Source organism: Cornus florida, unplaced genomic scaffold (assembly GCF_030987335.1).
Source record: "Cornus florida cultivar Cherokee Brave unplaced genomic scaffold, ASM3098733v1 CherokeeBrave_3.0.0_Hap2_Chr10, whole genome shotgun sequence".
NCBI classification, from domain to species: domain Eukaryota; kingdom Viridiplantae; phylum Streptophyta; class Magnoliopsida; order Cornales; family Cornaceae; genus Cornus; species Cornus florida.
The window spans coordinates 36,281,966-36,354,054 of NW_026775580.1; the positions used below are offsets into that span (position 1 = coordinate 36,281,966).

Sequence of the window (72,089 nt, forward strand, 5' to 3'; positions counted from 1 at the left end):
TTAATTTTCAATCACAAAAATTTTAAATATATATATAAAAAATTAAAAAGAAAAATGAGGAAAATTGGATTGTTTCTATTTTATCTTGTTGGGTAGAATATGGTCACATTTAATTTTTTTTTTTTACTTAACCTTTTTCCAACCCATCGAAAATCTACTCAAATCCGTTAATTTTCAGGCATGCTTCAGCTATATGAACCTTTCCCGCGTCATATCTCAAAAGGTTTTGATTCCAAAAAAAAAAAAAAATCTATAGAGAAAAAGTTACCCCATGAAGATGCATGAATTTTCTTTCTCTAAATTGACAGAATTTCATTACACTTCAAACATTTCAATCCCCCATTTCTCCTTTCTATTTCTAACCCATTTACATTATTCTAGAACATTCTTAACTAACTTCCGCCGCTGGGCCTATCCTCCAGGTTAAACGGTTATGGGCTTGAATCCTCTTTGAAGGCCTTTTACAGCAATCCACTACACCCGGTCTGCTTTGTGGACGTCAAGTTTGGGTCCAGGTCAATTATCAGGCCCAAACTTCATTATGCGAGTTGGATCTAGTCCGAGCCGTCATTGGCATCCTCAACTGCCCCCATAATCACTCCCTCATTAATTAGGGTGTGATTATTTAAAGACTCAATGATGACTTGACGGCTTATGATGATTTGACGGCTCAAGATGATTGTGTGGGGCACCGAGCGGTTGGCCTCGGAATTAATGTCCCTTTTGAAATTCGAATCCCTTTAGCTTCCTGACGTCTCGGCAAATGGGACCACTTTCCCTTTAAATACCCTTCTTCCACGATCAAAGCTTTTCTTGTCGTATCTCTCACATCCTGCTGTCAATCAATTCAGTCCACTTTCTCAAGGCGAATTGCATCTTTTCCGGTCAAATCTCATCTTCTCCGGCGAATCTTGTAGAGGGTTATTCCATCTCAACATCTTTGCAGCATCCTCTGCCACTCTCTGTCTTTTCAAGGTCAGTCTCACTCCTTCTTCTTCTTTAAGTCTTTTCAAACCCTTCTTAAAACTGTAACTATTCTCACCATGCATATAGATTTAGACATCCTTCGGCTAAAACTCCAACTCCTTTCTAATATTCAAATTAGGGAGTGCACCAAGAGTGTAAATGTCAGAACTGGTGCCGGCCTTCTTCCCAGTGAAGTCTTGTTTTCCCATCACCATCTCAACATTATTAGATTCTTCTTTTGTTATGTGTTCTATAAGTTAAAACTCTCTCCTCTCCAAGTTAACCCCAATTTCTTTAGGGTTTTATCCGTTCTGCTACTGCTGAACCGTGACAAAGGCTTAGATCTTGACTAAGTCGATCTTCTCCTATGTTACAAGGTCAGCAAAATGAAGTCAGAGGATGTTTACTACCATTTTTCCCCCATAGAGAAGAGATCCATATGTACAGACAAACTTAAGTCCAAGAAGGGATAGAAGAAGAGCATTGTTGGCGTTCGGGGAGCTTGGTTCGCTCCAGTTGCCAAGGACTTCCCTGTCCCAACTGCCTTCGACGAGTGCTCAGTATCTTCTTATAAAAAATTCAAGACCCATAAAACAGATTGCCCTTGCGAGACCTGTATACCTCACTTCTGTTCATTTCTGTGTAACTCTTTGGGTATCCCACAAGATAATGAGCTCAGTTACAACATTTGCAGGGATCGGTTCAATTATCTGAGGGATTACGTTCTAAATGACGTCCCTTCCTGTTCAGAGCTCCTAATATCCGAGAACCTAAGTGACATATCACTACTCGGCGCCACCATGAGTCAGCTCTGGATTCCTTCCTTCAGCAGGAGGAAGGATCCGCCCAGGGTTGTCGTTGTTCCTGCGGCTGCCTCTTCCTCCCCAGCCTCAGCTTCCTCGTCTGCCACTATATCCAACTCTACTCCGAACGTGACTCCTGTCCGTTCGACCACCTCTAATCTGACCGCCAACCCAAACACCGAGCAACAAGCTTGCAACTCATCTGCCCCCTCCGCCTCCATTCAGAACAAAGAATGAGGGAAGAGGCCTCAGAGTGAGGGCAGTCTCGACGACGTCCCTCTTTTAAGGAGGATGGGGACCAATGAACCAAACGCGCCTGTTCCTCCTCTAGGCAGAAATCTTGTTCCCAGAGCTCCCGCTCCCCGAGCGCCTATTCCATCTGGGACTGGCATTGCCTCCCCATCTTCATCCGGGACGGCCCCATTGATCCCTCTGCTTACCCGAGAAGATGGGTCAGTCGTTCTACCGAGCAACACCATGTTCAAGGATGGCCCCACCGCTATGGCTTATTAAAGCCATATGTGCTCCCCCAAGGACGTGGAAGTGGCCAAATCCTTGAGTCAGAAGGAGGTGTTCAGCCGCTTCCCCATATCTGCCATGGAGGTAACTTTTTACTTTTCTTACTTTGTGTTACTCCTCTGGATAATCGTTCTGCCTTGCCCAATTAACGTTTCTAAATTGCTTTGCAGACCTTATTTAGCATGATGGCTATGCAGAAGCAAGTGGAGGCTGGCAATGCAAAGGCACACAAGTTTACCAACAACCTTGACGTATCTATTAAAGAGAACAACATCTTGGGCACCAAAAATGCTGAGCTTATGGTGCAATTGAACGAGGTTGAGAAAGAAAGAGACAACCTGAAAAAGGAGGCAGACTCCCTTCAGGATGAAAAGAATGCCCTTCAACTAGAGAAAAACGTCTGGCACACTGAGCGTGAAGCGCTCAATGCCGAGCGGGATAACCTTCAGCGCCTACTTCATAATAAACAATCAGAGCGCCTGGCCTTTGAGAAGAGAGCTCTGGACGAGCGCAATGCCTTGCTTAATGTCATTAGCACGGTTAACGGAGGGATGATGGCTCTGCATGCCCGCTTCTCCAGCATTGGATCCCTCAGGTATGCTGAGGGATACTGTGAGGGTTTCAATGACCGTCTTCCTACTGAAGGGCAGATAATTTCTGGCTCTAGCCCCGATGACGTTGACAAGGAGCTTCAGATTGACCCTCCGGAAGTTTATGTAGACCCAGAATCCACTCCAGCCGAGCACATCTTTGACGAGTGCCAAGAGATTTCCTCTTCTGGGGTTATTCCTACCCCTCATTCTCTACTTTTAGATGCTCCTCCATTATCCATCGTGGTTCCATCTGCAACCGCTGCCGAAGGTGGAACCCTGCAGAATGAAACAGTGATCCAACTAGACTCCCCCCCTCACAGTGATGCTGCAGCCACTGATGGAGAAAGGAACGCCAGCAACCCTGAGGGGACTGCTAAAGCTGAGCGGGTTGATGAGGCTGAGCAGGTTAATGAGGAGATGAGCAGAGCTTGATTGTACTTATATTTTTTATATCATTGTCCTTGTAATCCTCAAAACTTTTTATGAAAATGATGATTTCTATTACTCATGATTTCAAAATTTGCATCGTTTGTCAATAACTGTTTGTATGAATGAATTGCCACTTATTTTGCATCCTTTGTCTATTACTATTTGGCAAGTATTTGGCGTTCGGCTCATAGTGCCAGCTTGCCACTTAAAGTGTCTAAGTGCCTGGCGCTTGGCTAGAATGCCACTTGCCACTTGGCTTCTTACTTTTTGGCAAGTATTTGGCGTTCGGCTCGTAGTGTCAACTGTTACTTACTTTACATGAGTGCCTGGCGCTCGGCTAGAATGCCACTTACCATTTGGTTTCTTGCTTTCTTACAAGTATTTGGCGTTCGGCTCGTAGTGTCAGCTACCACTTACTTTGCATAAGTGTCTGGCGCTCGGCTAGAATGCCACTTGCCACTTGGCTTCTTGCTTTTTGGCAAGTATTTGGCATTCGGCTCGTAGTGCCAGCTGCCACTTACTTTGTATAAGTGCCTGGCGCTCGGCTAAAATGCCACTTACCACTTGGCTTCTTGCTTTTTGCAAGTATTTAGCGTTCGGCTCGTAGTGCCAGCTGCCGCTTACTTTGCATAAGTGCCTGGTGCTCGGCTAGAATGCCACTTGGCTTCTTGCTTTTTTGCAAGTATTTAGCGTTCAGCTCGTAGTGCCAGCTGCCACTTACTTCGCATAAGTGCCTAGCGCTCGGCTAGAATGCCACTTGTCACTTGGCTTCTTACTTTTTTGCAAGTATTTGGCGTTCGACTCGTAGTGCCAGCTGCCTCTTACTTTGCATAAGTGCCTGGCGCTCTGCTAAAATGCCATTTGCCACTTGGTTTCTTACTTTTTGGCAAGTATTTGGCATTCGGTTCGTAGTGCCAGCTGCCATTTATTTTGCATGAATGCCTTTGTTCATGAAGGCAATACTTCTACCAATTTCTCGAGGTTTTGTCAATTTGCAATTATACACTCGAAAGTAAATATTGCTCAAACAAAAATTTAGTTTTTGTTGATAATACCTTTTCAAAGATGTGGCATTCCAAGGCTTGTTTACCAACCTTCCAGCCATAGTTTCCAACACATATGCCCCATTTCCTATAACTTCCGTAATTATATACGGTCCTTCCCAAGGTGACATCATTTTCTTGACAATTCTAACTTTTCTTTTCAGAACTAGATCACGAAGTGCAAAATCCCTATGCCTCACCTTCTTGTTATGGCTATTCATAAGTGTTTGCTAATATGACGCAAGCCTTACTGCCGCGGCATTCCTCTTTTCCTTAAGCAAATTGAGGTTGAACCTCAGCATATGATCATTCTGCTCCTGATTCCATGCTAGGCTTCGAACAGTGGGAACTTACTGCTCCACCTGTATTACCGCCTCAGTACCATATGCCATGGCGAACGGGCTTTCCTCGGTCCGTCGCCTCAGTGTCATTCTGTATGCCTACAAAACGTTCGGGAGTTCATCCAACCATTTCCCTTTCTCATCTTCAAGCTTCTTCTTTATGCAAGCGAAGATCATTCTGTTTGTGATCTCGGCCTGACCATTCGCCTGTGCATGGCTGACCGCTGCTAACTTCTGATTGATTCCATATTCTTCTAGCAACTCTCTCACCTGCTTGCTATTGAGGTTAGTCTTATTATCCATGACGATCGACCTTGGTACACTAAACCGACAAATGATATTACTCCAAATGAAATGTCTCACGTGAGTCTAAGTGACACTAGGATACGGTTCTCCCTCTACCCATTTGGTAAAGTAATCTGTTGCAAGTAGAACGTACTTATTTTGTGACCTGGAGGTAGGTAACGGGCCAACCACATCCATCCCCCATTACGCGAAAGGCCATGGTTTGGCCATTACGTGCAAGTCTTCTGGTGGTTGGTGAATCAGGGGTTCGTACCTTTGGCACTTATCGCATCTTCTCGAAAATTCATCTGCATCCCGTGACATGTTCAGCCAAAAGTACCCTTGTGTCATTGCCTTGTGTACTAGGGACCTCCCCCCTGAATGATTGCCACAAACACCTTCATGAATGGTCCGCAATATTTGCTGAGCTTCTGCAGGGGTTACACACTTTAGATAAGGTCCTAAATAAGACCTCCTGTACAACTGATCATATACCATGGCATATTTCGCAGCATTCGATCTGATCCTCCTTGCCTCATCCCTCCGCTCAGGCAAAACACCATCTCGAATATACGCCATAATTGGATCCATCCAGCTTGGCTCATATGGTATGACGTTCACCTGCCATGGGACTGAGCTTGACGATTCCTCTGAGATTAATGGCTGGCACAGCACACCAACTGGAATCACCCTTGCCAATGTCTCACCCGAGCTCGATGCACTGTAGGCCAAGCGGTCGGCATCTTCATTGTGCTCCTACAGCACTTGAATGAACTTGATCTGATCAAAATTACTGGCCTTGTACATAACGGCTGAACGTATGCTTCCATAGTCTCATCTTTTGTGCCATACTCCCCAGTCACTTGTCGAATGATCAGCTGCGAGTCATTGAAGGCGACTAAGTTTTTAACTTTTAGTTCCTTGTCCAACCTTAAACTAGCCAATAACGCTTCATACTCTGCTTCATTGTTGGTTGCCCTAAACTCAAGCTTGATTGCTTGGCTCAGCGCAGTGCCCTCTGGTGTTTACAGTTTGACCCCGATTCCTGCCCCTATTTGATTTGAGGAGCCATCAACGAAGAGCTTCCGTGAGGATTCTTCCAAACATTCATCTGGCACTTCCACATCACACTCCAGTAAGAAATCAGCCACCGCTTACCCTTTGATGGCTGTTCGGGGTTCATACGTGATATCAAAAGAGCTTAACTCTATCGCCCACTTTGTCATTCGTTTGAACAGATCGGGCTTATGCAGGATCATCCTTATGGGAAAAGTGGTCAGAACGACTATGGGATGGGATTCGAAGTAGTGCCGGAGCTTCCTTTTTGCATTCACCAAGGATAAGATCACTCGTTCGGCCTTTGAATATCTTCTCTCTGATTTGGCCAATGTTTTACTTACATAAAAAACTGGGAACTGCTTACCCTCAGCACACCGGATCAGAACACCGCTGGTTGCAACGCTAAAAACTCCGAGGTATAAGAAAAGCTTTTCACTAGGTTCTGGGGCATTCAAGACTGATGGGTTCTGTAACACCCCCAACATTTTCCACGCATAAGTTGATCAGGCTTATACACGAAAAACGAGGATATCAAAAACAATTGGCAATATACAAGCATGGAATACAAAATGATGATAATAAAAGAATTTAGACAGGAAATGAACCCTAAATAATACAACATCCATTCATCCTTTATTTAATACCGTACTTCATTACAACTTGGAAATCCTATGTCAAGGATCCCTAAATATAACCCTGAGAGTTCAACGTCAAAAGTAAATAAAAACTGAAACTGAAGTATTACATAAAACTTCTACCCTGCACTGGATCGTAAGAGTAGATGAGTTCGGATGATGGTCCCACACTGCTAACCTCAGCCTTGAAACGGATACTGACCGTATCCTGAAATAACAACAATGGTGGGTCAACCCCACGAGCAAGTCCTCTCTACTATGACCCAAATCAGAGAATCAAATAAATTAATCATTATGAATCGGATGAGTACTATATCTGTATACATCCTACGGGAACTATCCGATGTATAACATGACCTCAACCAGAATAGACGGTGATCACTTAGACTCACACTAGGTGGTCAAGTGTCGCCTTTCCCTACCCGGGAAATCAGCTATTATACATGGTGCACGGTACTGACAACACAGACTATAACGAACTACACAGTGATAACACCTCGCAAAGTACTCATGAATATACTGAGCATATCAATTAGGCAACACATGCCAACAATATTAATAAATATACCGAGAATGTCAATTAGGCAACACATGCCAATAATATTAAACCACATACCCCGACAGCCACACATCTGTCTATCGCAACGAATGCATAAGGTATAAATGAGTCTAAACTTATTAGCCAGCTCATATGGTTCTATATGGCAACACATCCATATAATATAAATGCGACATAATTAAACAGTCCATTTATTTCCTGAAATGCACACAACATAATGATCATGGTTTATATATCAATTAACGGTATAAACATCCCATAAGATATCATGGATAATTTATCTGACTACAACCATGGCCTTACTTAATTTATCAGTAATGGTTGATACCATTTAATAAGATAATAACACTATTTATATTTAACAATGTCGTTAAATAAATCACATTAGTATCTGTACTGTGAACGAGCCAATAAATGCTTAGAAAAGATTAATCGGCCATAAGAATAAGTAACGGGTATTAAAATAATAATTTCGTGGCCCGTTAAACCCGTAAATACCAACTCAGTACCTAAAAATCCAAGTTTAAGATTCTGGAATTTACAAAACAGGCCCTAGGGGTATTCTGGTAATTTCCAGCAGCTGTAGGGACCCCACACGCGCCCTCACGCGCCTCCCAGAGCCTCCCCACGCGCAGCCCAACCTTCCCCACTCTCCCACGCGCCTCCACGCGCGTCTGGCATCAGCCACGCGCCCGCACGCGCTCCCACGCGCGTCTGGAGCGTTCCACGCGCGCGCACACGCTGCCACGCGCGCACTAAGGGTACCTTGCTGACGCGGCGTGTGCTGGTTGGTCGGTTGCATCATCCTACTATGGGTGCGCTACACTGAATCAGCTCACCCTCTCATCACTCAATCCTGTGCTTATGGATCCGGGTGTACCGCGGTAACATGGACCGCGATGCACCGGATCAATCAGGCTCTACTAATGGCCAGGATGCGCGCGCGCACTAACCTACCATGCGCCGCATCACACCAGATCACTCCGGTCACCTTCTTCACTGCCGGTGGCCGGAATCCTTGCCGGAGGCTCGCCGGAAATTGCAGAAAAGCCCCGGAAAATTCCTAAAAATTCTAAAAAAAATCCCAAAGGCCATAATAATTATTTTTAGCTATATTTTGATTACATAGGCCATAAAATAATTGTTGACCACCTTTGATAATTAAAATTCCTTTCTTTAATAAATAAAAAATTTTAATTTAATAATTTCCTAGCATGATCTCTAAGCTCTATAATTATTTAAATAATCTAAACAATTAATTTATGGATTCAAAGGGGAAAAGTAGATAATAACTTGCCTTTTTGGATTTAAAATAAATCCGCCGGTTGCGCGTAGTCGGGTAAAATCGCCTACACCGGTCCAAGCTTCTTTCTCTTTCTCTTTTCCTTTCACTCTTATAAAATAGCTCACTAGAATGTTTAAGCTTTCTAACTTAAGTAAGTTGCCTTTAGAGTAAGTTGGCTACTAATATATATATACAAACTTATATAATATATATAATACAAATATCTAATTTATATTAACTTCTCACCCATTTCTCATATCCCTACCTATAACATTTAAGCCAAGCAAACCAAGTCAAGCAAGATGTCCTAAGGTAAATCCTATCTTAAGATTTAATTTTTCATCATTACATTGATTTAATACTAATATTATTATTACTAATGTTATTATTAATAAAACTTTTATTATTATTATTATTATATTATTATTATTAAACTAATATAATTATTATTATTGTTATTACAAAATAATACATTATAACATCATAATACTTTATAACACAAATATAATACTTTAATTAACTAATATTGCTTAATTAAACATAATCAACAAATAAAATTAATTATAATAATACATGCACAATTAGATGAATAAATTTACTATTTTAACATACATAATTAATTTACATGCACCATTAAATGAACTTAATATAATAATGTAGTATGCACAAATAAATAAAATTAATTAACCTAACACAAAATTAATTTAAATACATTCTTTAAAATTACGGGGTATTACATTCTCCCCCCCTAATAAAGGAATTTCGTCCCCGAAATTCACTACATACCTGTATTAAAAAGTTCTGGATACTTGGCACGGATAATATCTTCCCGTTCTCAAGTAGACTCTGTAGCACTATGATGACTCCACTGTACACGTACTAATGGAATAGTCTTCGTGCGCAGTATCTGATTCCTACGATCGAGAATACAGTAAGGTTGTTCCAAATAGGTTGCATCAGGTTGCAACTCAATCTCACCCACATCAATGTGTTGATATCGATCTTCTTCCCGTAGAAATTTTCGCAGCATAGATACATGAAAAACATTATGTACTCTATGAAGATTATCTGGTAGAGCCAGACGATAAGCTACTGCCCCAATCCGATCTGTAATCATAAAAGGACCCACAAACCGAGGCGATAACTTACCCTTTAACCCAAACCGCATTACTCCCTTCATAGGAGAAACCTTAAGCAAAACCTGATCACCAACCTTAAACTCCAAAGCACGAGTTCGACGGTCAGCATAACTTTTCTGTCTGCTTTGAGCTGTACGCATCCGATCCCTAATGATAGCGATCTTTTCTGACGTGTCCTTAATAAATTCAGGACCCAGAAAGCTGTTCTTACCAACTCCAAGCCAACAGACAGGAGACCTACATGGTCTGCCATACAAAGCCTCAAATGGTGCCATACCAATAGTTTTCTGATAACTATTGTTATAAGCAAACTCTGAAAGCGGCAAATATTCCTCCCAATTGCCCTTAAAATCAAGAACACATGCCCGCAACATGTCTTCTAAAATCTGATTAACTCGCTCAGTCTGTCCATCTGTTTGAGGATGATAAGCAGTGCTAAGATATAGTTCTGTACCCAAAGCCTGCTGAAAGCTCCTCCAAAATCCTGATACAAACTTCGGATCTCTATCTGATACGATGGACAATGGTACACCATGAAGTTTCACCATTTCTGCAATATACAGCTTAGCATACTGTTCTGACGTAAAGTTTGACCGAACAGGCAGAAAGTGAGCGGACTTGGTCAATCTATCAACAATGACCCAAATAGAGTTGTGATTATGCTGTGAAGTAGGTAATCCCTCTATAAAATCCATGGAAATACTCTCCCATTTCCACTCTGGTATGGGAAGTGGCTGTAACGATCCTGGCGGTCTCTGATGATCAATCTTAATCATCTGACAGGTGCTACATTTAGAGACAAAGATAGCTATATCTCTTTTCATGCCGGCCCACCAAAACTGGCGTTTCATGTCCTGATACATCTTGTCTCCCCCTGGATGTACAGAGAATTGAGAAGTGTGTGTCTCTCTCATCACAACATTTCTCAAATTGTCAGCTGAAGGTACAATTAAACGTCCCTTGTACCTCAATCCTCTATCAGTCCCTATAGAATAAAAAGGAACATCTCCGGAGGCTAACTCCGAAACCCGATCAATACACTGTTGATCTGAGAGTTGCGCTTGAATGACCTGATGAATGATAGAAGGAGTTACTACCACACATGCCATAAAAGCATCTGCTAACTCATCAACAGTCTTCAAAGCATCCCACTCTGTTGCAAACAAAGCTGAAAGGCTGACATAGGGTCGGCGGCTGAGTGCGTCTGCTACAACATTCGCTTTCCCTGGATGATACTGTATAGAGAAGTGATAGTCTTTCACGAACTCCAACCATCTGCGCTGTCTCATATTCAGTTCCCTCTGTGTGAACAAATACTGTAGACTTTTATGATCGCTAAACAATCGAAAAGTCTCCCCCAAAAGATAATGTCTCCAAATACGCAAGGCAAAAACCACTGCTGCGAGCTCTAGATCGTGAGTAGGGTAATTAAGCTCATGAGGCTTAAGCTTCCTAGACCCATAAGAAACTGGTCGCTCTTCTTGCATCAACACACAACCCAAACCCTTCAGAGAAGCGTCGGTAAATACTAAATACTCGATTCCACTCTGAGGTGTGGCTAAGACAGGTGCAGAAGTTAACTTGCTCTACAATTCAGCAAAAGCAGTCTGACAAGAATCATCCCATACAAATGGTACATTCTTCTTAGTCAGATGAGTAAGTGGACCCGCAATTTTGGAAAATCCCTGGATGAACCTGCGATAATACCCCGCCAATCCCAGAAAACTGCGAATCTCTGTCGGTGAGGTAGGCTGTCCCCACTCCATAACGGCCGCAACCTTGGCTGGATCTACTGCTAACCCTTCTTCTGACACTACATGACCTAGAAATTTGACCTCTTTCTGCCAAAATTCACACTTCTCAAACTTCGCAAACAAATGATGTTCTCGAAGTGTCTGCAATACTGTGCGTAAATGTCTGGCATGGTCCTTCTCCGACTTAGAGTAAACCAGAATATCATCAATGAAAACAATGACAAACTGATCTAAGTATTCTCTGAATACTCTATTCATCAAGTCCATAAAGACAGCTGGAGCGTTCGTTAAACCGAAAGGCATAACACGAAACTCATAAGATCCGTACCTTGTGAGGAATGTTGTCTTTGGAACATCTTGTTCTCTGACTCGTAGCTGATGATAACCAGACCTCAAATCGATCTTTGAGAAGTAAGTAGCTCCCTTCAACTGATCAAACAGGTCATCAATTCTGGGCAACGGGTACTTGTTGCGAACAGTGACCTTGTTCAGTTCTCTGTAATCAATACAAAGACGAAGAGATCCATCCTTCTTCTTGACAAACAGTACTGGTGCTCCCCATGGTGAAGTACTCCTGCGAATAAATCCCTGGCTGAGCAACTGTTGAATTTGATCTTTCAACTCTCGCATCTCCACTGGTGCCATTCTGTACGGCACCTTAGCAATAGGCGTAGTGCCTGGAGCTAAATCAATAACGAAGTCTATCTCTCGACTCGGTGGCAAGCCTGGAATTTCCTGGAATACATCCTGGAATTCCTGTACTACCGGGATGCTGTCAAGAGATACCGCAGTCGCTTCCTGTGAGTCCTCCTCAAGAACGAATAAATAAGTGCTAGGCCCTCTATCAGGTTGTGGTACAACAAGAAGATACATCTCCTGTCCTGGTATAGAAAATACAATAGACTTTTCGTAACAGTTAACCTGAGCATGGTACTGAGATAACCAGTCCATCCCAAGTATAACATCATACGAATGCATATCTAATACTAACAAATTTGCAAGAAATCGAAGCCGGCCCATATCTATAAGGATATCACCGCTATACTCTCGTAAAATTGCGCCAACTCCCAATGGTGTATAAATATTAAGAGGTTGGTCACATAACTGAGTCGTCATACCAGATAAGATAACAAAAGATCTAGACACAAAAGAATGTGATGCACCAGTGTCAAACAGTATACGAGCAGTTCTACCATGTATAGAAAACATACCCTCAATAGCCTGAGGAGCCTGCGCATTATGTGGCATGAAGTTATAAACTCTGCCATGATGCAACTGCTGTGGAGGTTGTCCCGGAGGAAATGGTGGTGCTGGAAGTGCCGGAAAATTCTGAACTTGCCCACGTGGCATCGGTGGGGCCGGTAGAGGTAACGGCTGATTAGGTCTCGGCTGCCCATACTGTCCCTGCTTAGCTTTGGGACACATCTTGGCCGGATGCCCAATCTCTCTACAGTGATAACAACGTCCCGTAAAAGGACCTGCCTGCCTTCTCTGTTGATTTCCCGGCCATTTTTCCTGTCCGGTCTGAGGTATCCCACCTTGTCTACCCTGATTAGGGACTCCATCCCTCTGCACATCTGGGTTTCCTTTGTTTTTCTTCCAAGGTTGATGTCCTTGAAATCTGCCCCGATCATTGGACTTGGCACCACTGCTGCTTCCTTTCTCCACTGTCTGGTAGTCTCGGTTAGTCCGTTTATCTCCCTTGGACTTCCGGTAATCACTCCTCATCTGGCAGTGCTGTAAGGCGGCATTAACCACCTGGATATAAGTAGTATATGCAGGACTACCTATGATCACCACTTTAATCGGCCATATCAACCCTTTCACAAAGCGGTCTCGCTTCTTTTCTTCCGTATTGACCTCCTCTGGTGCAAATAATGACAAATTTATGAACTTCTGTTCATACTCAGCCACAGTCATATCTTCCTGTTGCAGATCCAGAAATTCGGTCTTCATCGCTGATCTTACTGACATAGGAAAATACTTGCCGTCAAAGCGAGTCTGAAATTCAGCATAAGTCAATCTGGTCCTCTCTTCGACAGTAGTAATAGACTCCCACCACTGCAATGCATTGCCTATCAGCATAAACGTAGCCAGCATCTGTTTCTGCACTTCGGTACAGATTACCATCCGAAGATGACGCTCGTTCTCCTGTTTCCACTGATATGCTAACAAGACATCTGTGGACCCTGCAAATGTTGGTGGATTTCCCCGGATGAACGAGTGACGAACTTTGTCCCATGACATTGGCTGTGCCACTGGTTCAGGAACAGGTACTATCGGAGGAGGTTGCTGGTTTCGTAGAGCAGATGCTACTCCTGCTGCTACAGCTCGTGCAATGATATCAGCAACTTGAGGAGAAAATTCCTGATTCTCATTTTGAGTTGGGGAAATACTGCGATGACGGTTCGCATTCCTTGTCCCACGCCGAGACATCCTTCTTTTAAATTCAGAAAAATCTAACGTCAGTACATTATAATGGACCGACTAAAAGAATACAAAGAACCCTAATACTTAGGCTCTAATTATCAGAATACACAACGCGGAAGTATAGTAATCACAGATCCCTAAGACACTCGAACCTGGAATGCTCTGATACCAACTGTAACACCCCCAACATTTTCCACGCATAAGTTGATCAGGCTTATACACGAAAAACGAGGATATCAAAAACAATTGGCAATATACAAGCATGGAATACAAAATGATGATAATAAAAGAATTTAGACAGGAAATGAACCCTAAATAATACAACATCCATTCATCCTTTATTTAATACCGTACTTCATTACAACTTGGAAATCCTATGTCAAGGATCCCTAAATATAACCCTGAGAGTTCAACGTCAAAAGTAAATAAAAACTGAAACTGAAGTATTACATAAAACTTCTACCCTGCACTGGATCGTAAGAGTAGATGAGTTCGGATGATGGTCCCACACTGCTAACCTCAGCCTTGAAACGGATACTGACCGTATCCTGAAATAACAACAATGGTGGGTCAACCCCACGAGCAAGTCCTCTCGACTATGACCCAAATCAGAGAATCAAATAAATTAATCATTATGAATCGGATGAGTACTATATCTGTATACATCCTACGGGAACTATCCGATGTATAACATGACCTCAACCAGAATAGACGGTGATCACTTGGACTCACACTAGGTGGTCAAGTGTCGCCTTTCCCTACCCGGGAAATCAGCTATTATACATGGTGCACGGTACTGACAACACAGACTATAACGAACTACACAGTGATAACACCTCGCAAAGTACTCATGAATATACTGAGCATATCAATTAGGCAACACATGCCAACAATATTAATAAATATACCGAGAATGTCAATTAGGCAACACATGCCAATAATATTAAACCACATACCCCGACAGCCACACATCTGTCTATCGCAACGAATGCATAAGGTATAAATGAGTCTAAACTTATTAGCCAGCTCATATGGTTCTATATGGCAACACATCCATATAATATAAATGCGACATAATTAAACAGTCCATTTATTTCCTAAAATGCACACAGCATAATGATCATGGTTTATATATCAATTAACGGTATAAACATCCCATAAGATATCATGGATAATTTATCTGACTACAACCATGGCCTTACTTAATTTATCAGTAATGGTTGATACCATTTAATAAGATAATAACACTATTTATATTTAACAATGTCGTTAAATAAATCACATTAGTATCTGTACTGTGAACGAGCCAATAAATGCTTAGAAAAGATTAATCGGCCATAAGAATAAGTAACGGGTATTAAAATAATAATTACGTGGCCCGTTAAACCCGTAAATACCAACTCAGTACCTAAAAATCCAAGTTTAAGATTCTGGAATTTACAAAACAGGCCCTAGGGGTATTCTGGTAATTTCCAGCAGCTGTAGGGACCCCACACGCGCCCTCACGCGCCTCCCAGAGCCTCCCCACGCGCAGCCCAACCTTCCCCACTCTCCCACGCGCCTCCACGCGCGTCTGGCATCAGCCACGCGCCCGCACGCGCTCCCACGCGCGTCTGGAGCGTTCCACGCGCGCGCACGCGCTGCCACGCGCGCACTAAGGGTACCTTGCTGACGCGGCGTGTGCTGGTTGGTCGGTTGCATCATCCTACTATGGGTGCGCTACACTGAATCAGCTCACCCTCTCATCACTCAATCCTGTGCTTATGGATCCGGGTGTACCGCGGTAACATGGACCGCGATGCACCGGATCAATCAGGCTCTACTAATGGCCAGGATGCGCGCGCGCACTAACCTACCATGCGCCGCATCACACCGGATCACTCCGGTCACCTTCTTCACTGCCGGTGGCCGGAATCCTTGCCGGAGGCTCGCCGGAAATTGCAGAAAAGCCCCGGAAAATTCCTAAAAATTCTAAAAAAAATCCCAAAGGCCATAATAATTATTTTTAGCTATATTTTGATTACATAGGCCATAAAATAATTGTTGACCACCTTTGATAATTAAAATTCCTTTCTTTAATAAATAAAAAATTTTAATTTAATAATTTCCTAGCATGATCTCTAAGCTCTATAATTATTTAAATAATCTAAACAATTAATTTATGGATTCAAAGGGGAAAAGTAGATAATAACTTGCCTTTTTGGATTTAAAATAAATCCGCCGGTTGCGCGTAGTCGGGTAAAATCGCCTACACCGGTCCAAGCTTCTTTCTCTTTCTCTTTTCCTTTCACTCTTATAAAATAGCTCACTAGAATGTTTAAGCTTTCTAACTTAAGTAAGTTGCCTTTAGAGTAAGTTGGCTACTAATATATATATACAAACTTATATAATATATATAATACAAATATCTAATTTATATTAACTTCTCACCCATTTCTCATATCCCTACCTATAACATTTAAGCCAAGCAAGCCAAGTCAAGCAAGATGTCCTAAGGTAAATCCTATCCTAAGATTTAATTTTTCATCATTACATTGATTTAATACTAATATTATTATTACTAATGTTATTATTAATAAAACTTTTATTATTATTATTATTTTATTATTATTATTAAACTAATATAATTATTATTATTGTTATTACAAAATAATACATTATAACATCATAATACTTTATAACACAAATATAATACTTTAATTAACTAATATTGCTTAATTAAATATACTCAACAAATAAAATTAATTATAATAATACATGCACAATTAGATGAATAAATTTACTATTTTAACATACACAATTAATTTACATGCACCATTAAATGAACTTAATATAATAATGTAGTATGCACAAATAAATAAAATTAATTAACCTAACACAAAATTAATTTAAATACATTCTTTAAAATTACGGGGTATTACAGGTTCCACATATATTCTTTCAGATTGGTCAGTGTCTGCCTCTTTTCATCCCCCCAGGACTGCTTTCTGTGACCTCTGATTGTATCAAAGAATGGTTTACACCAATCAGATAACTTGGAAATAAATCAACTCAATGTTGCTATGCGTCCGGTAAGAGCCTGGACTTACTTAATAGTACATGGTTCTGCATTTTTAAGCAGAGCTTCCACTTGGGTTGGGCTGACCTCAATCCATCTGTTGTTGACCACGTGGCCAAGGAACTGCCCTGATCCCATGCCGAACAAGTACTTTGTTGGATTTAATCTCATTCCATACCTTCTTAATACATTGAACACTTCTTGCAAATGCTTCAAATGATGACCCTTCTGCTTGCTCTTTATCACCATATCGTCGATGTAAGCCTCCACTGTTTTGCTCATCTGATCCTTATAAATTTTGCTAACTAATCTTTGGTACATAGCTCCAGCATTTTTCAATCCAAACGACATGACCTTATAACAATAGATCCCTCGTTCGGTGATAAAAGAGGTATTTTCTTCATCATTCGGATCCATAGGAATTTGATTATAGCCTGAATAAGCATAAAAAAAAAGTTAACCGCTCATACCCTGTTGTAGCGTCCACCATTTGATCAATCTTCAGAAGTGGAAAGCTATCATTCGGGCAGGCCTTATTCAGATTAGTGAAGTCAATACAAACTCTCCATTTTTCGTTCTTCTTCTGCACTACAACCACATTTGACAACCAGCTTGGGTATTGTACTTCTCGAATGAACCCAGCTTCCAATAATCGGTTCACCTCCTCAGCAATGATCTAGTTGCGTTCCGGGGCGAACCTCCTCTGCTTCTGCCTCACAGGTTCGGATGAACATTAAGGGAATGACAAGAGACAGAAGGGTCGATCCCTGGCATGTCCGAATGGTTCCAAGCGAACACATCTGCATTTTGAGAAAGAAAATCAATTAACTGGCGTTTTTCCTCATTAGCGAGTCGCGATCCTACTTTTGTGGTTCGGTCTGGTCTCAAATGATCATTTTGAACTTCAACCAGAGGCTTTTTGGTCAGCACTGTGGGCTCCTCCTCCCTGCTAATGCCGAGGGGAGGTTCCTGTAATTGCTAATGTGGATCAGCAGATCGGATGGGAGCATTTCCCTTCCTTGCGGCTTTCAGAGTCACTGAGTAGCATTCCTTTGCTGCAACCTGATCCCCATGGATATCAATCACCTTGCTCCCGTCTGGGATTAGGCACCTCATCACTTGGTGTAGGGTTGAGGGGACTCCCTGTACCGTATGGATCCATCCTCTTCCCATCAACAAATTGTAGGAGGGATGGATTTCCACCACCACAAAACTTTCGACTAAGTCCCTCTCAGCTGCTCGGACCACTAATTCAACTGTGCCGATCGGTTCGACTCGTTTGCCATCAAACCCCAACAACGGATTTCTAGTAGACTTGAGCTCCTCTGGCTTAATTTCAAGCCGATCAAAAGTGACTATAGGCATGATATTCACACTGCTACCCGGATCGATGAGCACTTTTCGTACTAAGCATTCTGCCACTGTCAAACTGACAACCAAGGGATCCTCATGTGGAATCTGAACTGGCATCAGTTCTGTCTTATCGAACCTTATCTGCACGACAGAGCTCTGTTGGTGCAGGGTGTTGACACTGCCTACTCGCCTCTTCATTTGCACTTAGCGGAGGCGTGTACGGAGCAATTCCTCGGATTCTGCGGTCTGCTCGGGTCGGCCATGGATTGCGTTGATAATCCGTACTGGCTGACCGTTATGGTGGTTCGGTTTTTGGTTTCTCTTGACCTGCTCAGCTAGACAATTTTGCTCTTGCGCCAGCCCCTGAACATACCCTGTAAACTCGCCTCTGGCGATCAGCATTTCCACTTGCCTCCTCAGATTCCTGCATTCGTTAGTTTGATGACCAAAATCACTATGAAAAGCACAATGTTTAGATTGATCCCTCTGCTCGAGAGGTTGTCTGATTGGTAAGGGAGGACGAAACATATCTTTGTTTTCTTGGTAGAGCTTCACCAATGTAACATTGAGTGGGGTAATCAGTTCATCCTCTCTGGGCCTTTTCTCTGCCTTCCAGGAGGTCTGACGCTGCGGCGGGGGTTGTTTCTGCTGAATCTTGGCTTTGGACTTCTCCTCTGTAAAGATGATAGATGTCTTCCTAGCATTAGCTGCTTCTTCCTCTTCCAGGCGTACGAAACCATCTGCTCTCTCATTCAGCTCGTCCATTGTCTTCGGCGTGTTCACCACCAGGCTGGTATGGAATGATGTCCCTCGGGTCATAGCTAACTTGAATGCCTGAACTGCTGTGGAAGGATGGCACTCTATCACCATGCTCTTGGGTAAGTTAAACCTGGTAAGAAAAGCTTGGAGACGCTCATCATCATGCTGCTTCATGGTGAACAAGCTAGAGATATCTTTTGTCGGGGCGCTTATTCCTATAGTATTGGCTTATAAACCGATCACACAAGCTACGGAAGCTGTCCACTGAGCCCCTCGGCAGGTTCTTAAACCAGTTGAGCGCCGATCCAGCTAAGCTTGTAGGAAAACATTTGCACATCAAGGGATCATTCTCTGTGTTCAGTGCCATCTTCAACTGAATGTGATATACATGATCAATCGGATCGGTCGTTCCGTCGAACAGAATGAAGACAAGCATGGAGAACTTCCTCGGGCTTGGAGCATTCAAGATCTCGTCAGTAAACGGCGAATCAACCGTTCGTGCTGCCGAACGGAGGGCCTCATTCTCTCTTTCAAACCTTGTGACAATTCTTTGATTTGTAGATCTTTTTTCTGAACTGCTATAATCATATGTGGCCATTGAAGGCCGATAAGGTGGATCGAACGACCTTTCCTCAATGACCTCTTTCTGCCACGGCGAGTTAATCTTGTGATAATCAAATTCCATATCCTGTTCGCGGTTGTGCCTTTCCTGATGTGGATTGAAAGCTGTATTTTCGTCTCGCTTGATATGCGCACTATGAGGATCGAGATGTACAGATCCTTCTCGATCCTCAACTCGACGAGCGTTTGGCGGTAAATTCTCCAGCCTCACCTTCTCGCGGTGGAGATTGACTTGGTTATCTCTTTCTTGCTCACCTTGATGTACGTCATCAAGTCGCACGCCTCTTTCACCCATAGGAGGCGGTCGCGGCGCAACCGGAACCTCGACGTTCCACTCCAGCTTTCAACTCTGCATTTTCTTTTCTCAGTGCCTCGATCATGTTCATCAGTTCATCAAGCTTCATTCGCTGGTTATTCTCCACCAGATTCGAGCTCTCTTCTCCGACCATCATTCCGGATCGTAGCAAAGTCATCAACTGCAAATTTCTGATCAGATTTGAGTTTTGCCTATGCCGACGTTCCAGATCTGGATTCTAGCGCAATTAAATTCTGATCGTGATTAACCAGATCTGAATTGCTCCGGCGACGATCTTACCAAATTCAGCAATTTCAGCGACTCTCGACCACACAACTCTCCAAAACAAGCGCAAATCAGAACTGCGTAGATCGAACGCCAATTTCTCCGGTCACAATTTCACCGATCTTAATTTCGCCTTCAATGATCAGGCTTCGTATTCAAGCGCTATACTACTAGATCAAATCAATCTGAGTGAATCATCAATGAATTCTCATCGTTCCCACAGACGGCGCCATTGAAGATGCATGAATTTTCTCTTTCTAAATTGACATAATTTCATTACACTTCAAACATTTTGATCCCCCATTTCTCCTTTCTCTTTTCTATTTCTAGCCCATTTTCATTATTCTAGAGCATTCTTAACTAACTTCCGCCGCTGGGCCTATCCTCCAAGTTCAACGGTTATGGGCCTGAATCCTCTTTGAAGGCCTTTTACAACAATCCACTACACCCGGTCTGCTTTGTGGACGTTAAGTTTGGGCCCAGGTTAATTACCAGGCCCAAACTTCATTATGCGAGTTGGATCTGGTCCGAGCCGTCTTTGGCATCCTCACCCCACTAAGCATTACTTGAACTTTCACATTTTAATTATAACAAGTTTTAAACCTTGAAAAAAAAAAAAAAACCAAAATTTACTTGTTCAAACAATATTGATTTCCTTCTTTTCAGTTTGAGCACTGATTTTCGTTATATTTATCTGGAGTCATGGTCCCTTGCTACAATCAAATAAAGGGTTAGCCTTCTTATTTTAAGGCCCCACCATCACCTTAATAATTTGTGTGAGTTGCCCAATGTGAAATGAGGGTGTAAGTTTGTATTAAAAATAATTTAGATGAGTGAATACTTTTTATTTGCTCATTTATCTAATTTTTATTTATTTTAATTTTATCAAAATAAAGTGCAATTAAAGTAAATAAAGTTTTAGAGATTACACCAAATTTTTGTACGTAAAAACCCTAGTTGGAAGCAATCCGACTAACTAGGATGAAAATCACATACACTTTCGCATCCTTGAGCGAAACATCTACTATATTTGAAGTAATGTACAATCGACCTTGACTCAAGCTCACACCATATCGTTCTACCAAAAATCAATGGCTGACAATCTCTGACTTTGCAATTCCCCCATCCAACAACTCTCGACCTCAGACTTACTCTTGATCTCTATAGAAGAATCATTGGAAGATTAACCAACACTACGAATGTCTTGATCCATTCAAAGTATGATCTCTCCATCCTTTTTTTAAAATCAGAATTTGATAAAGATAAATAGAAATCTTGATTTTTTGAAAGTAATAGATTGAATCTTCAATAAGCTTGAAATCCTATCAAATTAAGAAAAACATCTTAAATCACTCGTGTGTATAGTATGTAAGTTCTCAAGAGAAAAATAAAATATTAGAAAAATTCTCACAAATTTGGCTGTCAAAATATGCTGAAAATTGTATACAAAAGCCATAAAAACATAAGTGAGAAAACATGTTTAAATAGATTTTTGAAGGCCTAATTGTACTCGGAAAATAAGTAAATTTTGTTCATGGTATGAATTGCAAAAATCTAGCCAAAAAGATAAAACCAAAACTGACTAGGATTCAATTTTCGTTTTTGGTCTGCAATAGCACAACCGGTCGCATGAAGCACGACTGGTTCTGCTTGACCAGCGAGTTTTGTTTAAAAGATGTTTTTGAAAATTTAATTGCGCAACTAGTTGCGTTGAGCGCAATCTGCACAAGCAGTAAGTAACGAATGAAAAATGAATTTGAGAATTATAGAGCGTGACGGGTTACACACACACACACCCACCTCCCTAATATATTTTTCTTATAGAATCGGAGTACACACACACACACACACACACACACACCTCCCTAATATATTTTTCTTATAGAATCAGAGTGCATCAATGTATAGACATGATCTATCTTCAATTTCGCATCCAATCTTCGACTCTTAAAAATCAAATTGAAAATCATAACTCGATCGAACTTATTTTGACATTAAAAAATTTCAATTATAAATTAATATCTCACAATTTGTAACCGTTACTCTTTCATTCGAAATAAATATCACGAAAAATTGGTACTCTTTCATTCGATATCACGAAAAAATTGGTGATGTTTAGGGATTCCATGCGTACTCTAACCTCACATAATTGCATACCACTAAAACCAATTGACCATACGAAAGAAGAAGAGGAAGAGAAGTATTGGATTGTGCAACCACAAATACCAGTGTATTTCTTGCTAGCAATAAGTAGACGTGACAACACCCAACTTGAATGCTTGATTGTACTATTCATAAATTATTAGTGACAACGACCTCTTTGAACTGATCTCAACAATCATCTGCAGGGCTAGATATGCTTTTTAATAATTCGTACTTAACGGTCAACTGGTCTTTTGTAAAATAGATATACAAGATAATTCAATTCTTATTATATATCTCACAACCCTAAGACCATTTCAACACCTAATTTGGTCGTTGTAAACTTGTAAATCCTTATTGTAACACATGCAACACAATCAAACACTAACATAAATTACTACTCTTAGGACCAGTTTGGTAATGCTGTTTTCATGTCTTTTAAAAACGAAAGCACTGATTCTTCCGTGCAAGTCATGAAAAACAGAGTCACTACAATATAACTTAAAATAAAAATACGTTCCTGCAGCGCCATATTGGTGCTTTCAAAAAATATAAACAAGTTAGCGGTTTTTTTAAAATAAAAAATAAAAATAAAAATCAATTCGGAAAGCAAAATCTGTTTACGAAACACGATTTTAACTGCCAATTTTCATTTTCATATTTTGAAAATGTCAGCATTACTAAACAGGACCCTATTGAATACTCTTTTTGTCTTTAAATAAGTGTCTTTCTTTTTCTTTTTTGTATGTCATTTTATTTATAAAAAAAAAAAAAAATCAATAAAAATTTGTAATTTTTCCATATAATATATCCTCAACCTTTGGGAGCTTTGTTTGATTGGTGATATATCTTTAATTGCTGAAAGGGAATATTGGAATTTCAAAAGAAGACAGTACTACTAAATGCATGTTTATATATATATATATATATATATATATATATATATTTATTTATTTAAAAAAAGGTCATTTACTTTGAGATTGACAAGGTTCTCTGTTATCACTTTTGCCATTTAATTTAGAATGGAGGATGTTCTCTTCTGTCAATTCTGATCTTATTTTTTTATTTAATAAAAATTCATAACCATTTATGGTCTTATAAAATAAAATAAAATAAAATAATCGAGAAAAAAAAACGTATCTATTTTTGCATCTAATCTAGAAAAGTGGTTCAGTTCCAGGCCTTGAAAGCTAGGTGAAAGTCAGCCACATCTGTAAGTAGAGCTAAAATGTGCGCATGCCACCATCACAGCTTGGTGTCACAACTTCTGTCACAGCACCAATCCCAACCGTAGATCAAAGAAATAAAACAGCTGTCACATCCTAATCCTACATCACCCTCACCATAAATATGATTTAACCCAAATAAACTTATCTCCACAATTTGGTCAGAAAGTCGTTCTTAACCACCTTTCAAAACACTAGCCACTTTTTGGTGTCCCTCTGGTCGTCTCTACCAACCTGGTCACCAAGAATCACAGATTGTCCATGACGGCCTAATCCCTACGGCCCAGTCACACATATCTCTCTGTGTGTGTGTGTATATATATATATATTATTTACACATACCAAATCTATGCATAGTGATAGTGTGAAAGAACAAGGAGGAGAAGCCATGGGAAGTGTTGAAACTCCGCTTCTGATACACAGCGCCAGTGAGGAAGAGGAGAAGAATGTTGGCTTCTTTAGACGGTTCGGCGGGGAGTCGAGGAAGCTGTGGAAGCTTGCTGGCCCTGCAATTTTCACCGCCATATGTCAGTACTCGCTCGGTGCACTCACTCAGACCTTTGCCGGCCTCGTCGGCGAGGTGGAGCTGGCCGCCGTCTCCGTCGAGAACTCCGTCATCGCCGGCCTTGCTTTTGGGGTCATGGTAAATTAGCTTAATTAGCATATTTATGTCCATTGTAATTTTCATGCATATATATATATATATATTGATAGGAATGTTCACCTGCTTGTATTTTTAACTGTCCAATCAAATCTAACGTGACCAAAAGAGCAGTGATCAATTCAGTACATGTTGATGTGAGCCATAAATGTACACGTATATATGTATAATTAATTTTTTGTAAAAGGTTAAAAAATTGGTGAATTTTTTTTTAGTTAGTGATCACACACTTGTCTTTTATAAAATTTGTATTTCTGACCTAAAGTAATAGGCTGATATCATTAGGCTACTGACCCGTTAGTGATTACAAGGTGATTAGTATGCCTAACAAATTAAATTTACTACTTTTAGGATATTTTTTTTAAGCACCTGCTATCTCTTGATATTAATTGAACGTACTAATTACGTGTTATACTGACTAATCCGACTGAGTCACACGGAACCAAACACAGGACCTTTCCTAGGCTGTGTGCCTACACGAAAATGGCACAGCTTAATCGCCAAAATTTTCGACTGGTAAATAAGCATTTCTCTGAACAGTATATGGATATGTGTGGTGCATTAATGATGATTTATTGAAGGGAGAGAAAAGTAATACTCCATAGATCTAATATTTGAGATCATTAGTACAAAAGTTATTTTTTATTTTTATTTTTTTTAATCAAAATTATAACCTGCTTTCTAAGTATGAATTTTTTACTAATCATTGCTCGTGTGTGTCTATATATATATATATATATATATATATATATATAAGTTGCTAGATAATGGAAAGCTATTTATTACTAATTTTTTCGAGTGTCCATGCCTTATGCTAGGTTGTCTTTTGGTTTTTTATGGTAACACAAAATTTAAAATTGTCAAAATGTTGTTAGTCACTATTTTCAAAGCAAATTATATTATTCCCTCCGATCCAAAATATGAATTACAATTCTGAAAATGTCTACCTATTTTGAAATGGAAGGAGTGTTTTAGGAGGGAGGCGTACGATAAAAAAATATAAAAATATAAAAAAAATAAAAAAATAAATAATGATGTGTGTTTGTTTAATGTTAATTTAATTAACGTGGTGATGATGTGCAGTTGGGAATGGGGAGTGCATTGGAGACGCTGTGTGGGCAAGCATTCGGTGCGGGGGAGATCAGAATGTTGGGTGTGTACATGCAGAGATCATGGGTCATCTTGTTGACCACTGCTTGTATTTTGGTTCCCGTCTATGTCTTCTCTCCTCCCATCCTCGAGGTCATTGGAGAGACCACTCAAATCTCCGAAGCTGCCGGTCAGTACCAAATTTCTCCTTCCTTATTAGATTAGGGCCATTAAATATACTGAAATAATGTTTAGGTCCACAAATATGACGGATTTGTTAGGTTGACGGCTTTAAAATTCGTTGCAGGCAAGTGGGATCACATCAACCCAACAAATCCATCAATTTTGTGAGCCTAAATATTATGCTTCTTAAATAATACAAGGTAGAACGTGACACTCCAAATATTTTGAAAGTAAGGGTGGAACCTCCGTAGACCTACCCTAATAATTTGAGTTCTACTCGAAAATTTATGAGCGTGACTAAATAATTGAGAAGATTATATTAGGAATGAAGTTTAAACTAAATGGAAACAAGCCTCTTGTGGGGTCCACCAACCTTGACCGTGATTGAAAAGGTTTTCCTTTCTTTTATATTATGGGTGCACCGTTGGAGGTGTTGGGGTGCCCTTGGGTACCCGTTAGGTGGCACTGGGATTAGAACTACTGAATTTAATTTATGTGAGTGTAATGATGAGTCTCAATGATATCATATAATAGGATGCATCATTCTTCTCACATAAATTGAAGTCAGTTGAGTAACTACTGAATTCGGGTTTGGAAGCCAAGTATTATATATGAATGTGGGCCATGATCTAGTCATTGAAATAAGGATGAATTCATATTGTTAGGTGCAGCGACTCATTTGAACTTCAACTCAATTTGTTATTGAGTTCTGTTTAAGTCATCGAGTCAACCTGCGTATTAATTTGTCCAATCCACACAAAATGTTGCTTGCACTATGCAAGAATTACGATGTTTGAGTCAGATTTTGGCAGCCTAAAAGGCCATCCAATCTTCTTCTAAATCTTGAATGTTGGTTAAAACATCAGTTATTGTTTGGTAAGAGCTCTTGTTTATGAACATCCTATTGGTGTGAATGGATCCAAAACTAGGACAAGGTCAATTACCTACTACAATTAAAACATATGTGAATACAAATGTGAATCTACATGAGTAGGAGTCACAAGGTCAATCACCTACTACAATTAAAACATTATTATTGTTCTGGGAAGTTAGAGACTAATCAGTATTGATCATCGAGATTTGAGAGTTCGAGTCTCATTAGTGTTATGTTGTGGGTAATGGGTGTGCGTTTGCTTCAACCGTCTACAAACAAAAAAATAATAATAATAAATAAATAAATAAAAAAATTTGAAATCTCTGATAAGCCCAACAAAAAAATTGGAACAATTTGAATTTTTGATGCAGGTCAATTTGCAATTTGGATGCTTCCACAATTGTTTGCGTATGCCATGAACTTTCCGATACAGAAATTCTTGCAAGCGCAGAGGAAAGTGATGGTGATGGCTTGGGTGTCAGCTGTGGTGCTGGTGTTGCATGCATTATTTAGCTGGCTGGTGATATTGAAGCTTGATTGGGGCTTGGTTGGGGCAGCAATTACTTTGAACACCTCATGGTGGCTCATAGTTATTGGGCAGTTGTTATACATTTTTATCACCAAATCAGATGGTGCTTGGAGTGGCTTCTCATGGTTAGCATTTGCTGACTTGTGGGGCTTTGTCAAGCTTTCTCTGGCTTCTGCAGTTATGTTATGGTAATTAAGTCCCCCCTTTCTCTATAAAAATGTACATATATATTTATATACAGTCATACCGTATCGTATATGATACTAACACTGTTTTGTGGTTTGGGATTGCAGCTTGGAATTCTGGTACCTCATGATACTGGTGGTGATTACAGGTCGTTTGGCGAACCCTCTGATTCCGGTTGATGCCATCTCGATTTGGTATAACCATTTTCCCTCTTTTTTTCATGTTTCAGTCTTTATAAGGATTCAAATAATTGTTGGTGTGGTTGCAGATATGATCTTTTGAAAGATAACCTTAGAAAATATTCAAAGGCATTTAAAGATTAGGCAAATAAAAATGTAGTCTTCTAAGAGGCATTATGTGATATGAGAATATGTAAATTGTGTTACACAGCAGTTTAAAATCTTTTGAAAAAAATGGGGGAAAAGTTTATTTCAATGCCTTTAAAATTCAAATCCTGTAAAATAATTGACTTCAATTTTCATGTGCAAAGGAACACATGAACAATACTAAGCAATGATGTGAAAAAAAAAAAAAAAAAAAAAAAAAAAAAATGGGGAATTGTTTCATTGTGTGAATTGTCTTAGGCTCTTAGCATCCTCTTGAGAATATATTGTCATAATGATATCTTAGCTTAGCCTCATTGCAACACTTTTGCAGCATGAACATTAATGGATGGGACGCGATGATCGCGCTAGGATTTAATGCTGCCATAAGGTGAAGTTTCTGCATTCTTCAATCTTCTGTTCTATTCTTTTCTGTGTGTTTCCTTTGGAAGCTGAGAAGGGAAAGGAAAAAAGAGCTCAACTCCTTCATTTCTCTCGTCTTCTGGGCAATCAAATGGATAATGTACGTATATATATGAACTCACCATGAATGTTCTTTACAGTGTGAGGGTGTCGAATGAACTTGGAGCTGGTCACGCTCGCACAGCAAAATTTTCAGTGCTGGTGGTTTCCATCACGTCCGTGTCCATAGGAGTTGTTTGTATGGCCATTGTGTTGGCAACAAGAGATTACTTCCCATACCTTTTCACCACCAGCGTGGACGTTGCTACTGAAACTACGAAACTTGCATTGTTGCTGGGAATTACGGTTCTTTTAAACAGCCTTCAACCGGTCTTATCTGGTAAGCACAAATCAAATCCGAATATGAATCTATTCGTAACTTTCCCTAGAAAATGATTTAACATGGAGGTGCAGTGTGCGCCTAGAAAATGGCATAGTCATCAGTACTTGAAGATATAACTTTCTTTGTGTTTTTTTGTCCCGCCCTTTTATTGGTTTTTGTTTCTTAAGGGGTTGCTGTTGGAGCTGGATGGCAGTCTCTTGTTGCATACATCAACATTGGGTGTTATTATATCATTGGATTGCCTGCCGGAATAATCTTGGGATTCACATTTGATTTTGGCGCCATGGTGAGTTACTAATTTACTAATGCTCTCTCTCTCTTCAAGATCTTGATGTGCCATAAAAAAAATTTCGAAACAGAATCACCAAAGATAGCTCTTGACATGGTCTAATCCGGTTACAAATTTAAAAAGATTGATTTCCATGCCTCGGATTTTTTTTCTTTTTCTTCATGGTACATATTTATTCATGTGATCTGCAGGGAATTTGGAGTGGGATGATTGGAGGAATTTGTTTGCAGACCATTATCCTAGTTGTGGTCACGAAATTCACAAACTGGAGAAAAGAAGTCAGTAATTTCTTCTCTTCGTAACCATTTCCTAGCCTTAAATCATGTCGTGCTCAATTGAAATCTCTAACAATTTTCGTGACTTGATTTTTGCAGGCTAATGAAGCTGAAAGCCGTGTTAAGAGATGGGGAGGAGGTGTCTCACACCCTGACTAAAGTTGGAGATTCGAAGGAAAGGGTGTATTTGGCAGAGACCATGAGAAAACGTCGGAAAGGGATGAATTGAACTCTCAGAACCCTGATTTTCTCCGAAATGTCTAACCAGGCCTCGTAATGGAGATGTAGCAAGTGATCCGGTTTCGGTTCTGTAAACTTGCTGGTGTCTCCTGTTGAGCTTATTAGGCTGTTGTTGGAAAAAAATAAACTCCAATGGGATGTAATATTGAGATTCTTGTACTACTTAGGAGGGGTTTGTCATTCAATTTTGTTGTGGTTTGGAATTGTTTTGATAATATTCAATGTCATCTCTATTCAACAGTTTTGCAAATGCTTGATTTGGTTTCTCAATCCTTGGCCACATAAATAATCCAAACACATCATTCATTATCAGTACAATGATGTAACTTTATTATGCCCACAAGGAAAATTAAGTTCCTAGAAAAGAAAGGGAAAAGGAACAAGCTATATGGTGCCCATAAATTCTAATCATCATGTAACAAAAATTCAATCATATGCGTGCAGCTTGTGTATATATATATATTATTTGGTAAATATTTATAATGGGCAACACTAAACTTAAGAAATTAAGTTGTGTATAATGGGCAACATTTATCTCCAGTATCGATTATATATATATATATATATATATATATATATAAGCAGCTGCACCCAAAGTGTAATGTCCCCTCAATTTATATATATAGAGATAGCATGTGTGTGTGTGTGTGTGTGAAGCTGCAAAAAGATAGGGTGTAGTCTGTCAGACAACTGTGTGACCATCGCAGCCAGATGAGACTAGCCGAGAACGATCCTCTACAGCTTTGTAGTCCATCATGGACCAGAAGAGGCCGTTAATCACGCTCTGGTCACGCAGTCATGGTTCATCCACCAGACTTAGGTTCCTGTCTCCTTAGAACTCAAGGATACAGAGGTACGAGCCTATAGAACAGATCCCGTTCAAGTAAGGTCGTGAAATGGGTTATTGAACTTGTGTTATAGATAGTGGTGCCTCTTTCATTTTTTAGTCGATGTGGGACGGTTTATTGCTTTCTCTCTCATCACAAGATGTGAAGTAGTTTTGACAATACTCGTTCCTAATGAAGTTGAACGACTGAATGGACCGAATATTCTATTTCATTACATGTCAGATTCACCATTGTTGTTGCAGCTGGACAGAAAATTGCTTGATTCGTGTAGCTATGCGACAGATAATTTACTTGTTTTGAGTGTTTTTTAGTGGTGGCATTAACTCTGATTTTATTTAAGTATTATATTTTGGGTTTTGGTATGAATCTATGCTTCTAAATACTTGTTCATAGAGTCTGGTTTTCGGATTTGGATGTGTTCAGATGTGGGTATGTGTGCTTGCTTTTTTATGTGTTTAGTTTATGTTTCTTGATTCTGATATGTTTTGGATGTGGGTATGTACTTACGCATTTAATGAAGTCTTTGCCCTTTCAACCATCTTTCTGCTATGTTGTTTGGGAGCACCCACTAGCATCGCAAGAAACTTATGCAATCCATTTATTTTTTTTTTGTTAAAGTGCAAAAAAAAAAAATATATATATATATATATATATATATATATATATGTCTTCAACTATGTTGGAATTTGCAAATAACATTTTTAAAGTAAATTTGGTGAATAATACCTACTGAATTATTACATTTTGTTGTAAAATACTTCAATGCCTAGACTATTTTTCATTAAATGACTATAATGTCCTTTCTTATTGAATTACATATAATCTATTTTTCTTACTGAAATAAATTATACAAAAAAATTCATACTAATTTGATTACAAATTTGTTATTAAATTTGCATAAATTTACTTTTAATTTTTAAAATTAATTATTTAAATAAAAATCTTAAAGGAAATTTTTTTAAAATGTAATTACTAACGGGTCAATGGTTTAGTGTTACCCCAGGCTGATCCTGATCCAAGACGGTCGCCTAGGGCCTAAAAATTTAGGAGGCCTCAAAATTTATAGGCCCATAGATGATGGGCCACCAGAAAAGAAAAATAAAATAAAATAAAATTTTAGGGCTAATCATTTCAGCCTCCCCAATCGCCTCCATCTCTATTCTCGTTTTCAACTCTCTCTCTCTCTCTCTCTCTCTCTCTGCAACTGCAAACTACAAAATCTACAAGAATCAGAAGTTCAAAACCCATATATTTCAGTTTATCTATGTGTCTGCAAGAATCAAAAGTTGAAAACCTATTACCTATATCAAAACCCATATGGGCATATGATTTTAGATTGTTCAAAAAATCAAAACCCATCGCCCGCTGTTCCAGTTCGTGTTCGCCGTTCGCAAGCTTCAGCCGTTGTCTCTCAACTCTCAAGTTTGCCCCCCTCTCTCTCTCCAACTGCTGACTTGTATGTATGGGTTTGGTTTTAATTTTTTTTTTTAATTTCTTATTTTATGAATTTTAGTTATAAATATTTATGAAGATAATGACTGAAACAGGATCTCCCTTTGCAGGATTTGAAAGACTAATTGGTAAATTTGGGTTGAACTTGAGTCTTGAACAAGCTGAAGGCCCTTGTCGTGGATTATAATTTTTACAATTACAGCATCCTACGGTCCTACCATCTTTTAGAGTGCTTTCATCACTTCATACTGCTAAGTCATTTCTTCAATTATTCAATATATATATATATATATATATATATATATATATATTTTTTTTTTTATTTCAGTTTTTTTCATGCTAATAATAAATTGGATGTTAACCGCATAAAGCATAAATCTGTCAATTAATACGGGCACCCAATTGTATATGAAACAAAGTACAATATAAAGTAACAAAATTTATTAATATATAAACAACAAAATTTTCATTTTTTGTAGACTTTTGTGCTTTGACCAACTTGGAGGAGCTTGATTTGAGTGTTAGTGTGAAGGGGCTGATTACAGTAAAAGGTAGTATATTGTCATATTCATTGCATTGCATTTTGAGGTAATCTACATTATATTTCAGCAAAAAAAAAAAAAAATTATTTTTTAAATTCTATAACTTCTGTTTCTGTTTTTTTTTTTTTTTTTTTTTTTTTTGTCATTTATGTCTACAAGAAAATTTGAATCTGGGCATGAAAAAAATAAAATAAAATAAAAAATTGATGCAATCTCAAAAAGAGGCTATTCATAAGCTTTTTAGGAACAATACACAAACAGAGAGTTTATTTGAAGATTTGGTGAATGAAGAACATAGGAATGAAGAAAATCTTAGTGAACATGGAGATTTAATGAATGAGGATAGGAATGAGAATTAAAATGAAGAAAATGCGAATAAACATGAAGATTTGGTAAATGAAGAATATATGAATGAGAATGATAATCTTCCTTTGAACATTAATGATCCAGGAAATTGGAAAAATATTGAAAAAAAAAAAAATGAGAGATTTATTAGTTGAAAGAGATCCTCCTAGAAATGCTAAACTTGAAAATTTTCGTAAGGATTCAAAAAATATACATTTATTTTTGTGCGTGTGAAACTTTATGTATAAAGGGCCTCACATTAAAGTTTGCCTAGGGCCTCTCGAGATTTTTTCAATCTTAGGGCTGGCCCTGATTAGAGGTAATGAGAGAGCAAATTTTCGCCCATTAGAGAACAACATAGATAGCACATATGTGTGTGTGAAGCTGCAAAAAGATTGTGTGTGTGTGTGTTTCTGAAAAGTTTCAAAAAGATGGGTGTAGTCTGATAAATTAGAGGTAATGAGTGGGCAAATTCTCACCAGCCCATTAGAGAACAACATAGATAGCATATGCGTGTGTGTGTGTGTGTGAAGCTGCAAAAAGATTATGAATCTATATATATATAAAATATATATGTGTGTCTGAAAAGTTGCAAAAACTTGGGTGTAGTATCACAGCCAGATGAGACTAGCCTAGAACGATCCTGTACAGCTTTGTGGTCCATCGAGACGGACCAGAAGAGCCTTTAATCACGCTCTGGTCACACAGTCATCGTTCATCCACCAGACTTAGGTTCCTGTCTCCTTAGAACTCAAGGATACAGAGGTACGAGCCCATAGAACAGATCCCGCTCAAGTAAGGTCGTGACTCTGAATGTCGAACTTTTGTTATAAATAGTGTTGTTTCATTTGCTTTTTAATTGATGTGGGACGGTTTATTGCTTTATCTCTCATCACAAGATGTGAAGTAGTTTTGACAATACTCGTTCCTAATGAAGTTGAACAACTGAATGGGCCAAATATTCTATTTGATTACATGTCAGATTCACCATTGTTGTTGCAGCTGGACAGAAAATTGCTAGATTTGTGTAGCTATGCGACAGATAATTTACTTGTTTTGAGTGGTTATGAATCTATGCTTCTAAATTCTTGTTCATAGAGTCTGTTTTTTGTATTTGGATGTGTTCGGATGTGGGTGTGTGCTTATGCGTTTAGTCAATTAGTTTACGTTTTGGATGTGGGTAGTGTATTTATGCATTTAATTAAGTAGTAACCCTTTCAACCAGGGGCAGAGCCAGAAATTTTAGGTTGGGGACGGGATTTGTTATATGTAACTACAGTTTGAAAATTTTATAAATCAATTGTAATATGATTTTTTTTTTTATAATAAATATTAGTCATAGTGTATGTACTTTGAGAAAATTAAAAAATGAGAAAACTACAGCTTAATAATAGATGAAAAATTGATAAATTTAAATGGTGGTTACAAGGGGATGATGGAGTTTAAGGACCTTCTTGTTATTTTTTTTTAAAAGAAAAAGGCAAGTGGAATGCAAAAAAGGAAATACAAATATCACCTCCCTTATATATATATATATATATATATATATATTTTAATCATCTACCACTAAATTTATTTAGTTGCATAGTTATATGATCCACAATCCTATATGTTAACAACTCTCTCTACCCCCACTTAAACCTCATAACCAAGACATGTCAATAGACTCAATTTTATCCAATTGGATCCGAATTTGAAATAATTAATATGTGGATTGAAACATTCAATCTTATAATTCATTAGCAAAATGAATTCGATAATCTATTAACTAAACAAATCAAATATAGATTTGTTTGATGAGTTGATTTTCTTATCATTTTAAAACTGGAAGGAAAGGGGAGAAAAAGCTCTCATTTTTTAATGAAACATATTATTGAATATATTTGTTTCAGGTATTTGGATTAATGAAAGTACTTTCATCTGCTTTTTTATTTTTTCCAAACATAATTACTACCCTTTTTATTTTTGTTTATTAACCAACTAAACACAAATTCAACACTATCATTTTATTTCCTTTCTTTTTCAATCATAATTAATATTATTCTTTCCTTTTCTTTTTTATATGTCAAACATGGCCCTAAGATTTAGGGCATAAAACAATTTCATTTTATGGGCAGCTATGGCAACAAAATTCAAAAAGACCTACCGTGGCTTTTTCACTATGTCTATTTGTCAGTCTTTCACTATGTCTATTTGTCAGTCTTTCAGTCTTTTTCTCTCTCTCAGACTCTAACTCAAACACAATCCCTATATAACCCACACCCCAAAAAAAAAAAAATGTGGCCGCCTAAAAGGTTAAATTAAACCAGACGTTGAACTCTCACTTGCACAATCTTTCAGGTACATCTCTCACACACCATCACTATTTATCCTTGTTTGTTTCAGTCTCTCTGTGTCGGTTCAAATTCAGTTTTTTTAATTTTATGTTCTTATGGTTTTTCTGAATCTTTATCAAATTGATAATTTCTATTTGATTAATTAGTGAAATTTTTCACTGTTGGTGTGATATATATTAAAGTTGTTCGAGGTTTAATTTTCGAATTATTATTATTATTATTATTAAATGAACATTTCAAATAATGAATGAATTAGGGTTTAAGATTTTGCTAAAGGTTTTGTTTGCTTGGTGAGAAAATGAAGTAAATGAAAAACATAGTTTTTGCACCGTGGAATTTTATTATTTATGGATTCATTTTCGTGTGATTGGTAAAGAAAAATGACTTTTTCTGGCTAACGATATATACAATATATCATCGTTTGGCAGCGAGGTTCTTGTTAGTTTTATATACATATACTCGCATATATGTGTATCTACGTTTTTTTTTTTATAAGTACATATATGTGTATATACGTAATACTATGTATATAGAGTGTGCGTATGGACATACATATACATATACGTATTTGTGCCTGCGTGCTACCTGTTTGCTATAATGTCCAAACCGAAGTGTGTATTGTAAGTAATATATGTAACTACCTCTTTAGTGGGAGATCTCTGTGCTCTGGCATTGATAGGATTTTCTCTATGTGAGAATATAACCTGTATTTATGATTTAAAAATAAATTACAGTCAATACATATATGTGTATGTGTATATACATGTACGCTATGTTTAGCTTTAGATTCTAGAGCCACGGGTGATCAAGCGCATCTTTCTTCATATTATTATTATTATTATTATTATTAAATGAACATTTCAAATAATGAATGAATTAGGGTTTAAGAGTTTGCTAAAGGTTTCGTTTGGTTGGTGAGAAAATGAAGTAAATGAAAAACATAGTTTTTGCACCGTGGAATTTTATTATTTATGGTTTCATTTTCATGTGATTGATAAAGAAAATGACTTTTTCTGGCTAACAATATATACAATAAATCGTCGTTTGGCAGCGAGGTTCTTGTTAGTTTTATATATATATACTCGCATATATGTTTATATATGTAATACTATGTATATAGAGTGTGCGTATGGACATACATACACATATACGTATTTGTGCATGCGTGCTACCTGTTTGTTATGATGTCTGAACCGAAGTGTGTATTGTAGTAATATATGTAAGTACCTCTTTAGTGGGAGACTCTTATCTCTGTGCTCTGGCATTGATAGGATTTTGTCTATGTGAGAATATAACCTGTATTTATGATTTAAAAATAAATTACAGTCAATACATATATGTGTATGTGTATATACATGTACGCTATGGCTACACATGTACTTGTAATATTTCAAGTGTGTATCTGTGAATGATATCCTTGTTTTTGAGATGAATAAGACTATGACTGATGCAAGTATTTCTTGCTGTATGGAAAAAGCTAGGTTTGGGGAACCATGTTGAGGCATGTGTATAACAAGTTATGTTCACATGGAGGTTATAAAATGAGGCCTTGCTTGAATGTACAGACAAGTTATCTCCACAGTGGACAGGTACATTCTTGATCATTTTTTATTTTTTAGTTTTTTAACCTGATGTAAACTCAACTGTCCCTCCCTGCTTGACCATTGAAGACCATTGGGCAAGTTTCATTTTTATATATAATCTGTTTTAGTTCTCTTGAAATAAGTGTTTTATTTAGAAAAAATAATAATAATGGTATTCTATTCGACTCTCACACGCCGTGCCCCTTGACTAATGTGACAATGGCAAATTTGGATTCATGAAATACTTGTGGGCATATATATTGTAAAGACTCTGTGTTGAATCCCAATTGGCATTAGTTATTGGAATGGAGAGTCAACTTGTGTTGTATTTAGATACGCATAATTAGCTCTTTTACTTGGCATCAATATCCCAGTCAAAACCAAAATGAAATTAAAAAAAATGAAAAAATTATTGTCAATTTTTCGAAAAAGTTAATGAGATTAGTCATAGGTTTGCAATGGCTCAAATTGTAACAGAATCTCAGATTTTTCAATGTTTATTTAAGATACAAGACCTTGTTAAGAAAACAAAATTCCCTTTGTTGTGCTGCTTAGTTTTTGCTATATGGTTATTACAGCTTTGTTTAGCACCAAGAAGCTTTTTTGGGGTGGAGGATTTCCTTGACGATGACAATAGCCGGCCATACACTTACCAGAAGGAGAAGAAAGCAAAAAATCCAGACAAGAAGCATGCGTCATTCAAACAACGTACGATAGCTTACATGGAACCGTTTACACTGGACGTTTTCATCTCAAAGCGGTTTGTTTCAGCCTCACTCACCCACAGGGTAACTAGTAAGCAGGTTGCAGTTGCTGGTACAAACTCTAAAGACATCAAAGCTGCGCTCAAGTCCCGATCTGATATACCTGCATGCTTAGCCGTTGGCCGGATTTTATCTGACAGAGCAAGAGAAGCTGACGTGTACACCGCTTCTTATACTCCGAGGGAGAGAGACAAGTTTGAGGGCAAGATTAGAGCGGTTGTACAGTCCCTCATTGACAATGGGATTGACGTTAAAGTTTATCTTGACTGAACCAGTAAGTTATCTTAGGACCATGGGAAAATGGAGGTTGTATTTCAATAAATGTGTTTTTTTTTTTTTTTTTTACAAAATAAAGTAATAATAAATATATAACAAAAAATTAATAAATTAATAGAAAATGGTTGGCCCAGCCACCACTAAATCCTGCAACGCTAGCCCAATTGCTGACATGACAAGCAATTCTTATGTGAATAGATAGCTAGTGGGTATGGTCATTGCTATACCGACTGCTCTTACTATGCTATAGCCTTTGTTGATGTAGTTTTATTACTTAAATGCTGAAAATTGTATTATTTTCATGATCAAAGTTTAATCATCACCAATCATTTTCTTTTCATTCATTTATAATTTTCAAGATCAAAATATATGAATCTTAATGTCATCATATAAATTTACAAAAGAAAAAAGTAATCCTGGATATTGACTTATTTATAAATTACATTAATTCTTAGGTTTTTGTTTTTTTTTGGCGGGGGTTCCCTTTTCTCTCTTTTTATATTTTTTTTAAAAAAATTTGTATGATTTTATTTTTTTAATTTTTATTTCTGAAAAAAATATGTATGATTACTTGTGAGAAATATCTATTGTCTTTATATTTATGTTTATTTAAATTTGTTAAAAAAAAATGTTCCATGAAAAAAAAAATTTAGAAAAAAGGTTGAGTGGTAGAAAAAATAGACCAACAATAAAATAAATATGTTTTTTAAATTTTTTTATAAATGAATTAAATATATAACTAAAAAATTAATAAAATGATTATAAAAAAAAAAAATGGCTTGCCCAGCCAGCACGGTATCATAGTGTAGCCTCACACAAGCCCAATTGCTGACGTGATTGACAACTTTTAGCTAGTCGGTATGGTCATTGCTATTGTGGGCCTACCGGCTGCCCTTACTTGGACTATGGCCTTTATTGATGTATTAGTATTACTTAAATGGCAAAAATTATATTATTTTCAAGATTAAAGATTAAGTATCACTAATCATTCCATTCATTTATAATTTTCAAGATTGAAATATATTAATCTTAATGTCATTATATAAATTTACAAAAGAAAAAAGTAATCCTGAGTATTGACTTACTTTCAATCATAATACCAGAATATTTTTGGTGTGATAACAAAATTTCAAATAATTATGTGGTAAATATTTGGGCAAATTTATTACTTTGAAAATTCAAGGTATGTTATGAAAAAAAAAAAAAAAAAAAAAAAGGTTTTATCTTGAATGAAAACAAAGCAAAATGAAAACTGTTTTTTTTTTAGATTATTTCAATTGTTTAATTTCTCACAAAAATTTATTGAAAAAATATAGAAAAATGTATTTTCTAGCAAATTTTCATATATTTTAAATCAAAAATAGTATTATTCTACAAGAAGTTTACTGTAGTAAATTTTCATTATAACCAAATATTTGTAAATCAATAAGGGTTAATTTTACTGACACCCCTTGAGTTTGGCCAAATATCATTGAAATACTTTTGGAAAATAACTATCACTTAGGTCTAATTTTATTTTTTCATTACACCATTAAAAATTTGTGAAAAGACAAATGTACCCTTAATTCTTTAACATGTTTTATTTTAAAATATCAACAATTTAAAGAGATAAAATTGCCCTGATTAGTTACTTTCACCCACCCACTCCTCTCTCTCTCATACTTCACTGAACCAACACTCCAATTCAACCATTTTTTCATTGATTAATTAAAGAAAAATAATAATAAAGATAGACAAAATAGAGAGATGAAAAAAGACTTAAGAAATATATATATAATATGCAAGTATTACATATTACTAATACTAGATAATATATATACATAAAAGATCATCTAATATTAATCAATTATAATTCCTATCTGGCTTTCTTAACTACCAAATTTAAATTATTAATGAATTATTCAATTAAGTGTTTTAATTTATATTTAAATTGTCAAATTGTATTCGAATCAAAATCGAATGGATTAACAAGAATACCCACAGCAATGAGTTTTACATATATATATATATATATATAGTAAGCTTCATACTGTGGGTGAAGGTTTAAACGTGGCCAACAAAGAGACTCTCATTATTAAAGAGTAGCTCTTAGTACACCTTTGGGGAAAAAAACAAACAAACAAGTGCAAAAGAAAAATTGAATTGAGTTCCATTGATATATTTTCTCTCTGCTCATAAGAGACACAACTGAGCTAGTAAAGGGTATTGTAAATACATATATATAAAGGATTATTGTAAATTTACAAAGTAAAGGGTGCTGCACCCAGATTTTCGAAAATTATTTGATGTAGGGCCTCGTGCAGAAATTTATTGAGTCATCACCTAGCATTGGATTTAGGTGTGTTAGGTCACTTGAAAGTATATACATATCTAGTAAAAATACAACTTTCGAAATATTTATTAAAGATATATTAAAAATGCCCTTTTTGATAATGACTCCATATAAGTTTACGGAACTGAGATTCATGAGATCGGTAGTACGTTTATGCCAAGGGAAGGTGTTAGGCACCCCTGAAACATCCAAAAAATATTGTAGTTACCACATTCTAAAGTAATATTTTCATATTTTTATTCCTTAGAAATTCATAAAGAGTTGCAACTATAGTAAAGAAGAAAGAAAATAGTTTTGGTTTTTGAAAATATATGTAATACACTTGGGCATTTATCGATATCTATAGTGTGGATTTGGGGTTAAGTAATTTAATACTTAATTCAATGCCCAATGGTAATTTTGGATTTATAAAATCAAGAAAAGTGAGTTACTGACCTTTTCAGAATTTTAATGATGCATGAGTTTTTATAAAAAGTACGCGATTTTGGAAGAATACGGTTAAATGAAGACATGCGGTAAGTTTACAAAAAAGACAATTGATTTGTAGTTCCCCACTTACTACATCCCTTCATTTAATTGGATAAACTATTTTATAAAAATATGCAAGTTTAAAAGTAATGGACGACACATGAATGTTGCATAACATAAGTAAATGTGACATAGAAAGTAAGATAAAAGTCAACGAGGGGGATTCCAAAGGTCCACTTTATCCAATGTTGAAGGTAACCTTACACATTTTTACTTGTAAAGTATCCCTCTAAGTTGGTCACTTCGATTTGGCCACCTCTGATATTCACCGTATTGAAGGCCAAACAAGAGTTTAAAAGAGATGGATCGTTAGGATCGTAAAAGGAGGTGGGTACCAATGGATTAGTGCTTTTCCCGATTTAAAAGTTAACCTCGGTATGAACTCTTCTAATGTTCATTGTATTGAAGGCCAAACTTTAAGAGCTAAATCGTTCGGATTGGCTAAAAGAGCTAAGAAGCTAAGAGGGGTCACCTTGTTTCTCTCTCTAGAGTGGAGATTGGTATCTCTTCAAATGAGAAGAGTGAGGGGGTATTTATAGGTGAAGTGAGTGAGAATTGATTGGTGGGCATTAAATTAGGTGGGTAAGAGTTGAGGGGTGATATGGTAATTTCATTGGGTTAATGGATATTGTATTGTGGATAACAAGGTGCTGGTATGTTAAAAGTTATCGTCTTGTGGGTAATAGGTTGGTGTTGTGTAGCGCCCCAAATTCAATGATCCAATGCATTAACCAAGAAGACCCAAACACGACCCAATATCGAGTCCGAATGTGGAAGCGAATGACAAGGAAAATGTCGCTAAATAAGAATACCATCTCTAGGACAACATAAGAACCTCAAGTGAAGTCAACAAAACTTGAGCACGTACACAACGACGGAAGCTAATGACAAATGAAACCAAAACGGTTACAAATGCTCATCAACCTACATGGCTAATGTGATCCTAAAGATAAATCAAGTGAAGTACTAAGACCAAACGAATCATATAATAACATTATATGAGGTCCCAGACATCAAAGGAATGGATTCGCCATAAAACGCACTAGGAGACACAATCTAAGATCGATCTCAATAAAACAGAATGAAAAATAACCCTGCAGAATGTGCCCATGGCCATCCCATATCATTCATACTCATGCATAAGAGCAAGTGGTGTGGGCATACAATGTTATCTATCTACTTTTTAAAAAGTATAGTGCCGCATAAGCTAAAAAGTGATTATGTGGTACTCTATTTTTTTTTTTTATCCATATGTTCCATGGTGTGGAACCCAATTATCTCATTCTCTATTTATTATTTTATTATTATTTTAATTTAAAAATAAAATAAAAAATTTGAATTTGAATTTAATAATTTTATGTCTTTTTCCTAACGGCTATGTCATCAAATTCAGATGGGGAAGATATATAAATAAAAATTACATTAGCTTCTCACAGATAGAAAAAGAAAATTACATTACATTAACTTCCCACAGATATTTACATTACATTAACTTCCCATAGGTAGAAAAAGAAAATTATATTACATAACTTCACAAACTACACCTTTTGTTGGAAACGGCATTAGAAAACGCAAACTTTGGAAGGATTATTAAAAAGATTCCGCTAAGAATTTTTTGCGAATCTATTGATGAGCGCGTTCCTCTCTGCGAGGAGATGAACGTGGTATATTTATTTTCTCAAATCCGTTTCCGGGTGAATGAGAAATTGGCTCCAAAGTAAGTGATTTATAAAGCCTAAATGGGTGTGAATAAAGTGGGAAATGCTTGTCCCACATCGAAAAAGTAGCAAAGCAACCTTGAGTATATATATGTCTAGTATGGGATTTGGGTTTGGGCCCAAGGGCACCCAAGTTTTTAAGAGGGGGAGGACCTAGGCTAGCCTGGATCCGAACCAACTACCACACGCGCGCGCCGCCCGCCCGGTCCGGTCCGGGCTAGGGCGGGGCGGGGCTTGATTGTGAAATGGGTTTAACTTTTTATCCAAAGTTAGGATGGGCCTGTGTGGCAATTTTATTTTGTTGCTGGACTTATCAAAATGGGCCTGTTTACTGGGCTGAATTAATAGCCGAGTTGGGTTATTTGCTTGCTGGACTGGACGAAATTAAAGGGCTGGGCTGGATCAGAATTAAAAGGATTCAGTTTTAAATTTTGAACCAAGGGTTGCACCCTTTACAAATTAAAAACCACCAACAGATTTTTAATTCTGATTGGTCAACAATGGTTGCACCCATTCGGACTATGGGTGCACCCATTGAGAATAGGCACCAACAAGCCTATAAATACCCATCATTGGGTTCATTTCTTTTCACACCAAATTCAGAAATCTTCTTCTCTTCTTCTGAATTTCTTCTTCTAATTCTTCTTGTTCGGTTTAGCCACTGGTTTGGGTCAACCTAAACTGGTTTGGATTGGGTTCGAACCTTGGTTTCCGAGTTAGGGTTCAATCCTGGTCTCCGAGTCTGAGTTCATCAGAGAGTACTACACCGAGCCGGTTCGCCTATTCCATTGGTTTGAAGTGCTACTACCAAAGGAAGAAAAGTCGTTGTATCCTGGGAGATAGACGCCGAAGAGTCCGTTAGCACCGTAGCGGGGCGTATCTGTCTTAAGGCTATAGAATTAAATTCTAGCCTCGACTTTATCAGGTTCTTTTATAGTTTTATTTTCTTGATATTAAACTATATAAATATATATATATATAGATTATTATAATAAATATTATATTTACAAATAATATTTAAATAAATTATACTATAGTATATGATACATTAATTTATTTTTATTAACAATCTTAAGACAGATAACTTTATACTATAGTAATAATTATTTAATTATTATTCTTGTTATAATTATAATTTGACTCGTGGTCTGTATATCAATATATAACAGACAAATGGCAAGTACTAGTATTACTGTGCCTAATGTTCCCGTCAGTCATGGGGAGAAGCCCAAAAAATTCAACGGGACAGAGTTTAAAAGGTGGCAACAGAAAATGATGTTCTACCTTACAACTCTGAATCTAAGCAAGTATCTGACTGAGACTGCTCCAGTGTTAGATGAGGGTGATACAGACATTACCAAGCTTGGAGCTGTTGATACATGGAAGCATGGAGACTTCCTATGCAAGAACTACATCCTCAATGGATTGGACAACACCTTATATAATGTGTACAGTCCAATAAATACTGCTAAAGAGCTTTGGGAGTCGTTAGACAAAAAGTATAAAACAGAGGATGCTGGATTGAAGAAATTCGTGGTTGGACGATTTCTGGACTTCAAAATGATAGACTCCAAGACAGTCGTGAGCCAAGTGCAGGAGCTCCAGTTAATCCTACATGAGATACATGCTGAGAAGATGACATTGAGTGAATCCTTTCAAGTAGCTTCAATCATTGAAAAGCTGCCACCTACTTGGAAAGATTTCAAAAATTACTTGAAGCATAAGCGCAAGGAAATGGGGCTCGAAGACTTAATTGTCAGGCTGAGAATTGAAGAAGATAACCGTACATCTGAAAAAAGAGCCGGAAATTCTTCCATAGTGTCAAAGGCAAATGTAGTGGAAGCAGGACAGAAAAATAAGAAGAGGAAGCACTCTGGAGAAGGTCCTAGCCAAGGAAACTACAAGAAGTTCACTGGGAAGTGTTTCATATGCGGCAAGCTAGGACACCGAGCTAAAGATTGTCGTAGCCGCAAAACACATCATAACCCCAAGAAGAAGACCACTGAGGTGCACATAGCTGAAGAAGATAAGTTGACAGCTGATGTATCAGAGTTAAATCTTTCAGCTGTGGTTTCTGAAATCAACCTGGTAAGCAACAACAGAGAATGGTGGGTGGACACAGGAGCAACTCGTCATGTTTGCTCTGAAAAGAGGATGTTCACTACCTATGAAACTATAAATAATGAAGAACAACTCTACATGGGGAATTCTTCTACTGCAAAGGTTGAAGGACAAGGAAAAATCAAGCTGCTAATGACCTCAGGGAAAGAGCTCACTCTTAATAATGTGCTGCATGTACCAGACATCAGGAAGAACTTGGTTTCTGGGTCACTACTAAGCAAGAATGGGTTCAAGCTGGTCTTTGTATCTGATAAGTTTGTGCTGACTAAGAATGGGGTGTATGTGGGCAAAGGGTATTTAAGTAATGGACTATTTAAGTTCAATGTAATGACTGTTGTACCCAAAGCTATTAATGATAATAATAAAGCTAGTGCTTCTTCTGCTTATATTATTGACTCATCTGATGTATGGCATGGTAGGTTAGGACATGTTAATTATGATACTATTCGTAGATTGATTAACATGGAATCTATACCTAAATTTAATATTGATTTAAATCAAAAATGCCAAACATGTGTAGAAGCAAAATTGACTAGAACCTCATTTCACTCCATAGAGCGAAGTACTGAACCTCTAGCATTAATTCACAGTGATATCTGTGACTTTAAATCTGTGCCAACTAGAGGTGGGAAAAAGTATTTCGTTACTTTTATTGATGACTGCACAAGATATTGTTATGTATACTTGTTAAGAAGTAAAGATGAAGCCTTGGAAATGTTTAAACATTACAAGAATGAGGTTGAGAATCAACTTGGAAAAAAGATAAAGATGTTTAGAAGTGATAGAGGTGGTGAATACGAAATACCATTCGCTGACATTTGTTCAGAACATGGTATTATTCACCAGACTACCGCTCCTTATTCACCTCAACAGAACGGTGTTGCTGAACGCAAAAATCGTACCTTAAAAGAAATGATGAATGCTATGTTGATAAGTTCTGGTTTAACCCAGAATTTGTGGGGGGAAGCTTTACTCTCTGCTAATTATGTTCTCAACAAGGTACCTCAAAAGAAATCAAATGTGACACCTTATGAATTATGGAAAGGTCAAAAACCTTCCTATAAATTCTTAAAAGTGTGGGGGTGTTTAGCTAAGGTTGCGGTTCCTACTCCTAAGAAAGTTAAGATAGGACCAAAAACCTTTGATGGTATTTTCATAGGCTATGCACAGAATAGTAGTGCATATCGTTTTCTTGTGCATAAATCAGACATTCCTGATATCCATGTCAATACAATTATTGAGTCAAGAAATGCTTATTTCTTTGAGGATATATTTCCTTGCAAAAATCCTCTTAAAAGAAATTATGATACTGCTAATAGCAATATACAAGAGAATATAGACCAAGAGTCTATAGATGATAAAAATGAGGAAGAACCTAGACGTAGCAAAAGAGCTAGAACGTCTAAGTCATTCGGTCCTGACTTTCTGACATATATATTGGAGAATGAGCCACAAAGCTACAAGGAAGCTATGTCTTCTCCTGAAGCTAATTTATGGAAAGAAGCCATAAATAGTGAAATTGAATCCATCATGCAAAATCATACTTGGGAGTTGGTGGATCTTCCTCCTGGTACTAAACCTTTAGGGTATAAGTGGATTTTCAAGAGGAAGATGAAGCCTGATGGTTCAATTGAAAAATATAAAGCCCGACTTGTTGCTAAGGGATATAGGCAAAAAGAAGGCCTGGATTATTTTGATACATATTCACCAGTCACAAGAATAACATCCATTAGATTGTTACTAGCTATTGCAGCACTGCAAAACTTAGAAATACATCAAATGGATGTTAAGACTGCCTTCTTAAATGGTGAATTAGAGGAGGAAATCTATATGGAACAACCTGAAGGGTTTATAGTTCCAGGGAAAGAAAAGAAGGTGTGCAAACTTGTAAAATCCTTATATGGATTAAAACAAGCACCTAAACAATGGCATGAAAAATTTGACAAAGTGATGTTGTCAAATGGTTTTAAAATTAATGAGTGTGATAAATGTGTGTATGTGAAAAACACTCAAAATGGATATGTCATTGTGTGCCTATATGTGGATGATATGCTAATAATGGGTAGTAATGATGTTATAATCAAAACTACTAAAAAGATGTTGACCAAAAATTTTGATATGAAAGATTTAGGCATAGCAGATGTCATACTAGGAATTAAAATTTCTAGAACATCAGATGGTCTACTATTATCTCAATCTCACTATATTGAGAAAATATTAGAAAAGTTTAATAAAGGGGATAGTAGTCTTGTAAAGACTCCTGTTGATGTAAATCTTCATTTATCGAAAAATACTGGTCCTAGCATATCACAACTTGAGTATTCTTGCATTATAGGAAGCTTAATGTACTTGACGAATTGCACACGCCCAGACATAGCATACTCAGTTAATAAATTGAGTAGATATACTAGTAATCCAGGAAAGAACCATTGGACTGCAATAATTAGGGTTCTAAGGTATTTAAAATATACTATAAGTTATGGATTACATTATTCTAGATATCCAGCAGTACTTGAAGGATACAGTGATGCTAATTGGATATCAGATACTAAGGATTCTAAATCCACAAGTGGCTATGTCTTTACTATTGGAGGAGGTGCCATATCTTGGAAATCTTCAAAACAAACTTGTATTGCCAGATCCACTATGGAATCTGAATTTATTGCTTTGGATAAAGCAGGTGAAGAAGCTGAGTGGCTTCGTAATTTCTTAGAAGATATTCCAAATTGGCCTAAACCGGTGCCCGCCATATGTATACATTGTGATAGTCAATCAGCAATTGGAAGGGCACAAAGTAATATGTACAACGGTAAGTCTCGACATATACGTCGACGACATAATACCGTTAGACAATTGCTCTCAAGTGGGATAATCTCAATAGATTATATCAGGTCAAAAGATAATTTAGCGGATCCGTTTACAAAAGGTTTGACAAGAGAGCAAGTATATAGTTCATCGAGGGGAATGGGATTAAAGCCGAAAGCTAACGAGTCATCTTAATGGAAACCCAACCTAGTTGACTGGAGATCCCAAGATCTAGGTTCAAAGGGACAACAGAAATTCTGAATGGCTCACCAGAAGCACTGGGAAGATTCAATCTTCTACCCATTTCTATGATGAAACAGTGTTACCTACAGCGATGAGTAGGATAAGCTATGCTTTTAATGACTCTTATACCTTGAAAATTCAAGTGGGGTATGGTAGGATACTCTTAATAAGAAGTCACCTATATGAGTGTGAAGTGGGGCCGCTTCTATGAGAACTTCCAAGGCTAAGTTTTCTGGAGCGCTCATGAAATACCAGGCGTTGTTCAGGGCCATATGAACACAACCGTGAGAACCGACTTTGTGTGGGAAGGAATTGTGTGTTTGCTATTGTCTTGGTTTACATCAATGGCTGAACAGTTCAAGACATAATGTTCACTGGTTAGCTAGTAAATCCGATAGTAATACACTAGGGAAGGTTCAAGGCCAAAAGCTACCTATCCCGATGCAGTAACTTTCCAATAGTACTCTCTATAGTGTCTGTATCTTCTCCTTTTGTAATCTGCGAAAATTTTCATTCATGTGGGGGATTGTTGGAAACGGCATTAGAAAACGCAAACTTTGGAAGGATTATTAAAAAGATTCCGCTAAGAATTTTTTGCGAATCTATTGATGAGCGCGTTCCTCTCTGCGAGGAGATGAACGTGGTATATTTATTTTCTCAAATCCGTTTCCGGGTGAATGAGAAATTGGCTCCAAAGTAAGTGATTTATAAAGCCTAAATGGGTGTGAATAAAGTGGGAAATGCTTGTCCCACATCGAAAAAGTAGCAAAGCAACCTTGAGTATATATATGTCTAGTATGGGATTTGGGTTTGGGCCCAAGGGCACCCAAGTTTTTAAGAGGGGGAGGACCTAGGCTAGCCTGGATCCGAACCAACTACCACACGCGCGCGCCGCCCGCCCGGTCCGGTCCGGGCTAGGGCGGGGCGGGGCTTGATTGTGAAATGGGTTTAACTTTTTATCCAAAGTTAGGATGGGCCTGTGTGGCAATTTTATTTTGTTGCTGGACTTATCAAAATGGGCCTGTTTACTGGGCTGAATTAATAGCCGAGTTGGGTTATTTGCTTGCTGGACTGGACGAAATTAAAGGGCTGGGCTGGATCAGAATTAAAAGGATTCAGTTTTAAATTTTGAACCAAGGGTTGCACCCTTTACAAATTAAAAACCACCAACAGATTTTTAATTCTGATTGGTCAACAATGGTTGCACCCATTCGGACTATGGGTGCACCCATTGAGAATAGGCACCAACAAGCCTATAAATACCCATCATTGGGTTCATTTCTTTTCACACCAAATTCAGAAATCTTCTTCTCTTCTTCTGAATTTCTTCTTCTAATTCTTCTTGTTCGGTTTAGCCACTGGTTTGGGTCAACCTAAACTGGTTTGGATTGGGTTCGAACCTTGGTTTCCGAGTTAGGGTTCAATCCTGGTCTCCGAGTCTGAGTTCATCAGAGAGTACTACACCGAGCCGGTTCGCCTATTCCATTGGTTTGAAGTGCTACTACCAAAGGAAGAAAAGTCGTTGTATCCTGGGAGATAGACGCCGAAGAGTCCGTTAGCACCGTAGCGGGGCGTATCTGTCTTAAGGCTATAGAATTAAATTCTAGCCTCGACTTTATCAGGTTCTTTTATAGTTTTATTTTCTTGATATTAAACTATATAAATATATATATATATAGATTATTATAATAAATATTATATTTACAAATAATATTTAAATAAATTATACTATAGTATATGATACATTAATTTATTTTTATTAACACCTTTTACTGAAACGTGCATAAATTTCATTTTGTTGATCAATGATCCATGCTTTTGCTGCTGCTGTTAAAGCATCATTTGGATTTTTAAGCATCATTTCTCTTTCGAAATCAAGTTGCTTTGCTCAAATTCTAACTTTTTCATTTCTTTTTGCGCCTCAAATTCCAACCTTTTCAATTCTTTTTGCGCCTCAATGTCCATTCTATTTGTATGTTCTTGCTCCAAGCCTAAATTGAATATAACTTTCAATTTCATTTTTTGAGATTTGACTGCGAAGGCATTCATCAACTCACTTTGATGGATAAAATCTTTAAATTGTTCTAGAAATAAGTTATGTTGTACCTCCTTTTTGCTTTTTTTGCGACCCTTCTTAGATGGTTTTTGTCCAGGAGATCGTATAATGCCATGCGAACTTTCCACACTAATTGCAGGTGAATCGTCGTCGCCAAGGTTTACTGAACCTGGTATTGATACTCCAGGTGCTGACAGAGTAGATGGATTGGTTTGGACTGTTGACGAAGTACGTTGAACAGTTTTTGGCCAATTCCCAAGCTCATTTATATCGATCTCCACTGCTCTTTTGTTTTTCCCTTTGTCATTACTGTTGGAATTGGAATTCCATTGTGACGAATTCTTTAAAATACACCAACAGTGATCCAACTTAAATGGTTCATTTTCTAACCTACTAAATAGATTTCTTGCTTCATTGAGCTATAAAAAATTAAAAAAAATAAATGAAATTAGTTAAATTACCAATTAATATAAATTAAAAAATTAAAAAATTTACAAAGTAAAAAACTTACTGCATCTTCAACATTGAAGCCACTAGGAGTATGATGTTAGATCTGTTTGTAATATCTAGAAAAATTTTCCACAAATTTTTTAATGTGTGAGAAACAATTTTGCAAACCTAATACATTTCGGGACGTCGTGTTCCCTAGTTGCCAAATAAAATTTTCACGGACTCGTCCCCAATACGTGATTTGCTTCTGATCTAAACCCGTTATTGGATCTTCCCTAATGTCAACCCATGCTTTGCATTATGCTTCATCTTTTTCAATGGACCAATTTGTTTTCGAACGCCTAGAATTACATTGGGTTTCAGATGGTTGGGAGTGAGATGGTTAGGATTGAGAAGGTTGGAACTGAGAATGTTGTGATTGAGATAGTTGGAACTGAGATAATTGGGATTGAGATGGTTGGTATTGAGAAGGTTGTAATTAGTAATGAGGTTGGAATTGGGGATATGGTACGGTTGGTATTGAGAAGGTTGCAATGGGAAATAAGAGTATTGGGGTTGAGATGGATTTTCGGATTGAAAAAAATTTGAAGAATCCAAATTATAATTGGATTGCGGTAGTAATTCGGAGTTATGAGATTGGTTAAAGTTGGGGCAACAGAATGGAGGTTGAGGATCCATAGAGATGAATGTTAAAAAAAATATTGAGAGAGAGAATTATTGAAGATGATAATTAGTGAAGATGAAATTTAGTATTTATAGTGTAAATAATATAGCCATTTAAAAGAGCCGTTGTGTAATACCCCATAATTTTAAAGAGTTTATTTAAATTAATTTTATGTTAGGTTAATTCTTTAATGTGTAGATTTATTCACCTTTTAATTATATATGTTAAATTATTTAATTAATTTTATTTATTTGTGCATGTAATATTGATTTTTTGTTCTATATATTATAATGATTAGTTTAGACATTTTATTGGTTATGTTTTAGATTAATTAATATTATTTAAATTAAAGTATTTAATTTGTATTATATAATAATAATAATAATTATTATTATTATTATAATAATAATAGTATTAAATCAATGTAATGATGAAAAATTAAATCTTAGGATAGGATTTTATTCCCATAGTTGAACCTTAGGACATTTTGCTTGACTTGGCTTGCTTGGCTTAAATGATATAAGTAGGAATGTGAGGAATGGGTGAGAATTAAATGTTAATTTAGATATTTGTATTATATATATTATATAAGTTAGTATATATATATTAGTTAGCCAACTTACCCTTAAGGCAACTCACCTAAGTAGAAAAGAAAGAATTACAGTGAGCAATAGTTGAAGAGTGAAAGGAAGAGAGAGAAAGAAGGGAGCCTATACCGGTGTAGGCAATTTTACCCGACTACGCGCAACCGGCGGATTTATTTTAAATCCTAAAGGCAAGTTATTATCTACTTTTCCCCTTTGAGTCCATAAATTATTCATTACATTTATTTGGCTATTTTTTTTAGGTTAGAAACCATGCTAGGACAATGATAAATTAAATATTTAATTTACTAAAATAATGTGATATTAAATATTTAAGGGTTAAATAATTTATTATTGGCCTAGGTAATTAATTGAGTCTTAAGAATTGTTATTTAAGGCTTTAGAAATTTTTCTAGAATTTTTGGGCAATTTTCGGAATTTTTTTATATTTTCCTGCGACCTTCCGACGAGTTTTCCGGTCGCCGACAATGGGGGAGATGACCGGAGTAATCCGGTGTGATACGGCACACTATAGTTACTGTGCGCGTGGATATCCGGCCGTTAGATGAGTAACTAATCAGCAGATTGATTCGGTGTAGTCCAATACACCATAGGATGGTGCGCGCGCGAACCAGGACCCTTGGATTAGAAGAACTAAGATAGAATTATCCAGTGTAGCATGCCCACAACAAAGTCCATGCAACCATCGAATCAGGAGCCGCCGCGTCAGCAAGAAGCATTAGAGGGCGCGTGGGAGCGCGTGCGCGCGCGTGGCTGATGCCAGACGCACGTGGAGGCGCGTGTGCGCGCGTGAGAGAGTGAAAAACATAGGGCTGCACGTGGGGAAGCTTAGGGCGGCGCGTGGGGGCGCGTGAAGGGCCCTGTCAGCTGCTGAAAATTACCAGAATACCTCTAGGGCCTGTTTTGTAAATTCCAGAACCTTAAACGTGGATTTTTAGGTACTGTGTTGGTATTTACGGGTTTAACGGGCCACGAAATTATTATTTTAATAACCGGTAATTATTCCTATGGCTCATTTACAGTACGGATATTAATGTGATTTATTTAATGACATTGTTACATATAAACAGTGTTATTATCTTATTAAATGGTATCAAACATTACTGTTAAATTAAATAATGCCATGGTTTTAGTCATATAAATTATCCATGATATCTTATGGGATGTTTATACTGTTAAATGATATATAAACCATGATTATTATGCTGTGTGCATTTCAGGAAATAAATGGACTGTTTAATTATGTCACATTTATATTATATGGATGTGTTGCCATATAGAACCATGTGAGCTGGCTAATAAGTTTAGACTCATTTATACCTTATGCATTCGTTGCTATAGACAGATGTGTGGCTGTCGGGGTATGTGGTTTAATATTATTGGCATGTGTTGCCTAATTGGCATGCTCAGTATGTGTAGTAATATTATTGGCATGTGTTGCCTAATTTATATGCTCAGTATATTCATCAGTACTTTGAGAGGTGTTATCACTGTGTAATTCGTTATAGTCTGTGTTGTCTGTACCAGGCACCATGTATAATAGCTGATTTCCCGGGTAGGGAAAGGCGACACTTAACCACCTAGTGTGAGTCTAAGTGATCACCGTCTATTCTGGTTGAGGTCATGTTATACATTGGATAGTTCCCTTAGGATGTATACAGATATAGTACTCATCTGGATATAAATGATTAATTTATTTGATTCTCTGATTTGAGTCATAGTAGAGAGGACTTGCTCGTGGGGTTGACCCACCATTGTTGTTATTTCAGGATACGGTCAGTACCCGTTCCAAGGTTGAGGTTAGCAGTGTGGGACCACCATCCGAACTCATCTACTCTTACGATCCAGTTCAGGGTAGAAGTTTTACGTATTACTTCAGTTTCAGTTTTTATTTACTTTTGACGTTGAACTCGCAGGTTTATATTTAGGGATCCTTGACATAGGATTTCCAAGTTGTAATGGAGTATTGTATTTAAATAAAGGATGGATGGATGTTGTATTATTTAGTGTTCCTTTCCTGTCTAAATTCTTTTATTATCATCATTTTGTATTCCATGCTTGTATATTGCCAATTGTTTTTTATATCCCTCGTTTTTCGTGTATAAGCCTGATCAACTTATGCGTGGAAAATGTTGGGGGTGTCACAGTTGGTATCAGAGCATTCCAGGTTCGAGTGTCTTAGGGATCTGTGATTACTATACTTCCGCATTGTGTATTCTGATAATTAGAGCCTAAGTATTAGGGTTCTTTGTATTCTTTTAGTCGGTCCATTATAATGTACTGACGTTAGATTTTTCTGAATCCAAAAGAAGGATGTCTCGGCATGGGACAAGGAATGCGAACCGTCATCGCAGTATTTCCCCAACTCAAAATGAGAATCAGGAATTTTCCCCTCAAGTTGCTGATATCATTGCACGAGCTGTAGCAGCAGGAGTAGCATCTGCTCTACAAAACAAGCAGCCTCCTCCGATAGTACCTGTTCCTGAACCAGTGGCATAGCCAATGTCATGGGACAAAACTCGTCACTCGTTTATCAAAGGGAATCCACCAACATTTGCAGGGTCCACAGATGTCTTATTAGCATATCAGTGGAAACAGGAGAGCGAGCGTCATCTTCGGATGGTAATCTGTACCGAAGTGCAGAAACAGATGCTAGCTACGTTTATGCTGATAGGCAATGCATTGCAGTGGTGGGAGTCTATTACTACTGTCGAAGAGAGAACCAGATTGACTTATGCTGAATTTCAGACTCGCTTTGATGACAAGTATTTTCCTATGTCAGTAAGATCAACGATGAAGACTGAATTTCTGGATCTGCAACAGGAGGATATGACTGTGGCTGAGTATGAACAGAAGTTCATTAATTTGTCATTATTTGCACCAGAGGAGGTCAATACGGAAGAAAAGAAGAGAGACCGCTTTGTGAAGGGGTTGATATGGTCGATTAAAGTGGTGATCATACTTAGTCCTGCATATACTACTTATATCCAGGTGGTTAATGCCGCTTTACAGCACTGCCAGATGAGGAGTGATTACCGGAAGTCCAAGGGAGATAAGCGGACTAACCGAGACTACCAGACAGTGGAGAAAGGAAGCAGCAGTGCTACCAAGTCCAATGATCGAGGCAGATTTCAAGGACATCAACCTTGGAAGAAAAACAAAGGAAACCCAGATGTGCAGAGGGATGGAGTTCCTAATCAGGGTAGACAAGGTGGGGTAACTCAGACTGGACAGGAACAGTGGTCGGGAAATCAACAGAGAAGGCAGACAGGTCCTTTTATGGGACGTTGTTATCACTGTAGAGAGATTGGGCATCCGGCCAAGATGTGCCCCAAAGCTAAGCAGGGACAGTATGGGCAGCCGAGACCTAATCAGCCATTACCTTTACCGGCCCCGCCGATGCCACGTGGGCAAGTTCAGAATTTTTCAGCACTTCCAGCAACACCATTTCCTCCGGGACAACCTCCACAGCAGTTGCATCATGGCAGAGTTTATAACTTCATGCCACATAATGCGCAGGCTCCTCAGGCTATTGAGGGTATGTTTTCTATACATGATAGAACTGCTCGTATACTGTTTGACACTGGTGCATCACATTCTTTTGTGTCTAGATCTTTTGTTATCTTATCTGGTATGACGACTCAGTTATGTGACCAACCTCTTAATATTTATACACCATTGGGAGTTGGCGCAATTTTACGAGAGTGTAGCGGTGATATCCTTATAGATATGGGCCGGCTTCGATTTCTTGCAAATTTGTTAGTGTTAGATATGCATTCGTATGATGTTATACTTGGGATGGACTGGTTATCTCAGTACCATGCTCAGGTTAACTGTTACGAAAAGTCTATTGTATTTGCTATACCAGGATAGGAGATGTATCTTCTTGTTGTACTACAACCTGATAGAGGGCCTAGCACTTATTTATTCGTTCTTGAGGATGACTCACAGGAAGCGACTGCGGTATCTCTTGACAGTATTCCGGTAGTACAGGAATTCCAGGATGTATTCCAGGAAATTCCAGGCTTGCCACCAAGTCGAGAGATAGACTTCGTCATTGATTTAGCTCCAGGCACTACGCCTATTGCTAAGGTGCTGTACAGAATGGCACCAGTGGAGATACGAGAGTTGAAAGATCAAATTCAGCAGTTGCTCAGCCAGGGATTTATTCGCAGGAGTACTTCACCATGGGGAGCACCAGTACTGTTTGTCAAGAAGAATGATGGATCTCTTCGTCTTTGTATTGATTACAGATAACTGAACAAGGTCACTATTCGTAACAAGTACCCGTTGCCCAGAATTGATGACCTGTTTGATCAGTTGAAGGGAGCTACTTACTTCTCAAAGATCGATTTGAGGTCTAGTTATCATCAGCTACGAGTCAGAGAACAATGTTCCAAAGACAGCATTTCTCACAAGGTACGCATCTTATGAGTTTCGTGTTATGCCTTTCGGTTTAACGAACGCTCCAGCTGTCTTTATGGACTTGATGAATAGAGTATTCAGAGAGTACTTAGATCAGTTTGTCATTGTTTTCATTGATGATATTCTGGTTTACTCTAAGTCGGAGAAGGACCATGCCAGACATTTACGCACAGTGTTGCAGACACTTCGAGAACATCAGTTGTTTGCGAAGTTTGAGAAGTGTGAATTTTGGCAGAAAGAGGTCAAATTTCTGGGTCATGTAGTGTCAGAAGAAGGGTTAGCAGTAGATCCAGCCAAGGTTGCGGCCATTATGGAGTGGGGACAGCTTACCTCACCGACAGAGATTCGCAGTTTTCTGGGATTGGCGGGGTATTATCGCAGGTTCATCCAGGGATTTTCCAAAATTGCGGGTCCACTTACTCATCTGACGAAGAAGAATGTACCATTTGAATGGGATGATTCTTGTCAGACTGCTTTTGCTGAATTGAAGAGTAAGTTAACTTCTGCACCTGTCTTAGCCACACCTCAAAGTGGAATCGAGTATTTAGTATTTACCGACGCTTCTCTGAAGGGTTTGGGTTGTGTGTTGATGCAAGAAGAGCGACCAGTTTCTTATGGGTCCAGGAAGCTTAAGCCTCATGAGCTTAATTACCCAACTCACGATCTAGAGCTTGCAGCAGTGGTTTTTGCCTTGCGTATTTGGAGGCATTATCTTTTGGGGGAGACTTTTCGATTGTTTAGCGATCATAAAAGTCTACAGTATTTGTTCACACAGAGGGAACTGAATATGAGACAGCGCAGATGGTTGGAGTTCGTGAAAGACTATCATTTCTCTATACAGTATCATCCAGGGAAAGCGAATGTTGTAGCAGACGCACTCAGCCGCCGACCTTATGTCAGCCTTTCAGCTTTGTTTGCAACAGAGTGGGATGCTTTGAAGACTGTTGATGAGTTAGCAGACGCTTTTATGGCATGTGTGGTAGTAACTCCTCCTATCATTCAGCAGGTCATTCAAGCGCAACTCTCAGATCAACAGTGTATTGATCGGGTTTCGGAGTTAGCCTCCGGAGATGTTCCTTTTTATTCTATAGGGACTGATGGAGGATTGAGGTACAAGGGACGTTTAATTGTGCCTTCAGCTGACAATTTAAGAAATGCTGTGATGAGAGAGACACACACTTCTCAGTTCTCTGTACATCCAGGGGGAGACAAGATGTATCAGGACATGAAACGCCAGTTTTGGTGGGCCGGCATGAAGAGAGACAAAGCTATCTTTGTCTCTAAATGTAGCAACTGTCAGATGATTAAGATTGATCATCAGAGACCGCCAGGATCGTTACAGCCACTTCCCATACCAGAGTGGAAATGGGAGAGTATTTCTATGGACTTCATAGAAGGATTACCTACTTCACAGCATAATCACAACTCTATTTGGGTCATTGTTGATAGATTGACCAAGTCCGCTCATTTTCTGCCTGTTCGTTCAAACTTTACGTCAGAACAGTATGTTAAGCTGTATATTGCAGAAATGGTGAAACTTCATGGTGTACCATTGTCCATCGTATCAGATAGAGATCCGAAGTTTGTATCAGGATTTTGGAGGAGCTTTCAGCAGGCTTTGGGTACAGAACTTTATCTTAGCACTGCCTATCATCCTCAGATAGATGGACAGACTGAGCGAGTTAATCAGATTTTAGAAGACATGTTGCGGGCATGTGTTCTTGATTTTAAGGGCAATTGGGAGGAATATTTGCCGCTTTCAGAGTTTGCTTATAACAATAGTTATCAGAAAACTATTGGTATGGCACCATTTGAGGCTTTGTACGGTAGACCGTGTAGGTCTCCTGTCTGTTGGCTTGGAGTTGGTGAGAATAGCTTTTTGGGTCCTGAATTTATTAAGGACACGTCAGAAAAGATCGCTATCATTAGGGATCGGATGCGTACAGCCCAAAGCAGACAGAAAAGTTATGCTGACCGTCGAACTCATGTTTTGGAGTTTAAGGTTGGTGATCAGGTTTTGCTTAAGGTTTCTCCCATGAAGGGAGTAATGCGGTTTGGGTCAAAGGGTAAGTTATCGCCTCGTTTTGTGGGTCCTTTTATGATTACAGATCGGATCGGGGCAGTAGCTTATCGTCTGGCTCTACCAGATAATCTTCATAGGGTACATAATGTTTTTCATGTATCTATGCTGCGAAAATTTCTACGGGAAGAAGATCGATATCAACACATTGATGTGGGTGAAATTGAGTTGCAACCCGATGCAATCTATTTGGAACAACCTTACTGTATTCTCGATCGTAAGAATCAGATACTGCGCACGAAGACTATTCCATTAGTACGTGTACAGTGGAGTCATCATAGTGAGACAGAGTCTACTTGGGAACGGGAAGATATTATTCGTGCCAAGTATCTAGAGCTCTTTCATACAGGTATGTAGTGAATTTCGGGGACGAAATTCCTTTATTAGGGGGGGAGAATGTAATACCCCGTAATTTTAAAGAGTTTATTTAAATTAATTTTGTGTTAGGTTAATTCTTTAATGTGTAGATTTATTCACCTTTTAATTATATATGTTAAATTATTTAATTAATTTTATTTATTTGTGCATGTAATATTGATTTTTTGTTCTATATATTATAATGATTAGTTTAGACATTTTATTGGTTATGTTTTAGATTAATTAATATTATTTAAATTAAAGTATTTAATTTGTATTATATAATAATAATAATTATTATTATAATAATAATAATAATAATAGTATTAAATCAATGTAATGATGAAAAATTAAATCTTAGGATAGGATTTCATTCCCATAGTTGAACCTTAGGACATTTTGCTTGACTTGGCTTGCTTGGCTTAAATGATATAGGTAGGAATGTGAGGAATGGGTGAGAATTAAATGTTAATTTAGATATTTGTATTATATATATTATATAAGTTAGTATATATATATTAGTTAGCCAACTTTCCCTTAAGGCAACTCACCTAAGTAGAAAAGAAAGAATTACAGTGAGCAATAGTTGAAGAGTGAAAGGAAGAGAGAGAAAGAAGGGAGCCTATACCGGTGTAGGCAATTTTACCTGACTACGCGCAACCGGCGGATTTATTTTAAATCCTAAAGGCAAGTTATTATCTACTTTTCCCCTTTGAGTCCATAAATTATTCATTATATTTATTCGGCTATTTTTTTTAGGTTAGAAACCATGCTAGAACAATGATAAATTAAATATTTAATTTATTAAAATAATGTGATATTAAATATTTAAGGGTTAAATAATTTATTATTGGCCTAGGTAATTAATTGAGTCTTAAGAATTGTTATTTAAGGCTTTAGAAATTTTTCTAGAATTTTTGGGCAATTTTCGGAATTTTTCTGTATTTTTCGGCGACCTTCCGGCGAGTTTTCCAGTCGCCGGCAATGGGGGAGATGACCAGAGTAATCCGATGTGATACGGCACACTATAGTTACTGTGCGCATGGATATCCGGCCGTTAGATGAGTAACTAATCAGCAGATTGATTCGATGTAGTCCAATACACCATAGGATGGTGCGCGCGCGAACCAGGACCCTTGGATTAGAAGAACTAAGATAGAATTATCCAGTGTAGCGCGCCCACAACAAAGTCCATGCAACCACCGAATCAGGAGCCGCCGCGTCAGCAAGAAGCATTAGAGGGCGCGTGGGAGCACGTGCGCGCGCGTGGCTGATGCCAGACACGCGTGGAGGCGCGTGTGCGCGCGTGAGAGAGTGGAAAACATAGGGCTGTGCGTGGGGAAGCTTAGGGCGGCGCGTGGGGGCGCGTGAAGGGCCCTGTCAGCTGCTGGAAATTACCAGAATACCCCTAGGGCCTATTTTGTAAATTCCAGAACCTTAAACGTGGATTTTTAGGTACTGTGTTGGTATTTACGGGTTTAACGGGCCACGAAATTATTATTTTAATACCCGGTAATTATTCTTATGGCTCGTTTACAGTACGGATATTAATGTGATTTATTTAATGACATTGTTACATATAAACAGTGTTATTATCTTATTAAATGGTATCAAACATTACTGTTAAATTAAATAATGCCATGGTTTTAGTCATATAAATTATCCATGATATCTTATGGGATGTTTATACTGTTAAATGATATATAAACCATGATTATTATGCTGTGTGCATTTCAGGAAATAAATGGACTGTTTAATTATGTCACATTTATATTATATGGATGTGTTACCATATAGAACCATGTGAGCTGGCTAATAAGTTTAGGCTCATTTATACCTTATGCATTCGTTACTATAGACAGATGTGTGGCTGTCGGGGTATGTGGTTTAATATTATTGGCATGTGTTGCCTAATTGGCATACTCAGTATGTGTAGTAATATTATTGGCATGTGTTGCCTAATTTATATGCTCAGTATATTCATCAGTACTTTGAGAGGTGTTATCACTGTGTAGTTCGTTATAGTCTGTGTTGTCTGTACCAGGCACCATGTATAATAGCTGATTTCCCGGGTAGGGAAAGGCGACACTTAACCACCTAGTGTGAGTCTAAGTGATCACCGTCTATTCTGGTTGAGGTCATGTTATACATTGGATAGTTCCCTTAGGATGTATACAGATATAGTAGTCATCCAGATATAAATGATTAATTTATTTGATTCTCTGATTTGGGTCATAGTAGAGAGGACTTGCTCGTGGGGTTGACCCACCATTGTTGTTATTTCAGGATACGGTCAGTGCCCGTTCCAAGGTTGAGGTTAGCAGTGTGGGACCACCATCCGAACTTATCTACTCTTACGATCCAGTTCAGGGTAGAAGTTTTACGTATTACTTCAGTTTCAGTTTTTATTTACTTTTGACGTTGAACTCGCAGGTTTATATTTAGAAATCCTTGACATAGGATTTCCAAGTTGTAATGGAGTACTGTATTTAAATAAAGGATGGATGGATGTTGTATTATTTAGTATTCATTTCCTGTCTAAATTCTTTTATTATCATCATTTTGTATTCCATGCTTGTGTATTGCCAATTGTTTTTTATATCCCTCGTTTTTCGTGTATAAGCCTGATCAACTTATGCGTAGAAAATGTTGGGGGTGTCACACGTTGCAAGAGCCGTTTGTCTGTATTTTACTTTGTATCAATCAATTGATACAAGACCGAAGCCACACAGTCAATTAAACAAACAAAAATAATAAAATTAGTGGATTGTCCAAAGCCCACTCTGTCTGCAGATAACTCAATAGAGAGTAATTGTAGGGCCCACAAAAAAGGCACTCTACTTGCTTCTGCGTACCAACCCTCTCTCTCTACACCGACATATAGTCACTCTAAAGTTGCTTGCGCCCCGGATGCTCTAAAGTCCCAAACTGAAATTTTGTCCCTCCAAATGATGAAATATGGCATAGGAATGTGGATACCAATATGTAAGCGTGTGCTAACATGCAAGAAGTGTGTAAAAGATGGAAATCATACATTGACATTAAATTACATCAACTTGTCCCAATATTTAACATCGATACAATTATTAAGATATTAAATAGCCCAAATACTTATGTTCTTAAATCATGTCGTGCTCAATTGAAATCTCTCAACAATTTTCGTGACTCAATTTTTGCAGGCTGATGATGAAGCAGAAAGCCGTGTTAAGAGATGGGGAGGAGGGGTTTCACACCCTGACTAAAGTTAGAGACCATGACAAAGTAACACATCAGACTACTTGGTTTGCCTAATTCATCTCAGTACGTGCAAAAGGTCGGGAAGGGATGATTTGAACTCTCACACCTTGATTTTCTCTGAAATGTCTAACCAGACTCACAATGGTGATGTAGCAAGTGATCTGGTTTCGATTCTGTAAACTCGAAGGGATGTAATATTGCGATTCTTGTAGTACTTAGGAGGGGTTTGTCATTCAATTTTGTTGTGTTTGGAATTGTTTTGTCATCTCTATTCAACAATTTTGCTAATGCTTGATTTGGTCTCTCAATCCTTTACCACATAAATAGGGCTGCAACTTGGGCGGGCTAACCCAGCCTAACCCAAGCCTAACCCGAAAATTTGAAATTTGGACTTTAAGTTTACAAATCGGGTTCATGTTCGGGTTGGGTTTTGTCAAAACCCAAACATATTCGGGTTGGTCTCAGGTTCCTCCATTCTCTCTCCTCTCTCTCTTTCTCTCTCTCTTCTTTCTCTCTCTCTCTTTCTCTTTCTCTGTGTACCGTCCCCATACATTCAAGGTAGCAGTTGTATAGAGAGAGAGGGGGGCAAGCTTGAGAGTTGAAAGACAGCGGTTGAAGCTTGCGAACGGCAAATAGCGAACGGCGAACTGGAACAGCGAGCGATGAAAACTGAAAGATCTGGGTTTTGATTTTTTGAACGATCTGAAATGGTTGAGAGTTGAGAGACAGCGGTTGAAGCTTTGCCGACGGCAAACGGCGAACCCGATTTGGAACAGCGGGTGATGGAAACTGAAAGATCTGGTTTTTGATTTTTTGAACAATCTGAAATGATATGCCGATATGGGTTTTGAACTTTTGATTGTTGCAGATAGATGAAACTGAAATATATGAGCTTTGAAGTTTTTGTAGTTTGCAGTTGTTGCAGTTGTTGCAGAGAGAGAGAGAGGGGGGGGGGGGGGAGGCAAGTTCAGAGAGAGGCGATTGGGGAAGGCTAAAATGATTTGCCCTAAATAAAATATAATATATATCTATATATATATATAATTTGTTTTTAATAATAATATAATCAAATATATAATATATATATATATAGATATATATATAAATTTCCAAAAACAAAAAAATTAAAAAAAAAAAAAAGTTCTCAACCCGTTAACCCGACCTAACCTGTCCAAAAATATTCGGGCTGGGTTATAATCATAACCCATGTTGAATATAATTCGGGTTGGCCCAACCCAACCCGATTCGGGTTGAGGTTGGGTTGAAACTGGGCTGGGTTGGGCCAACCCAACTTGCAGCCTAACACATAAATAATGCACACACATCATTCATTATCAGTAAAAAAAATTAATATGCTCACAAGGAAAATTAAGTTCCTAGAAAAGAAAGGGAAAATAAACAAGCTATATGGTGCCTATAATCATCATGTAACAAAAATGCAGTCATATTAGTATACAATCCTATATATATTAATATGAGTACACTTGTTCGGGAAAGGGGGAAAAAAAGGTTTATCTTGAACCCTAATTGCAGTCAAGTTTTAAAACACAGGAAAATGATTTTTATTTTTATTTTTTGGTAAGGGAAAATAAAATTTGTTGAGGATTTCAATGGTTTAATTTTCTCACAAAATTTTATTGCAAAAATATAGAAAATTTGTATTTTTCTTGCAAATTTTCATATGTTTAAAGTTGAAAATAACATTATTCCACTAAATTATATACAAGTAAACGAGTCCTGAACACTATAGCTCCTATTAATTGTATAACATGTACAGCTGGCAGAAAAGATGTCCCAATTTGTTTATGCAGCAAAATTGAGTTGTGTATAATGGGCAACATTTATCTCCAGTATATATAGCAAAATTGAGGGGCACTACACTTCGGGTGCTTGTTTGGAAATTATCTCCAGCCCATTAGAGAACAACATAGATAGTGTATGTGTGTGTGTGTGTGTGTGTGTGTGTGTGTGTGTGAAGCTGCAAAAAGATTATGAATGTGTCTGAAAAGTTGCAAAATTTTGGGTGTGGTCTGTCAGACGACTGTGTAACCATCACAGCCAGATGAAACTAGCCGAGAACGATCCTCTACAGCTTTGTGGTCCATCAAGACGGACCAGAAGAGCCTTTAATCACGCTCTGGTCACACAGTCATGGTCCTTAGAAAACCTGTAGAACAGATCCCGTTATAAATAGTGTTGTTTCTTTTACTTCTTTATCGATGTGGAACGGTTTATTGCTTTCTCTCTCATCACACGAATCTAAAGTAGTTTTGACAAATCTCGTTCCTAAAATGAAATTGAACAATTGAATGGGTCAAATATTCTATTTGATTATATGTCAGATTCATCATTGTTGTTGCAGCTGGACAGAAAATTGATAGATTTGTGTAGCTATGCGCCTGATAATTTACTTGTTTTGAGTGGTTTTTAGTCGTGACATGAACTCTGATATTATTATATTTCGGGTGTGGGTATGAATCTATGCTTCTAAATGCTTATTCATATATTACTGTGGATGTGGGACGTGAACAAATATAAAAATTGATCTACCATAGTGGGGATTTTTAAAAATTAAGTGAAAATATCAAAGTGTATAAGAGTGAATTATGAATTTGGCGGACGGTAGAGTGTAAAAAAGAAATGATTATCTTTTGGATCTAAAAAATTAATGGAGGCAAGAATGTGAAGTGTGGTATTTTTACAAACTGAGGGGAATTTTCAAAATTTTAACAAAAAGTATAGGTCACACCCCCACTGGTCCTTAACTAAATCCGTGCCTGGATATGTTATTCTGTGAGCACCGAAATTTATGTACACCCATTTGTCTATATAGAACTCGAACCCTCTCCATCTCTTATAAGAGTAGATATTGAGTGCGTCATGTCATTATTGTACCCACTCAATGAAAATATAACATATTATTTCATTATCAGCACCCTCACCTTTTTTTGTATGAGTAGATATTAAATACACTAGGTGCGTCATGTCATTAGTGTACCCATCAAAAGAAAATATAGTATATTATTTCATTATCAACAATTTTATAAGTAAATGAGCCAATTTTTTTGAAATATTTCATTGTCAATGGATAGATACACTAATATCATGCCGCGCTACTTTCAATATCTATTCCTCTTGTAGTAGATACAGAGGGCATTAAGCCAATCGGTATGCCCCATGTTTGGCTAGCTGGGGGGTAAATTTAGCCATACAAGAATACAGTATAGTGCTAGCCAATTGTGTAGGCCAGCCCATTTTTACTAGTTACATAGATTGCCACCGTTAACAGCCAGGCAGCCAGCTCAATGTGGCCCCAAACCATTTTTAAAAACTCACAAAGGCTCTTTGAAGATAGAGAACCATGACAAGGCAGCCGCATTTTATTTGCTTATTTCCAAATAAAATTGGCTATTTCCTTGTTTCCTTTTTTTTTTAATCTCCCGAAGAAATATGTATGATTTTGTTTTCTTATTTTTTATTGTCATTTATGAAAAAATATGTATGATTACTTGTGAAAAAATATGTAATGTCTTCATTTAAATTTGTTAAAAAAAAATATTCCATAAAAAAAAAAATAATAATAAATAAATAAATTCGAGTGGTTGAAAAAATAGACAAACAAACAAATATATATATATATATATATATATATATATTACATTTTTTATAAAAAAAATTAAATATATAACAAAAAAATTAATAAAAAATAGCTTGTACAACCAGCACAATACCGTGGTTGAGCTAGTCACATATTCTCACCCGCTACACCAACCCAATTACTGATGTGGCTAGCAACTTTTATGTGCATAGCTAGTCGGTGTTATACGGGGCTACCGGCTACCCTTACTAGACCATAGCATTTGTTGATGTATTATTATTATTACTTATAGGGTGAAAATTATATTATTTTCGCAATCGAAGTTTAAGCATCACAAATCATTTTTTTTCCATTCATTTATAATTTTCAAGACAGAAATTTACTAATCTCATTATATAAGTTTACAAAGGAAAAGGTAATCCTTAATCAGTATTATTACCAATCCTCTAATGTACTGTATAATTTATTAATCTTAATGTTTCTATGTATGTATGTGTTTGCTCAATGCTCACTAGTCCATGTTTCTATGTATGTATGTATGTATGTATGTTTGTTTCTATTGCTCTAGATGTTAAATTAGAGGTAATGAGAGAGCAAATTATCTCCAGCCCATTAGAGAACAACATAGATAGCATGTGTGTGTGTGAAGCTGCAAAAATATTATGTGTGTGTGTGTGCGTGTGAAAAGTTGCAAAAAGATGGGTGTAGTCTGATAAATTAGAGGTAATGAGTGGGCAAATTATCTCCAGCCCATTAGAGAACAACATAGATAGCATATGCGCGCGCGTGCGTGTGTGTCAGTGTGTGTGAGAGAAGCTGCAAAAAGATTATGAATCTATATATATATATATATATATATATATATATATATATATATATCTATAGGGCGAACTGTAAAAAAAAATCCTCAACTTTTACCCGTTTGTAAAAAACACTCCTTGTGAATATTTTTAACAATTAACCTCCCTCAACTATAATGAGGGGGTCATTTTAACTAACATCTGTTAAAGTGATTGTGTGAGAAAAATTTTATGACAAAATTACCCTTAACATGAAACATCGTTTGAGTGATTGTGTAATAAAATTTTTGAACGAAATTATCCTTAAAACTAAAGTACCCACCACTCATTATTATTATTATTATTTAAATGCATAAAACACTAAAATGAGGCCTTTGATTTTGAAACGAGACCTTTGATTTTTTCTTTCGAAATATTCTTGCATTTGGTATATATATATTAATGTGGTAGTTATTTATCAAATGTCAACTTAAATTGATTTTGGTGAAAAAAAAAAAAAAAAAAAAAAAGAAGTTCCTTCTACCATGATTTTTTATAAAATAAGATAAAGAAAGAGATATATATATACGAGAGATCCAAAAATATCAGTACCTTGATTTTCTATAAAATTTAAAAGTAGAAATTTATCAGACTATGTAGCAAAATCATCACATGATTAGGAAGAAGTGCTTTTTTCATTTATATATATATATATATATATATATATATATATATATATATACACGTGCGTGTGTGTGTGTGTGTGTGTGTGTGTACTGTGTAGCATATCGCAATTTAATAGAAAAGTATTGGAATTAAGATTTATGATGTTGAATTAAATCAAATTTTATGTCATAACAAACGCTTTTTCTACAAAATAAATAATTAATTAAAGATAGTCCAAACAAATATTTGTTATTTAAGTGAAATATCTATTGGCTATAAAAAAACAAAAAAAATAAAAAAATAAGTGTGAAATATGTTTTGGGAGGGGTGGGGGAGGGGGGTTTTGTTTTGATATTATGGCGGACGCCTTCATTGGATTTTTTTTTGGGTATGCTATATCTATAATTTTGTAGAATCTTATAAATTTCTACTTTTAAATTTTATAAAAAATCATGGTACTGATATTTTTGGATCTCGTATATATATCTATTTATTTATCTTATTTTATAAAAATATCATGGTACAAGTTTTTTTTTTCCCACCAAAATCAATTTAAGTTGACATTTGATAATAACTACCATATTATTATATATATTCCAAATGCAAGAACATTTTGAAAGAAAAAATTAAAGCCCTCGTTTCAAAATTAGAGCCCTCGTTTTAGTGTTTTATGCAAGTTAAAAAAAAAAAAAAAAAAAAAAAAAAAATTGAGTGAGTGAGTGGTGAATACTTTTGTAATAATAATGTATTGTTTTGATTCTAAGGGTAATTTTGTCCTAAGAAGTTAGAAAAAATGACCCCTTCATGATAATTGATGGGGGGTTAATTACTAAAGATATTTATAAGGAATGTTTTTTCTGCAAACAGTAATTCACCCTAATATATATGTGTGTGTGTCTGAAATGTTGCAAAATGATGGGTGTAGTCTGTCAGACAAACCGGTCACACGGTTTGCGGTCCACCGAGACTTGTTCAGAAGAGCCTTCAATAAGGTTCTGGTCATATAGTCATGATTCATCCACCAGACAAGGATTCTTGTTTCCTTAGACCTCAAGGATGCGGAGGTACGAGCCTAAAGAACAGATCCCGTTCAAGTAAGGTCGTGACCAAGAGGGTCGAACTTGTCTAATAAATAGTGTTGCTTCTTTTACTTTTTTTATCGATGTGGGACGGTTTATTGCTTTCTCATCACAAGATGTGAAGTAGTTTTGACAATACTCGTTCCTAACGAAGTTGAACAACTGAATGGCCCAAATAGTCTGTTTCATTACATCTCAGATTCACCATTGTTGTTGCAGCTGGACAGAAAATTGGTAGATTTGTGAGTGGTTATGAATCTATGCTTCTAATTACTTGTTCATAGAGTCTGTTTTTTGGATTTGGATGTGTTCGGATGTGGGTGTATGTGCTTATGCGTTTAGTCGATTAGTTTATGTTTCTTGATTCCGATATGTTTAGGATGTGGGAAGTGTATTTATGCATTTAATGTAGTATGTTTCTTGATTCCGATATGTTTAGGATGTGGGAAGTGTATTTATGCATTTAATGTAGTAGTCGCCCTTTCAATAAGGGCGGAGTCAGAAATTTTAGGTTGGGGATCGAATTTGTACCGTGTAATTAAAGTTTGAAAATTTTATAAAATAATTATAATATGATTTTTTTATAAATACTAGTCATAATATATATATACTTTGAGAAAATTAAAAAATGAAAAAAATACAACTTAGACAAAATTTTGATATTAGAAAGTAAAATATAGAGAAAAAACGATGAGTTACAATTAAAAAGAGAAGATGTATAGAATTAAGTATTGCCAGATAATCAAATTTTCTTCATCAATTGTTTCAGTTTTTTTTAATCTAATTTTTGGAAGAAAAATTTCGAGTACTTTTCTTTCACTTGGGAAAGATATACATAGATGAAATATTAGAAAAAAATAATAAATTTTAACTAAACAAAATAATTTAAAATTAAACAAGATGTCAATAAAGATTATTATATAATTCTCGATATTTTTCTAAATATTTTTCTTTTAGATATCATTGTACAAAAATGTTTGACAAAAAATGCTTGAAGCTTTTTTATTAAACATGATGGAACATTAGTGATTTTTATCCCCTTTTTTTCTCTCATAAATTAATATTATAGATATTATACATGTGTGTATGTAAATAAATTTACAATGTATTGCAATAACAACTATAATAATAATGAGCTTCTTCACAATATTAGACCTTTTAAAAATATACTTAAAAGGGTTCAAGTATAATTTTTTTTAAATTTCAAAAAGACACATACTAAATTTATTTCGAACTCTCTATTTTGGGGCTAATTTTCAAACTCTCTATTTTGTGTAAAAAAATTAGAAGGGCCAATTGAAATTTTTAATGATTTTTAAGGGTAATATTTTTAAAGGGATAATATCACTTACCTCCCTCAAGGTTAGGACTAATTACAGAAAGTACCCCTAACATTTCGAAAATTACATTGAACTCCCTCAAGGTTAGGTCTGGCATAACACTTTCCCCCTTTCGATGAAAGTCAATGTCTTTTTTCGATGACATCATCCTCTTTTGAACGTGAAATACCAATTTTGCCCTTACTATAATTACAAATATATTTTCATTCTTACTTTTGAATTCATAATTACTCATATACCCACACAATCACAAATTTTCTTTTTTAATTCAGAATTACACCTCTCTATACAGTATACATAATAGACTATATATATCTATTTTCCTCTATAATCTATATACACACAGACAAAAATATATAAATATCACATAACAGATATATATAAAAAGATATATGTATGTATGTATGTAGTAAGTCACCCTCTGGTCACCTCTTTCTGCGGTCTGTTACGGCTTCTTCTTTTTCCTCCATGCCTTCTTGGTTGAGTTCTTCCGGATCTGGTCTCTCACCCACTTCCTTTTCAGCCATCATCCACCGGAATCACTCCGATACTGACCAATAGTTCGGATCGCTAAAAGTCTTGGACGGAAAAGCTGACATGGCCAAAGAGCATGCCAGTGACTTTCCATTCCAGGGTTTCGACCGTAAAAACTCGACAACGGCAACAAGAAATTATAGATCTTAAAGTTGTTGATCGACAATAACTCGGCGACGACAACGAATAGGATGGTCGTCGCGGAGGTCCTCATCACCGCTGATCGTCGCATCAACTACCACCATGGATTGTAGTCCATCCTTCAAGTCGACCGCCACTCCAATGAGGTCGATCTCATCAAGAGGTAGTACCACGAGAGATGTCGCTACTTTTGTTCCATAAAGGAATCGAAGGTAAGTAATTGTGTTATGGTGGTTATAGTCATCGTGGTAGCAGTGAAGATGGTGGTTTGGTTGTAGCGGTGATGAAAATGGTGGTTTTGTTGTGGCGGTGGCAAAGATAATGGCTTAAAAGACCTTTGGCAACGATGAATATGGAGTTTTCTTATCGATGACTAGCAAGGATTGAATTTACCATTGAAACGCGAGTCTGAGCCTAAGGGTGGGAAGCAAAGACAGAACTAGCGGTGATAAATAGACGGCGGAGCATCACAGTTGGGTCTGACGGCGGAGCATCACAGTTGGGTCTGACGGCGTGGGTGTATAGTAAAGGATTTTGTCGTCCTTTGCCCACTGCTATGACGAGTTCGACAGCAAAAATAAGGGGCTTTGGTAGCGGTGGTGGTAATTGTGACCGCTCACCTTCCTCGCGCCGACTGCAAATTTCTTAGCCCTGATATGAATAGATGTTGAGGAAAGATAGGATAGTTTTATCATTTCACGTGTTGTGTTTTTTGTTTTTATATTTTATATAATAAGGGTATTTTAGTCATTTAACAATGATTTCACCAGAATCTAACTCTGATCACATTGGAGGGAGGTTTCTGTAATTTTTTAAACGTTAGGGATATTGCCTGTAATTAGGCCTAACCTTAGGGGAGGTAAGTGATATTTTCCCTAGTTATAAATTAATTAATATTTAAAGATAGTAATAAAAAATTCAAAATGTTTGGGGGGATATGGCCCCTGCTGGCCACCCCTGCTTTCAACAATGTTTATGCTATGTCGTTAGGGAGCAACGAATCGGCAAGAATACTCACCATCTCCTGTAGGAGATAGAGATGATATTAAGCCAAGTTGTATAACACATGTTTGGCTAGTTGGTGGTTCAATTTAGCCATAGCTAGCCAATAATGGCCCCGCCCATTTTTATTAGTTATATAGATGGCCATAGTTAACAGCCTAATAGCCAGCCCAATGTGGCCCCAAAGCATTCTTAAAATGGAAACGATAGTTACACCGAAGCCATGCACCGAATTGTTGGGTAGAACGATATGGTAGTCCTGGTAGAAAATGTGATTTTTTACTCATTTGTTTATTCACTTTTACTGTTCACCATCCCTAATTTCAGGAACCCACTTGCAGACAAAGTTTCTCTGCCATCACCAAGTTCTCTCTCGCTCTCTCTCTCGCACTAAATAGAATTCCTCTGCCAGACAAAGTTTCTCTCATCATCCCCAATTTCTCTTTCTCTCTCTCTCTCTCGCATAAATTAGAAACCCGTTTCTCTACCATCCTCAATTTCTCTCTCTCTTGCACAAAATAAAACCCAATTTTTCAACGGCGTTTTCTTTTCCTCCGATTCGACGCGATCTGCAATAACTTCAAATGTTTTGATGATCTACAACAAGCTTTTGACAATTTGGAGCTATTGAGTACCTCTAGTAAATCAAATATATATATATCAATCTCCCTGTATATGTATATGTTGCGTAATTTTTTTTTTTTTTTAAGAGTTCAACACCAATGCCAATCCATTGAATAGAGATTGATTCAGACGACTAGTGCAAGAAGCAGATTCGTGATCAAACAATTCCATATATAATTTCATTTTTTTAGCTCATGAACAGCTTAGCCGTAAGTTGAACCGAAGACGGTTCGAGCATGCCCGGTCGGACCAGTCCTGCGCTTTCCCCCAGCTTTTCTTAATTTAGAAACAATTAAAGAACAAAGAAGGTAGAAAAACACAGTTTCCATCATTTTCTAATGTTTGGGAAGTCCAAAACACTTACTCCATTCTGAAAGAATTGTATGGCCTTTGAAAGGCTTAAAAACTTCCGATTGAGAGTTGTTCAAGTCAATTCTATTTATTATTATTATTATTATTTTGGTTTTTAAATTTTGCTTTGTATATTTTAGCTTCCTTTATGTTTTGTTCTAATATCTAGATTATTTGTGTATACATTCATTCAAAATCTTTTTACTTTCACGAAGCCTTCTATTTCATTTTTTTTTTTCAATCATTTTCCCAGTAGTTTTTGCTTCTTTTTTTTTTTTTTTTTTTTTTTTTTTTTTTTTTTTTTGGGGGGGGGGGGGGGGGTGGTTGTTGAAAGGCTGGGATTGTGTTTGGAAGTTCAAAAAGGAAATGCACACAAGTCGTCAGAAAGCATATTGAAACAAACGATGGACATTGTTGAATGAAACAAATCCAGAACTTTTTCATTAAGTTGTAAACATTCATCGAATATATTTGATTATGTAATGAAAAAATAATGAAAGATATCACCAATACAATTAGCAAAACATCATTGTACAAGTCATTGCTCCATGAATTGATCTCCAAGTCATATATTCACTCCAAAAATTATACAAAAAATCATAAGATTAAGTAAAAATATTTGCCACCACAACTCTTTCATTGAATAAAAACGATGATAGAGGAATTCAATCTCAAGTCTTGAAAATTAAAGTTTGTGTACGTGATGGGATGCATCCCAAGGAGAACCTGTAAAATCATGAGAAATAACCCAACATTAGATACATCTCTAGCTTTCATTTATCACTTACTTTTTCTTAATTATTACTAAAATTTACCTTAAAAATTAATCTTAGGATCAAGATTGAATTCATTGGTAAAAGACGAACCATTCATTGAAATGTTGGACTTTAACCTTCCATAATTTTGCTATAACATATACACAATGCACAATGAACAATCTTTTCAGAAGTATGACATAAATATACAAAAATATAATTAGCATGACTAAAGATATGTGCAAAAAATATAATCAACTTGAGTGTAAACCTATAGAAGATGGCAAAATGTAAGATTTTGCCAAGATGGATTGTTCATGGGTATGTAATTTGAAGTCATCCCATCATGCTTGTCATTTCATAGATGAGTTGAAGTAGTCTATTGACAAAAAAAAAAAAAAAAAAAAAAATTAATTAAAA

At 37.1% G+C, this 72,089-nt stretch overlaps 3 protein-coding genes, 1 non-coding gene and 2 pseudogenes across 12 annotated transcripts; 2 read left to right on the top strand and 4 right to left on the bottom strand.

The window, feature by feature from the left end:
• Positions 1 to 17,876: 17,876 nt before the first annotated feature.
• LOC132277487 (uncharacterized) lies at positions 17,877 to 18,449 on the bottom strand. Its single transcript, XM_059779341.1, has one exon. The coding sequence runs from the start codon at positions 18,447 to 18,449 to the stop codon at positions 17,877 to 17,879; it is 573 nt and encodes a 190-aa protein (XP_059635324.1).
• A 5,318-nt stretch (positions 18,450 to 23,767) lies between these two features.
• LOC132276326 (protein DETOXIFICATION 33) lies at positions 23,768 to 29,145 on the top strand. Its single transcript, XM_059777700.1, has 9 exons — positions 23,768 to 24,222; positions 25,324 to 25,519; positions 26,758 to 27,103; positions 27,209 to 27,295; positions 27,759 to 27,815; positions 27,988 to 28,226; positions 28,397 to 28,515; positions 28,710 to 28,796; positions 28,893 to 29,145. Exons 1-9 carry the CDS (start codon positions 23,929 to 23,931, stop codon positions 28,950 to 28,952), a joined length of 1,485 nt encoding a protein of 494 aa, XP_059633683.1. The 5' UTR covers positions 23,768 to 23,928; the 3' UTR covers positions 28,953 to 29,145.
• A 564-nt stretch (positions 29,146 to 29,709) lies between these two features.
• LOC132280668 (small nucleolar RNA U3) lies at positions 29,710 to 29,926 on the bottom strand. The gene has a single exon (XR_009471672.1). It is a non-coding gene; the product is annotated as a small nucleolar RNA U3 (small nucleolar RNA).
• Positions 29,927 to 31,015: 1,089 nt separating this feature from the next.
• On the top strand, positions 31,016 to 37,245 carry LOC132278623 (uncharacterized). Of its 9 annotated transcripts, none has more exons than XM_059780463.1 (5): positions 31,016 to 31,337; positions 31,444 to 31,562; positions 31,813 to 31,884; positions 36,038 to 36,145; positions 36,718 to 37,245. In XM_059780463.1, exons 4-5 carry the CDS (start codon positions 36,050 to 36,052, stop codon positions 37,171 to 37,173), a joined length of 552 nt encoding a protein of 183 aa, XP_059636446.1. In that variant the 5' UTR covers positions 31,016 to 31,337; positions 31,444 to 31,562; positions 31,813 to 31,884; positions 36,038 to 36,049; the 3' UTR covers positions 37,174 to 37,245. The 9 variants fall into 9 exon arrangements, with proteins under 9 accessions (XP_059636446.1, XP_059636447.1, XP_059636445.1 ...); XM_059780464.1 differs by having other exon boundaries at positions 31,444 to 31,544; XM_059780462.1 differs by having other exon boundaries at positions 31,016 to 31,341; positions 31,444 to 31,884.
• Positions 32,795 to 33,025, bottom strand: LOC132280670 (small nucleolar RNA U3; annotated as a pseudogene).
• A 29,521-nt stretch (positions 37,246 to 66,766) lies between the features above and the next one.
• Positions 66,767 to 66,947, bottom strand: LOC132280671 (small nucleolar RNA U3; annotated as a pseudogene).
• Positions 66,948 to 72,089: the final 5,142 nt, after the last annotated feature.

Bases quoted from the DNA above. Each gene is read 5' to 3' on its own strand.
- LOC132277487 (XM_059779341.1), bottom strand. From the start codon at position 18,449: ATGAAGAGGCGAGTAGGCAGTGTCAACACCCTGCACCAACAGAGCTCT.
- LOC132276326 (XM_059777700.1), top strand. From the start codon at position 23,929: ATGCATAGTGATAGTGTGAAAGAACAAGGAGGAGAAGCCATGGGAAGT. The intron at 24,223-25,323 runs GTAAATTAGCTT...GATGATGTGCAG, and splicing joins GCCTTGCTTTTGGGGTCATG to TTGGGAATGGGGAGTGCATT. The intron at 28,227-28,396 runs GTAAGCACAAAT...TTGTTTCTTAAG, and splicing joins CCTTCAACCGGTCTTATCTG to GGGTTGCTGTTGGAGCTGGA.
- LOC132278623 (XM_059780462.1), top strand. From the start codon at position 36,050: ATGTTGAGGCATGTGTATAACAAGTTATGTTCACATGGAGGTTATAAA. The intron at 36,146-36,717 runs GTACATTCTTGA...TGGTTATTACAG, and splicing joins GTTATCTCCACAGTGGACAG to CTTTGTTTAGCACCAAGAAG.